Below are 60,948 nucleotides of genomic sequence, written 5' to 3'. Positions count from 1 at the left end.
TCAAAACTCGAGAACAATTTTATACACAAAGAATTTCTGGTTCCTGATCTGGATGATGCCTTTTATTTAATTTTATTTACGGTTACACTATGATATTGCACTTAATTAAATCCGTTATGTAAGAAAAACGTTTTTAATCTCACTTGTAACGTTGACAACGAAATCGTAAAGGTCTTCCGGGGTCGCAACAACACCCGCGATCACCCACTGCAGTACTGTAGTAATTATTTACTTGATAGAACAACGATCGAAACGCCGTTAAATCTCGATTGTAGGCTATTAGTAGCGATTATTTAAAAATTTAAGTTTCCCAGTCTTATACAACACTGATTTGCTGTGTTTTCCCTGGTTATCAAAACTTAAGTTGAATTTTATAGACATAGAATCTGCAGGTTCTTGACCTGGATGTGAATGATGATTATTTTAATTTACAGTTAACATTATAGTACTTGCGATCGATTAAATCCGTTATGCAAGACAAAAGGTCAATTAACGTACTTGGTTCCTCGATGAATGGTTTTCGATTTGCGTACAAAATGTGATTGGAAATGTTGCAGTATTTGTAAACAAAATGTAATGTAAACAATTAAACATATCAGTGACAGCTAGAAGTGAGAATTGATCCAAACAGCTGTTCGTTATTTCATAAAATGAATAGTAAACATTAGGAGAAAGCTTGACAAAAATCTAACAAAAGTGGGTTTTTGATGGTTCGTTATATTTTTTCAAAAGTAGTTAGGCCATATTTTGATAGCCAAAGACACTCTCGCCAATCCAGTGAATACAGAAAAATAATTGGAATCTTTATCTGTACTCTACAAGGAATAGGCCACGTAAAATGACATTTTGGCGTTACAGACGGAGTCACAGAATGGACAGACAAACGAGATATGACTCCTTTCGGCTTTCTTAGGCTATGAAACGTAAAAATAACCAAAAACTGCATAATTCTAAGCAATGTACAGACGAAACTGTAATTTTATTTATATAGAATTTAAAATTTCCATTGTCGTAGACACTACAAAAAGTAACGAATAAGTTACTCTTCAAGACATAAATTTACATACAAAAATACACTAGTTCAACTGTTCATGGGGAGTTTATAAAAAAAACCTTAAATATGTTTAGTTTCTGAAAATTAGAGTGTTTTCTTGAGTATATCCATCATGCAGCAGTCAAGCCCACAACTTTAATTACGGAAACTTGTGTCAACAAAACCACTTGGTGAAGATATAATTACAGAAGCTCTTCAGCATTCTCCGAGACATTCTTAATTCTATCTCTAAATTACGGTGGGATTGGAATTTACTTAAACGTATAAAAACTGACGATGTAGGCCTAAATTTTGTATTTAATATTTTTAATCGTTGTTGGATAATTAATCTTGTAATAGACTCAGTATTAGTTATTTACGAATTTTCCCTCTTCAATTTAGTGCTCATCAGTTTTCATTTATGTAAAACATTCCTCATATCAATTTATCATAACATTTGTTAAATACAGATAATCACCCAGTTCTGTAAGATTATTTAGTGGCCATTCAAATAATTAACATACAAGGTTGGAATAAAAATGTTTACATAATGTTGAATATCCCTTAACCATGTTTTTCTCTGTGACTTTCACGCTAGTTTATTGCAAATATCGCAGCATCGCATGCGTATCATCTTTGTGATAGCAGCCCAGGACACATCCTGTTAATCAACGACTCTTGTCTAACTCACTGTCTTGAAATGATAGAAGTCACTAACATTACTGGATGTAGGTGATGAGATAATACAACGCTCAACAAGCTTATTGACTGTAAATGATGAGATTAGAGGACGGTCACTAAATTTACTGGGTGTAAGTTATGAGAAAATACGTCGCTGAACAAGCTTACTGGCTGTAAATGATGAGATTAGAGGACGGTCACTAAATTTACCGGGTGTAAGTTATGAGATAATACGTCGCTCAACAAGCTTACTAGCTGTAAATGATGAGATTAGAGGACGGCCACTAAATTTACTGGGTTTAAGTTATGAGATAATACGTCGCTCAACAAGCTTACTGGCTGTTAATGATGAGATTAGAGAACGGACACTAAATTTACTGGGTGTAAGTTATGAGATAATACGTCGCTCATAAGCTTACTGGCTGTAAATGATGAGATTAGAGGATGGTCACTAAATTTACTGGGTGTAAGTTATGAGATATTACGTCACTCAACAAGCTTACTGGCAGTAAATTATGATATTAGAGGACGGTCACTAAATTTACTGGGTGTAAGTTATGGGATAATACGTCGCTCAACGAGCTTACTGGTTGTAAATGATGAGATCAGAGGACGGTCACCAAGGATTACTGTCTGTAAATTATAATATGTGTGTAAACACACATGTTTTTATACAAGGTAAATATAAGCACCAGTAAATATTTTTATTGCTGTACCAAGCTCCAGTGCAAAGTATTTTATTATGAACTGAAGTGCATATGTGAGAGTAGTGATAGCACTGTTTATTTCTTATAATCATTTTATTTAGTTAAAATTATTGTTACTGAATTTAATACTGATTTAGAATAATTGTAGTTTCGAGACTGGCTTTTAAATGGATATTTTTTTAAACTGTGATTAACATCTTTCCGTTTTAATATGGATAGAACCGTTAAAAATCTATCCTGCTTTTAGTGTAAAAGGGCAGTTTATAATATATTCGTTTTAAGATGAAGCATACTCAGTTAGTTATATATGGTATTTTTTTTCATTTTTAATATAAATTCTGTATTTGTTTTCATTATCCTATTATGATTAAATCTTCAGTCAATAAGTTTATAATATATCCTTCTAGGTCTGGCGTGTAACTGATATTATTCACATACTTATATTATAGATAGTGTACATACTTGATATACATATTAGCTAAATGGTATCTTTTTATTTACTTCACCATGCGAAGTTTATTGCAGAGCAAACGCCCTGTCAAATAAAATTATTGATTTCAGTTTCAAACCCATTTACAGTAATGTATAAATAGTTTGATATTTCACATACCCATGCAGCCTTGAGGTCCATAACATATAGCTGCATAGCGTAGGTCCAGAGATATGAGGCCGTTTTGGTGATTAATCCAGCTGAGCTATTAATAGTGCTGTAAGGTTTGGAGGAGAGACTAATAGATACCTCATCATTTTAATGGTGCTGAATGTGATACATACAGAATTTGTTAAATACTTCTTACATTATTAGTTATATTACACTTCAAATCATTTCAAGTTAATACTTAAATACGTAAAATATTTACGATAGCGACATAGGTATTTATCAAGTTTTTACCTTCTTTTCCTATTCATGGTATATAGAGAAAATATTGTTTTCCTAAACGTTTTCAAATTTGAGTGTAACTATACGTTTTGGGCAACTTGTACACAAGAAAGACTGTTCAAAGAGGTATGGGTGGGGGTTGGGGGGCAGAGCTACAGACTAAAACTTTGGGACGATTTTGATGACATTTCGGGTATGGTACTTATATTTTTTATCTCTACGAGAGTTTTAAGTTTTGGAATATTTAATTTACAATGGTAATTGACCTATGAAAACCCATAAAGTAACGGAAAATTAGATTTGGAACAAAACGGACAAAACACCTTTTTTTAATGTTGTAATTTATGATTGATCCTTTTAGCTCTAAGCAAAATGGTAAAACAAAAACAAACAAAATTCAAACTGTTGCAAGGTTTTTGTGTTATTTCATGGAATAGTTACTCCCACCACTTACCCATTATAAGGGTTGTTAACAGGATAATATAAATAAGTATTAGTTGGTTTGCCGATACTGTTTATTGGTCAATGTTACTGATGATTGATTTAGACTAGTCAAGCCATTTCGGGTCAAGGCAATACAAAATGCAATTTTTTATCATTATTACGGCAGCTACAAGTAGGGTTCTGATCAAAGTATTTAGAATGATATTTGTTATGTATTAAATATATTTAATTTTAAAACTAAGGTTAATAGATCAGAACTTGTAGGTAAATTGATTTACTTTATATTGAAATGTCTTTGAGCATTCTCAAATTAGTTCCATTTTAAACAATAAATTTAAGTATGGTACTAATTTGAGAATACTCAAACATAAGTAATAATAAATAATATACGCTTGTAAGCTATTTTTCTTGCTAATTAATTTTTTTAATTGTTTTTTTTTTTGTAAAAGTAAGTATTTAGTATCGTTGAGCTTTCCTGTTAAAGTTTTACTATTCGAAGGAAGAATAATTATAAGAATAATACTAGCATGTACACATATACGTTTATATACAAGAGTATTAGGTTATAAATTATCATTATTAACAAGAGACGTAATATGTATATAAAAATAAATTAAAAATAAAAATTCCAAAATATCTTTATTTGTCAATAAAAACTCAGATAATTTTATATTTTACATTATGATAACTACTTAGGTAGAAGTTAATACAATGTCTTTTATATTTAAATAATAAACAGTTTACATATTCTGCATATTACATATTCCATTAGGGTTTGAAACTATTTATAATAATATTAAATTAAATGTCCAAGTATAACATTGTCACAGCCGTTGAGCACATTGTATCGTTTTATCGTTACGTGCTAAAATTAGACAAATTTTGACTATGAAATTTCAACTACAAATAATGCAATATAAGTTGTTTATAATATCCTGCAAAAACACAGTATCGCAAGTCGTATTTTGTTGATAATAGTGGATTTTATTTAACAAAAACATTTTTTTAACATTTATTCAAAAATGTTTCTGAATATAATAATCCTCCTTTTTTAAATATTAAATATATTTAACAGCACTCTGATGAGTTCGTAAATACATTATTTACAATCAATATTCACAATTTCATTATTTTGGGTCTGATTCAAAAAGATATTAAAGGCAATGGAAAAATAATTTACCTGCTATTTTACAAACACAAAATATATTTAAAAAATCTTAGTTTGTAAAACGTTTTTGAGTTGAAGATTTATGTATACCTAAACTAGTAAATAGGTTCAATTAAGGGATAGAAGAATACAAAGCACACTTATTCATGATTCATGATATGAGGTTATTATGATAAATTCATAAAAGATGTTTTGACTCGACTTTCTTTTTAACTCGTTTATTTATTACGGCACAATGTTGCTGCTGAATCAGTTATTTTTCATAAAAGGAGTTCAGTCAAGATGTGCAAACATAATGTGTGAAAAATGATATTATGACATAAATTTATTTCAACAAGCTCTGATGATAAAAGGAAGGAATAAACTATCAAAATCCTTCTAGTTCTTTAGGAAATAACATAATATACTTATGCGTTGGTAATATGTATCTAGGGGTGCTTTGAATTCTACTTTACCCATATTTGGATAGCCAAGAGATTCTTTTAACCGGTATAGTCTCCAAATACATATTGTAAAATACGTGAACTCTTGATTCAATGACAGTAAAACTTGACAAATACAGTTAAGTCAGTCAATAACTTAAATATGTACACGGTCCTCTTATAAAGATTACTAAAAAGCTATGCCGTTTTGAATTAGTCTGCTCTCTTAACAAATCTCAGACATGAAATGTGTAAAACCAATGTATTATGATACATCTTGCATTTCTATGAACACAAATTTAAATCTTGCTAACAACTTGTTCGTGTTTGAATACGAATAAAAAGATTTATGAGTGTGAAATTCCTTACATTAAATAATTTAAACAAAACTTATAATGCTTCGGTATTTTGAGAGAAATCATGAAACTGCAAATGACAATATATTTTTAGCAATATACCAATTTTTTATTCATTCTCTGTTGGGGACCTAAAAATTACTTACGATTAATAATACTGTTTTACAGATATGCCAAAGTTTTTGTAGCACAACGTTCCACCATCCAAATCTTATACATTTGACCCTATTTTACCTGTATTAAATCGGTTGCAATGACTTCTTTAACGCACTGACACTTATGAACATGACCACAAATATTGCACTAATCACAGCTGATCGTCTATAATGTGCAGAGTTTTAGTGAGGTCACCAAATACACTAAAGTCATTGTCAGGTAGCTTGGCTGCTCTGTTGTGCAGCTTGCGCGGGTATTCGACAACACTGTGTACTGCTTCTTCTTCTTATTCTTCCGGGTACTGGAGAAAGTAGCGGTTGTTTTATTGGTTGGAACAGTGACGTTGCAGTACATCTCGTCACAACATGATACGCAAACCTGGGAACAAAAAATAACTTAATGACGATATGTGAAATATATTAAAACTTTCTATAAACTTGTTAATCATCTCATTATGGTTTCTTTTATCCTATCTATAACGATTCCAGTAATTTCTAGAGTATTGTCGCCATTATATGCCTTGTTACTTAAATAATAGTTGCACATTGTTACTCCATCAGGACCTACATTTTTATTACAGTATGGAAAATAATCAATCAATAAAAAAATTCTTAAAAGTTATGCACTCTGTAATTTGAGCTACGAGCAGACCGTAGTAATTATTAGATATTTTAAAATCTCCAATTTATAGATAACTTACTGCTCCCCGTCATAAAATAATAAAAAATATGTATTAGATTTTCACTAGAAATCGCTTATGCCCCATTGAATTTAGAATTTCGTTAAACCCCGTTTTATTGCACTTCTACACCATATTGGTACCCCATATACCAAATTTGATAATTCTAGGTAGTTATGTTTTGAGATATAGTGATCATCTGTCAGTGAGTCGAAATAAGATAAAAAAAAACTCGTAGAAATATAGAGCTGCAGTAACATTATGATTATATCTAAATCTCATTCATGTTATCTGGCAAATCAAGGTAAGTGTTGCGCTAAAGCTAAATTCAATACGCTTCACATTTTATTAGAGCTCCGAAGTGTACTTCATTCAGATTACACTGTTGAATACAGTAATAACAAAGCATTAAATGCAAGAAAATACGTTTGGAGTGTCAGTAAAGAGTTAAGAGTTTATATACAAAATATCAGCTTGAAAATAAAATAAAGAATAACTGCCGTAGCTTTGTGCTTTATGGATTTAAATTAATCACCCGAAGTTATTTGTACACAATGATTGATCAAAATATGATTAAAACAGCTATATGTTAAATTGAATTATGCTTTCCGCTTGTCAATGTAAAATGTGCCAATTATTTTCGTTCTGAAACACAAACCACGAAAAATTTACACGAATACATAGATCGAACATGTTCTTTAAATTCAACTCGCTATTCAACATTTTCAAATAGTTCTTTGCCTTATCGCCTATTAATTGGATAAGACATTTAATTTATATTAATAACACATATTCCCACTATATTTACATAAAAAATAATAGCTACGTATACCCCTCTTTCTTTACAGTTTCTCAAAACTGGGCATATTTACATAATGATTTATAGTGTGGATTGAACATATTTTAAAACATCAAAGATTTATACTGAATATTATGCAGTATTACTCAGACTAATAACTTCATTTCAAAGCCCTGTCAGAAAAAAGTACTTGATTTCAATCAGCTCATTGCATAGCCAAAGACATTACAGTTTGTGAAATAGTTTTAATTTAGTTTGTAAAAAAGAATACTTTTTATATATTTGATCTTAAAAAAAGCAGGTAACTGTTACAAACGGTTTGAACTGAGGATATTTTTGGTGTATGAGAAGCTTTAAACTTAAGTTAAAATAAAATCAGGTTGACTTTTTCAGAAGAGGGCAGCCACTATTCAATGTGTGGAAAACCCACAGTTTAGGTTAGGCCAGGTTAGTTTATAGCTTTAATCAAATTTTTTTTAACTAACCAGAAGTAAAAAAAAAATCCTATAATACTGTGGTTTTTGCCATAATTTAAATAGTGGAAGCACTCTTCCGAAAAATACCCAAATCAAGTTTTTATAAAAAGACTTACTTTGACAATTAATAAATTGAGATATGCGTTCCTCTTTCGAAATCTGTAGCTAGTTTGTCAATAGACAGGGACTGGAAATAGCTGAATTGATTCCCCTAAAAGTGCACTAATGTCAATTGCATACTTTGGTCAAATATGCCATCTCTTTTGGCCTTTTACATTACTTTAGGCTGCAGCTTTATGACTTTCGTCATTATCACTTTATCTGATAAAAACACTGATAAAAAACATCAGTGATTTGGTGGAATTTGAATCCGGGACCTCAAGTAACGAAACCTCTAACATTAGACCAGCTCGCTACCCCAAAATAAATGATATTTACCGTCTGAGAGTCAATGTTGACACAGCCTACTCCCTGCGGCCAACATTCTGAGCTGTCTGCACATTTTTTGTTGACAACGACACTGGCTCCTCTAGAGTCCATTATGTGTAAGGTGTGGCAGAAGTTCTCCCCTGTTTGGGAACAGTAAACTATGAAAACAATTGGAAAACTCCATTCAAAAATACTTGACCTACCGAACATGCATTTGAATGTGTTGCAGCTTTTAAATTAAACGTTGAAAGATCCACCAATGTAAAGTATTCATGATAATGATGGTTTTAGGCTGTTCTGTTTTCGTGAGTAGATTGATCTTTTAAAAGACTCATGGACTAAGAAACCAATTCAGTGATGTTAAGGATTTGCGTCATGGCCACACCTTATCAGTACTATTTATTATTATTATTATTTATTATTTATTATTTGTTGTCATGAGAGCCGAAGCCCCCTGACTGCTTACCCGGTACCTATCCTCCAGGACATACCCGGGCCCCATGATGTAGGCCGAAGCTTACGCATCAACCTTTAGCACATCATGGGCGGATGACTTAAGGTCATCAGGCTCGCCGGCTGCCGAAGCAGACCCTTCGGAAAGAGGGTTGCCCCTCAATCCTAACCAGGGATTCCGGCTGCTTGTTTAAGCGTCACTCCACCTGGGTTCCACTAGGTCGGAACCTAGAGGTCCATAGTAGAGCGCCCCGACGCATTTAGTGCAAGCAACACTCGGGACCTATCTCATCCCTGACAGGCAGAACCCGCCATCAATAGCCAGGAGGAAGGGGACCATCAGCACGCTGACGGGGGGAACCCCAACCTCCCATTTACACCGCTGCCCGATCGAGGCCTGACCCATTGCTGGGAACCAGAGATATCCAGAGCGATAGATCCCCAGATACCCCTGGCGGGCTCGGACCCAGCACCCGATCTACTTCGTTTGCCCGTCAGACCCAACATCACTGCCAGGCCATCAGGGTTTCCCAAAAGGAGGCAGGTATAGAAGTGGGACCCACCCGGATGAACCTATCCACCAGAGGTGGCGACACCCTTGACTCAATTGAGGTTCCGGGAAGAACCCCCCACACTCAAGATAACCATACCGTCCGTGCTCAGAGACAGGGATAGGTTTGCATAAGTACCTACAAACCGTTGCCCTCACACTGCGGAAAGTTACGTTGCCCTTGAGTGTCCCCGTGAGCTGCGGGTACTTGCCCGTTTTCACCTCCAGGAAAGGTTACTTCCAAAGTCGAGGATTTGCCCACTGAATGCTGGTCGCACACCACAAGCAGGCCGAAGCCCAAAGTACCACAGACACAGGTAGGTTAGAGATTATGATGTACTTCCATCTCTCCTAGAGCTAAACACCCCTCCATCCTGGATAAAGGAATGTCACTGGGACCCGATGCCCAGTCGACCATGTCTGTGGCCAACTTGAAATGCCGATACCAACACGGAGCATTTACCTCCCCTCTGGGGGCTAGGTATTTCACCTCCCAGGACGAGGCTACTTCCAAAGTCGAGGATATGCCTCACAAAATGTCAGTCGAACACAACAGGTAGGACTCAGTCACAACCACAGTTACAGGTAGTTGAGGAGAGGCGGAATTAACGGCGTCACTGAGAGCTAAACACCCCCCCCACCCTGAATGGAGGGAATGTCACTGGAGGCTCCCCCTAAGGGGCTGGCCTTATCAGTACTGTCCATTTAGGTCTACCGACTCATCTATGGTTCAGTTTGATTAAGTTCCACGCATAAGCCTCTTAGATCCATGAAAAATTCCAAGGCCAAGTTCAAAATGCCATCAACGTCTTACAAATCGTAAAGTTAAATTACCTTTTGGACAGGGATGGTCGATGGCAAATTCGTTGCACATGGAGTTGTCTGACACGTTCACACAAGTGTAACAGGTCACACCGGCTGTGAATAAAAAAAATAAATTAATATCATAAATGATAACACAATAAATCAAAACCCTACAGTCTTGAAAGAAGACATAAATCTTTTCTGGTTTTCCATAATATTTAGAGATACAAAAAACTCTGTTATGATAGTTTAGTTCAATATTCAAAACACATACGGTTACTGTCCATTGTACAGAGTAAAAGCTTATTACATTTTCAAAAATGATCTTAATTTAAAATTTATACCTACTAAGTCTATTAGTTTAACTAAGGTATTAACTACAAATTTATCTCTTCAAGGTGCTGTATATGCCGTGGTCAAACCCTGAGGAACAAATTTGTGTTGCAAGTGATGTTTATTTTGCTCAATTCAAAGGTCCATCCAAACATCTACCGTAATAAACAGGCAAAGATGGTTTTAATAAGCCAGATTTCTTTGTCAGTTTAATGTGGTTGACGTACCGTCAGAATCGTCGTCAGTCTCGTTCTCTTGGGGGTGAACCTCCCTACTGGCGGGGCTGGAGTGTCGAAACAGACTGGCCAAGATGATCACTCTAATAAAGGGGCCATTCACCATTACGCCCCATCCACATTACCTGAAACATAGCATTCATATTAGTTTTATTTGACTCCCAATGGCGATTTGCCAATAGATACAAGAAATTACAAGAGTAGCGTTCCATTAAGTAAAGTTATACTGAAAGTTTGTGTATTTAATTCCATTCCACTAACTCTTGTAATTAAAATTATATGAATTTCATAGGGTGATTAAAGAAAATGATCATACCAATAAGTACGTATACTACTAGGGGTTACCTTTTTAACATCCCCTTTTCCGTCATCTAGACTTTCGGCCCGTGTGATGAACAAATGTTAATCATAATGCACCATCAACTTAATCACTAAGCTAAATTCTGTTTTAATAATTCTTAGTTCTATAAGTCAGCTCCCAAATAAGTTTCCATTTCGTAATGATATACAAACAAAAATCTATTATGGATGTAAAAAGCTATTTTGCCGTTTGAAGAAAGCTACATGCATCACAAATGTATTCACTGTTCGTATAATATTATGTACTCTAAAACCTGTAGAACCATAACGAACAAGAAAACATTTAGTTTTTTAAATAGTTCCAAACACAGACTGTTCTGAAGTATTGATAATAATATGCCCAAGGAAAGTTTCAATGAAAAATCGTCATGCAAGAAACAAATAGGCCATATCGAAAGATAATGTAAGCATGATAAATAATGACAATTATTGAGTTTAATGTTTTCATTGTGTATTGAACATACAACTGTACTTGCCAACGCAACGAAGGGGCCTAAATTGAAAACTCATCAATTAGTAATTAGTGGTGGATAAAAGCTCCCAACTTTGCTTGTTTGCAGCGCATTCAGCCAACGGGGGCTTTATTAAGGGTGTTGAAAATTAGATCTAATCTAAAACTACAGTAGTCGTTAGCATTTGGAGTAAAATTAGTTTTGTACAAAATCGTACGTTCGTGGCATTTATTTACAAATGCATTATATTTGTAAATTATACACATGTTTGGTAAACTAAAATAAAATGAAACTTAAAGACTTAGAAGAAGTGGAAAACAAAGGATATCAAAACATACTTAGAATGCTTATTTTTGCACGTACAGAATAGTAAAACAATTAAACAACTGGCTATTGACCTAATGGATTTTTGATTTGCTAATTTTAGCTTGGTAAAATAATAGAATAGTTATGTTAAATAATTGTCCGTCAAGTTTTCTACTGTTTAACTCGACTGCCATATTAATTTGGAAGACCATATTTAATCAGGTAAATAAACCGAAAAATTTTCTTTTTTCTTCGTTAAGAGATATATAATTGGGTATTTTATTAATAGCTATCAAGCTAGAGGGCATAAACTTGACCAAAAGACCAATTCTGTTTAAATCAATAACTATGATCAGTCCTTTGTAAGTATTTCAGTCAACTGCATTCGAAGGAACCTCCAATCAGGCTCCAAATTTCAGGCCCTGTTTGTCTCTATTCAAAGTCATTCCTTTTTTTTTTTTTACTGCTTTAGTAAAAACTGAACGCAAAGCGGTTGTTTTTTTTTAAAAAGTCTGAGATTTGAAAGTGATAAACTTTATTTTACACTGGACAAACTTTTAAATAAAGGAACTAGATATTTTGTTAATGAAATACATTGTCAGTGATTGGTTCAACCATTGTAAAATTGATGGAGAGAATAACATTATCTAAATCCTATGTTTCATCAGCTACCTTCTTAAAAAAAAATAAATAAAATAAAAAAAACAGTTGCTAACATGTTTATGTGGTGAAATTATTGTTGGGTAGGTATTATCTTGTATGCATGATTTGAAATTGCATAAGATTGCAGTGAAGTGTTTATTAGTACACAGAAGGTAGATATGTAACAAATTAAAGGCTACAAGGTGCTTGATAAATGACTATCACCCGTCACTCGGTGGAAAGATACTGGACTGTGAGAAACACAAAAGAGCTGTCAATAAACTAAAGTATGCTCATTCGTCTTCTCTACTTATCTCTTTTGCATTCATTTTATCTCTACACAATACATTATTGAAGGTCAGTAGGTTGATGTAAGGGCTATATTATTTTTCGACTAAATTATTGAAATTTAATTGCATTTGTTAATTCTTTTCAGGTAAAAAAAAAACTTATCAAATTGAATTATTCATAAGTTACAAGACTAGGTGTACAAGACTACTAAAAATTAGTAGTGTTAAATTAGTTAAATTAGGCTAGTGTGACTAAAATGCTACATATCCTAGCTTATTAAATTTTGATCATTTAACTATAGCCATTATTGTCTAGCTGATATAACTGATATTTATTTGCCATTTTCATTCATATATCAGTTCATCGAATTAATATTTTTTTTTATTTGAATTTTGTTTAACTGGTTAAAAACAATAAACATATCACGGGTTGAGCAAAGAAGGATGTTGGATGTTGAACATGAAGAGTAGAATGAATTAGAATTTATCTTTTAGACTTCAGTCATTATAAAAATATTGTCATGTATTGTACCAAACAAACTACTTATTTTGCACAGTGTGTTGTTAGAAACTTTTTAAAATATTCTCCTACAACGATCGTACTACAGAAAATACAAAGGTGTCACTGGAGATACTATCGTGTCAAGAGAAAAAAATGATATAAAGCCACTATTAATTATGTAATTAAGGAAAGAAACATAATTAAATTCAACACACAATGGTTTTAGCCACTACACCACATCTATAATATTTACTAGCCACAAGAAAAATACATAATCCACATAAAAATATAAATACTACATTTCATTTTTCTACTTCATGATACCTTATATACACTTTAAATAATTAATAGTCGGTAAATATATTCTTATATAGAATTGCGTGGTAGATGTGTCGGATTATTATCAAACAGTCCACGGGAGGTAGATGTGTAACAAATAAGAGGCAACACGGCGTGTGATAAATTATTATCACCTGTCACGTGGTAAAAGATACTGGACCGAGAGAAACAAAAAGCCCTGTCGATAAACTAAGTGTTACTATTCATCTTTCGTACCCATTTCTGTACATGGTGCACATTTGGTTTGTTATACAATATAATGTGAATTTACCTACAAATCATTTAAACGTTGTCTATAAGTACTAGTAGTTAGTAGTAGTTGTTGTCTATTGTACTACTTAAGCGGTTTCACCCATCGATAGTTTCATCATATTAATATTTTTTATAAACACCTTGTGAAGAAGTACATAAGGGGACAAAAAAAAATAAAATATGTCTGTTTTAGTATGTTCACTACTTGCCATTTTATTTAATTAGATTTTTATGCCCTTAAACTATTTTCGTATTAACTCTGCATTTTACAGCGTGAACATTCTAAAATATTTGGTGGAGATTGTTTTATTTCAATAAAGTCAAACTTCAAAGAGAATAATTAATAAAACTATACGCTCTTTTCTAACAGAATTAATATATGCTACAAGTAAGGTCATCGCAATTTTTGTACAGAGAGAAAATAAAATACATCCACTACGATTTAAACCAAATATTTATGTGTATTGTAAAATATGTATTTCAGGCTAATAAATCTCGATTGAACAAAATCAAAGTAACAAAAACACATTGCAAAAATTTTATGGTATTTTTATTATTTCATTTAAAACCATCAAGTATTAGTTTTAACAATACTACTTATTGGAGTCGTCTATTTGGTAGGTAATATTGAATGGTCAATACATCCAGACGGTCTCTAGGGAAGAAAACGGTCTGGTTTAATTGTTAATGAGAGTTGATGGACTTCCATTTTAATTATAACGTTAAATGCTGATGAATTTTCCTCAATCACATAGAAATTGAATCCAATTTATTTCCGTTTAAATTGATTGTGGTTTGTTCTTTGCACACTTAGCAATATTTACCCAGTTTAAACTATGATGGAGTTTGAACAGATCGTTAAATTTTCTAAATTATTGTATCCTCACTCCATTGCACATTTGATGTTAAACATCTCTCCTATGAATTTTAATTGCAAAATTTTATTCCTTAACATTGAATTAAATGTTAACTACTTATCTTTAAGTTATTTTTACGTAGTTTCCGAGATATTAAATTAATATTTACGTATACGATTTTAATTATTTATAAATAACTCGTCAAAAGCCAACGGCAAGGTATAAAATTACAAAATATGATTTAAAATAAAACTGAAAGAAGGCTTTCAATCACTAATCTCTTGTGACTTAAGCAGACATTTTACAGTATTTGACTGAACATGCAATGTATAACCTGTAACGATCCGTAGTTACTTAATAAATAAAAAAAACACCTTGGTTTTATCACTATCCTAACAATAGTTTAAGTAGGCACACAAAATCACAAAATAAACTCTGAGACCACTTAAAAGAAAAAATGCCACAAGGATTCAGTCCCTTACTATTTCTCCAACTCTTTTTTTACCTCCTAGAACAGCTGGTAACTCGTGCAAAACTACAATAGTCCAGACAACACAGTTACCACTTAAGCTGAAAAATCACGCTGAACATATTACACGTTGTAAATAATATCTTCAATATACCTGAATAATGCAACAAAACTGAACTTAAAGTAAATTATAGTAATAACGTGAAAATGGATCAAACAATAGCAATTAAATAAAAATAAACCTGGCATATATGCAATCTGAAAATAAGATCACCTCAGTAAAAAACAAAAATCAAGCAAAAGTTAGATCTTAAATCTACACCCGTTGAATGGTAAGAATCAACACCAAAATGGGACTACTCGTTACCATTAGAAACAAATTGATGGAGCTCCTTCAAATCAACTTGACAAAACCTATATCAGACGTACGTAGTACAGAATAAAAAGATTTTTGCTAAAGACTTTGATCACGTGCAAGTCCATATCAGTTCACAACACATAAAACAGTGCAGGCAGGTCAATAAGTCTATATGCCTTACATATTGTGCTTGCCTTGGCTTAAAATTGGGTTTAAAAACGTTACTTTCGCACTCATTGTACCGTTTGTGATTTAGAGAGTAATCAAATTAGATGATAAAACAATGTAAAGGTTAGGTAATTAACTAAAAGCTCCAGCTATACAATTACCTTTGCCTGACCGTTCCTTTGTCTCCCTTTACTTTAATGAACAATAGTTTTATTGAGCTTGATTCAATCTATTAAATTACAATAGTGGTTTACGTTTAAAAGCAGGGGTTAAAAACTATACATGCATTATTGTAATTTGAAATTGTTAGTTATTAATTAGATAGTAAAAAATACACGTATTCAAATGGCATTACACCAAGAAAATCGTAATTGATTAGCATTTATGTATTTTTTTCTTGTTGCTTCTATGCTATTGTTCAGATTTTCAACAAACCATAGTTTTAATAATCCACTTAAATATTAAATGCTGTATCCACACAACATTCAGTTGCTGTAATTTATACGTTTTGCATCAATACTCTAACCAAATTGTGCCACCTGTTTAGCGTTGGCCTCCTTTCAAAGTTTATTACAGTATTTATAGGTTTCAATAGTGGGTTTATAGTGTTAATGTGTTACGTTTTATACACCTTGGCACATTACATCCTCATCGATAAAATTGCAACACATACAAACCTACATGATATTTTATTATTCATTAAATAATCTTAGTTCTTTTAAATTACTAATAGTGCACCTTCTTGATTGCAACTTATGATTAGATAATTCAAAAAATCACTATTAAAATCAAGGTATTTAAGTCTTTAATTTAACTTATTGATATTATCAGAGTTGCATTTAATTATTTTGGTGGTAAAAAATTTAGTAAGCAAATATCATAGTTTTATGTTTAACTTTTAGCCAATGAGTTTTAATATGGTATATAAAAGAAAATATCAATATATGTGTTGGATTTTCTCCATGTACCGTTAAAATGGCACTATTATTAATATAATAAAGGTGCCAAGTAAACCATGTATCCATATTACACAATTATATACTTTCGTTTTCGTAAATATGTGCAAATTTTGCGGAATCAAATATAAAACCATAACTGTGATGGCAGTGTTTTATACTGTTTAAATTTAGTGTTAACTTTAGTTAACAGTTAACAACAATATCTTTGCCTCATAAGCAGTAATTTTGGATACTGTAATTTATTAGTAATTGTATTTTAGTCATTGTAAAACAACATCTAAAGGAAAAAATAAACCGTATGGAAAAATATTTTACGAAACAAAAAAATTTTCTGTTAAAAAAGAAACTCTAATTAATCATCTTATTATTATCAATCGTAAATATGTTTAGTTTTTGTAAAAAAAAAAACTTTTCAAGGCTGTATATTAACCGTCTTATGGTGAGGTTCTACTACACGCATCGGCAAATAATTACCCTTTGAACTATTAAATGAGACCCATAACCGAAATATAACGTAATTACCAACTTTCCATAAGTTGCGTAAGCCTGTGAGTTTGTCTGGCAAGTTTATGTAAACGGGCTAATTACAAAACTTTCGTGTAATATTTCTTGTTTGAATTATATTACAAAGTACATATTAAAACGTAAGCGTTAATTTTACTATTTAATTTCCCCTCTCTTGTATTCATAATTTGTTTGTAGGGTAAATACCTCCTTTTGAAATTATTCAACTTTTTTTAACGATGTGTTTTGTTATTCAATATCCCATGTGATTTTATTTGTTCATGATTTAGTTTAGAATACGATTATATAATTTAGTTTATAGTTTATTTAAGATTAAATATTAGTATATTTCATTAATATTTTGTATGTGTTTATTTTTTATAAAAAGAGGTATTAGATTTTTTTTGGAAGTATTTCTATAGCTGTATTCAACTTTTGCGTATGGAAACCAGTTATTGATTTACCAAATTAATTGAAGCAATGATGATTTTCTTTAAGATGCATTTATGCACTACGATTATCTAAAGGAATTAAATGTGAATGATTAAAATATTTTCGATATTTCTAATTTAACGAGTAATAAAAATTAAAGATTATAATTTATTAGCATTTTGTAGCTTCGCTAGACTATTTTCACTTTCTATTAAAAATTTACCTTTTTTAATATCAACAAATTGTTATACTCTATATCAAAGGATGTTAGCGATACCGATAATACATGACCATGCTTTACCTCCAGTAGCACAGCTACCCGCATTTGCAGCTCTGATATTCATATATCAAAGCACAAGCCTAGTTCTCGTTTTCAGTATTCAGGCCAGAGCCCTAATCGCTCAGATGGTTTTTCAACATTATACTTTATTGCCCAGCCATGATATGGTATTCAACAATTTTTTACAGTAAAAGTATAATTACTACATTAAAACAAACATTACTTAAAGTCGTCATCGAATATACTAGATACCATTGAACAGCTTAAAAAGTGTTGCATAAATTAACATGTATATACCGAAGAGTGTGTCAGACTAGTAGGAGAACGCGGGTCCTGGGTTCAAACACCGCCAATCACTAATTTAAACTGGTTTTCTTTAATTGAACGGCTGATTTCATGACCCAGTGGCCCCCTCTAGATCTAGACTAAAGTTATTTAGAAAACCCTTTCCTTTAGCCAGATTTTAGAGGAATTAAGGAGAATATGTGTGTAACATATAATGAGTAATACGTATATTTGATTTCCCAAGATGGTGCGGAAGGCAACACCTCAAAAATGAAGTACCTAAGATGATATTAAAATGGATCGAGGATCCTATTTCTGTTTACTGTAAGAGATTATATTTCCAAAATAGCTCAAAATAAATTTAAACTCGTGTAAGCAATAGTATGGGACATTAATTAACTACCATTCATAGGGGAATTGTTCAGTGGTACAAAAAAAGAAAAAAAATTAAGAATCAAACTTCCTAAAAAAATGTCTTGTTAGAGAACCATCCGCCATTTTGTTTGTTATAATTTCAATCTTAATTACCTCTAAAACTATCACGTTATCCTTATTAGGTTGTATATATAAGTTAATTGTGTACAAATTTTAAGTTGCAATAAGCCGTTGGTGAAAATAAAACCCTTCAATTTATATTCGATATAACAATGGTAGGTAATAGTTTATATAGCTTAAATTACAATAAAATTCAAATTTTAGAAAACATATATGGATATGTTATTTTAGCATTTGATTTCATTACTAAGATCGAAAATATCACATAACGAGTTAACATAACAATAGCTGTTACACCTGTTACACCACGACTTCAGACTTAAATTAAAGCTCAATTAGGTGCAATTAGACTAGCTTAGCCTTAGTTTGCCTCATTTTACAACTAAGATTCGTAATTCTTAATCTTTTCGAAATATTTACTTACGGAATAGTGTATGACACTATTGCAACAATGTAAAGTACTAATGCATGTTAAAGTAGTAAAAATTTCAAAGCTAAGTATTTAAAAATAGCACAGCATCATATAACTGCCCAAGCAATTATTTTAAAATTGTCTAAACTCGCAGGGTGCCCAACCTAGTTTATCAAACAGTGGGGTAGAGTGGTTAGGGTACAATAATTCATTACGCCACACAGTGCCGACCGCATTATTAAACTTTAACCTGATCTTAACAACATATGTTTACCTTGTTTACACTGTTAAACGCTGTTACAGGATTCCTATACAGTTGGACAATGTCCTACTCATCGCATTGTTTTTATTTATTTTTTATTAATATATGTTAGTTTTAAATTATGTAATAGTAGATTTTTTACGCTAGCTGCGTACACTACTTTACCTACGACCGTGTTTAAAAAATCTTAAAAAAACTAAAAATCACTACTGACAACTTCTAAGAGAGTTTATGTTTTCGTTCATACCCTCTCGTTGCCACTGACGGTGATGCAACGAAACATTGTACCAACCACTGAACCACTAATTGCACCACACTATAATTAAATTGGCCCGAACAGCTGATTAGTTGAAGTTCGAATAATTACAGTTTTACTTCTTCTCTCTTAATTCTTGCACCTCATTGCCCCCCACCCCATCGGTGTTGTTATAAGTAAACCGGGGCTTTTATGAAAGTAAACAATGCTGTTATGGGAAATTCCATTATTAAACTGTATGGTGAGCGAGCTGGTCTAGTGGCAGAGCTCAGGTCTTTGGTGCCATATATAAAAAAGGTTTAGAAATAATATATTAAACTATACCTTATATCCCTTTAATCTAGTTTAGCCATAGCAAAGAATCAGTATAAAGGTAAGTCGACAGGGTTTTCTTAAGATACGAAACCTAATTCTGTTTTAAATTTTAAATATCCTCAATTAAATACAAAATTGTAACAAAATTATGCTTAGAATATAAAATATCCTCTATTAGATAAAAATTACTGAACCTCAATTACAATATGGAAATTTAATAAGTAAATAACCGGAGAGATTAATCATATATCTTACATTTTTGTGTTTAAGAGTAATGTATAAACTATTACCAAAATGTATTCTAACATAAAAAATAAATAAAATGTAATACTGTAATATAGTTAAATATATATTTTACTTTTGACAACAAAATTTTATTTCACACCAAGATTCCCCTTTGAGAATCCCCTAATTACTTATCGTTTTTCACTCCCCGGTTCTCTCATATTTCATCTAACTCCTGGGATTATAACAAGAACATTTTAAAACATTGAGTAATTTATCCTCACAGCTCTCCTCAAATATGTTAAACATGCATTTTATCTTAACGTTATTGCAAAGCTACAGTGCACAATGGAAGATACTTACGAATAATGTGTTTAGCTGCCTATGGGTGTAAAGATAATCTATTTAGACAATTTCATGAGTCCATTATAGTAATTTATATATTTTTAGAGTTCAAACCATTATGATATTCATTTTCAAAAACAGGTTTTTAGTATTAATAATTAATTACCTTACCATTGCCAAGTAACGTGGTCTAGATTTTGAAAGCCCTAGATCAGATATTGCGTTTACTCAACAAAGCTAATTAAGAAAATATATCAAATAAATGCGTGGATATACATTATGATAATCGTATTATGTTGCGTAACATCATAAACGCTAATAATATTTTAAAAAATTCCTTATAAGATGTTTTCAAACTATAATATTGCACAAACTTAACCAGTAACGCCAGAATAAAGGTGAGGGCCCTATTAAAATATAAATTGCAGGAAGATGTCTGTACTAAAAACTCCACCCCCCCCCCCCACCCGTGCTATTTACAATAAAGCTACGCGTTACACATAATATTATATTGGTCGTTGTTGTGTGGTAAGTTACCAAGGTACCTCAAACAATTTTGACCTATTTACTAAAGTAGGTAACAATTATCTGAGTTTCCTTGCAGGGGTAAAATTTGCTAAGTAGTAGTTAAGTAATCTATTGTAGATGATGGATATATTTTCTATGGTGTTAACATGGCTAGGGAGATTCCGGACTGTAATGTTGATGCTTAGAATAAACTGATATAACAATAAAGTATATGCCACACGCATTATTAAATAAATATGAAAATTTTAAGTCATGTTGCTACGGTAATAGAAAGTTATAGGTATTTACTCAGGGGAGGTATAGAAGAGGCTACGATGACAGCTGAGGGCTTCTTATTAGCTGAGGGAACGCCATTACCGTAACAAAACGTTCGATAGCCAACGGCTTCGGTGGTCTAATGGTTAGCGTGCCGGCCTGATATACTGCAGATCCCGGGTTCGAATCCCGCCGGTGGCATTAACTTTTTGTCCAAGATTTTTTATTTTCAGCAAGTTTGGTTGGTTTGCTTTGGTTATTACAGTTTAATTTTATTATTCAGTCATTATTAATGTTAATTGAGCAATTTCTAGTTTTATTTCATAAACAGAATTATTTTTCCGATTAGGTACTACAAACTTTTGTTATATTATTTCTTTATCAGCAAGTTTGGTTAGTTCGGTTAGGTTATGATAGTTTAATTTTGTAATTAAGAATTAATAAAATTGAATTTTAGGCATTTATAATTTTATTTTATGAACAGAACTATTTTTGCGATTAATAAATCTTCATTGCCAAAGTGCTATTTACTACAGCGCTGTTCACGGAGGAATTTTGAACTAAATGCCTCATTTGTACCTCCCCTAAGTCAGACCCAAAGTTATAAGCTGACAAATGAATTAACTTTTATGAAACCTGTTTGCAATTACTGAAATACCATTTCAAATCATCATTCGTTGTATTGATAATTGTTTTCGAGGTAGAGAGTAGTTATGACAATATGTATTCACATTTTGACCGGGAAATAATGAAGATTGTGAATATTTTGATTCATTTATAAGACGGTGGCAGCATATCAATTCTACTAGGGACATAACCCATAATTGACCAGCTGCGTTGCTTTCACTTGACTACGCGCCTTTCGACTTTGTTAGAATTATATAATGTCATATATACTGCCAGCTCCAGGGTGGCTCAATCATGTCAAAAAGATTATTAAACATTACAAAGTCACCAGGTAGTTTTAGCGAATTTCCCTACAGGGAAGTAGCTATTACCATAGGTGGTACGGTAAGACCTAGGCCCAGGACTGATTCACTTTTTCATTTTGATGTCCCCAGGGGCTAAAAACACCATTTGTTCAAATTTGTGTATAGAGATGGTATTATAAAACCACACTAAATAAAAAATATTAAAGACATAATTTGAAATTCTGGTATAGAATGTAGAATGTAATTTTAAAACTGATTAAAGTGATCCTAATTCTAAAAAATATGTTTGCAGTTTTCTATTAAATTATGACTTAAGTAGATAACATAGCCATGCTAAATGGTCCATGACAAAGACACTGTTCCTATCGTCATAAGTGGAGAGTCTAACTCACAATCCGTTATTGTTTTCATTTATCTTATTTACTTTGCTCTCGATTCCCGCCAAGAAATGATTTGTCAAATTTCATTTATATTATGACACAGACTATTTTCTAGGCCTCCAAATCTGATTATATTTTTAATGATTAAAGGTTTTATGTACCATGATGCTAAATGAACATGCAAGATTACATTTGGTCAGGTACCAATTAAGCTGGTTTAATAATTAAACCGTTTTTTCCAAACGAGCTAAGAAAATACCCTTTTTCTTCGTGGTTCCCATTTAAACTACTTTTTTACTTGTGAAAATGATGGATGATTCGGGTAATGTATATTTCTATGTTTTTAGTTCATGTATATTGTATCATATATCACTGATGCTAGATGATGGCCTGATAAATCGTGCCATTTCCCACAGGATCCGGTTATTTCAATCATGTTATTACCACGTGTTTTATCTTTAACTATATTCAAATTTAGATTTTTAAGCACATTGCTGTTCTATCAAGACTCATGAGAGGGATCATTAACCTATGAATCATTTCCCTATCTCACTATGGACAACAAACCACAATTTGTTTTGCAAACAACATTGACTTATTAGATTATTAGACGAAGTTTTTGAAAAGAACACTTATGGCTTGAAGTTACATTGTTCTTTTACACCAAAATAATTAGGTTTATAGGCCTTAAGCAGTTACCGTTTTATACAAATAATAACATTAGGTTTTAATTATAGCCTTAGTGTACATGGTCTTTTTTTACGCAACCCAAATTACAACTACAGAGTTTCAATGTTTAGGGGGAATACAAGTTCACATGTTGGCAGCCCTCCTTCCATTAATTCATTGCTGATCAGCTGATATGCATTTTAGCATTGTTGTCTACTTTTTTTAGTGTTATTGGTCATTTTTGTTGAATAAAACCTAACATTAGTTTAAATAAGCTCAAAGAGATACGTATTGTAGAACACATAGTCTTCGCCCCCTTATGTAACCAAGACATAACTCTGTCCCACTCGGTCAGCTTTACCAGTGAGGATGTCCCATCAAAGCATGATCGAAACGTCTGGTATTGTGAATAATGCAAACAGTTAAAATACCAGTTAGACGTGGCTCTTACCGAATGAACAAGAATAATAATGACACCGGCCCCTTTAACCTACAAATGAACAAGATATGTTTCCCACACATAACGATATCCAATTTGAGACTGATCCATTGTAATCTGATAACAATAACCTGTATGGTCACCAAGAGACAATATATATATTTTTTTTTTTGTTATGAAGTATATTTTAATTGCCTACTAGCTTTTTTTATATATTTTTAAAACTGATATAGTTTAGTTACAAAAATTCTTAAATAAACATAACGACTGAACTGAAGAACTCTTTTTATAAAGTTCACTTTACTTGGACGGAAAGTAAAATGTAAATAGATTAAATAGCTATGACACTTCATGGATAGTTGAAAATCAAGCAATATGGGAGATAGTAAAACAGCTGTAGCAAAATTACAACACGTTAGAAGATGTTACCTATGTTACATAAAACTTTGAGTTCCTAAAAAAAAGAAAAAAATCAAATGTAAAACAATTTGAAAAATCGTTTGATAATAAAGTGAAATATAACGCTAGGGACGAATTAATATTTAATGAGTCAACTTTGATATCACCAGAGCCAATTAGAGTTTGTTTTCGTAGCTTACAGTGGCCAGTGGTATTTAGCAAGGGTCGGTATTTGATTCTTAAACTGTTATTTGAGTCATCGACTGGTCGCTATTGTTTTGAAAATACAAATACAAATCGATAGCTATGTATCATAGCTTACATGTTTATGTAGGCGTTGTAAAAAGTTACAGACCAAGGTAAATGTGTTGAATATACTGTAAGATCTTTAAATCAATGTAATAGCTTTTATATTGTAAGATTTTAGAATCAATGTATAGATTCAATGTAAGACCAACAATTTTTCGTGCTCTATTACCTATTAACCTAATATTATTACACACTTTATTATTACATACTTATTACATCCTGTAATGGGGAAAGTAAAAGTGTATAAACACTATTGGAAATGTTAGACAACAAACAAGATGTTGGACAAGATGGGATGTTAGATGTTTTCGTATACATTATATTCAGTACAAAGGTCGCACATATAAACTTCATTGAATTCCATAAATATTTTCAATTAATTAAAACTTGAATTAAACTGGAACGGTGTATGCCAAATAATATTGCAGTTATCGAGCATGTTTGTGATGGTGGCATAGTGCTGACAGCTGATCGCAGCCCCGGGACTGGACCTTATTATTGACCAACTGCGACACTCCATGTGACTTTTTCACTCTGTTAGCATTTTATGCCAACGCTCTCATAAGCTCAAAATATTATACAGTATAATTTGACTGGTTAAAACTATTTCTAAGCTTGAGTGCTGTACTACTTGTACAATGGTTCTGTTAGCTTATACATTTGAATAATTCGAGAATATTTCTATGGGCGTAACACGAAATGATATCAAGCTAGGAGGTAATAGGTTGTCGAAATTAAGTTTGATTAAAAAAAATATTTGAAAAGAAGGGAAAGAAGCGAAATAAGGGCTTACAATCTAAAATGGATTCCACTTCTGAAACTTATCTTCGTCTCAGTAGCCATCAGACGTTGTTTAACTTCATACTTTAGATCACTTTCGGACTAAAATTATATTTAAATGTTATTATCTTATAAAATAACTTGAAAATTATTGTCATTAACAACTTAATAAAAACAATTCTAATATAATGCTTACATCAGTGATATTCAGTACATATTACAAATGTTGTACTGGAAAAAACTGTTTTTAGTGTATTATATAATGAATTAATCTTTGATAAGTCCTTTTTGGATATATATATAGATAAAATTTAGTTATTTGTTCTATAAGTGGAAGAAAGATAAAGTGAATTAATTGCATTTTAGATTATAAATAGGCCCGCAAAATTTCAACAAAATGTTTAACAATGTAACTAATTAGTAATAGACTTTTTAATATATCTCAAGCCAATATTACAAGCAGTTTTTTACAATACAATTTTAGCTATAGGATTGCAAGATTTAAAGGAACAATTATTTATTTTATTTGATTCGTCAACAGCTGTAAAAAAACACTTGTATACAAAACCATATCTATGGTACAAACACACTTTAGGAACGTAATATAATTTAGTAGTGCTTTTGGTTTTGAAGACCAATACTGTTCGATATCCGTTTTGGATTCCTTAAGCTATCGAATTCTCTCTGTGGAACGTCAGTTATGCAGCAGTCCATCAAACACTGCAGTCAATTTTACATCGAATTTCACTCAACCGAAAAATGTTGGTCGATGTCTTTTAATTTTAGGTAATATCAAGAAGAGTGTCCACACTATTAAAATTCGTTCTATGAAAGTTATATCAGGTTATTCAGTTCAGGTTGAGTAAGGCTAGGTTAGGTTAGGTAAGGATAGGTTCATTTCCAACAGCTTCATTTGAACAGGGCAAATGTTTAATAGTAGTAACCCTCTTTAATGCTAACTTTAAAATGTTAAACAGTTTAATAGATCCAGCAAAACATTGGGTTATATAACGAACATTTCATTTAGCTTACTAAAGATTTTTAAAGTTTTCACGAACATACAAGTAAACGAACGAAATGTCGATTGAAAGAGCTCGTCCTGTGCCAAAATCAGCGTTGCCAACCACGCAACAAGACAAGACAGGCCAGTGGCAACAGTGGCCGCATTGTCAGCACCAATGCTGCCAACACGCGCCGCCACCATTCATCAACTGGATCCTCAGTAATACCACCCTTTTATCTCGGCTACGGTTAAAAATATTGCTGTGGTCCATTTCGTTATACCACTGGGTGAAATTAATCTGACTTAAAACACAGTTGTTTTACAAATTAATTTTCTTTTCTTGTATAATTGTTGGGATGCTATACTTTTTTACTCCTGATATTTGTAAGCTAGTGAGTTTTATATAATTTAACCCTTTAATGTAGGATTTTTTATGAATTTTACAAACGCATTTTTAGGTTAGGTTGTTTTATATATTTTTTCTAAATGAATTTTAACATACCAAACCAAAATTAAAGATAAGAAATCAAAAGGTTTCCTCCTTCTATACTAGTATAAAAATAAGTTGTTTGCAATCGCTATTAATTTAATAACGGCATAAACGTCCACCATATCCAAATGAATAACAAATGTTTTGTTAAATTAAAGTTAACGCATGTCGTTTTACAAAAACCTGGTAATTATTGAACAATTTGAGCCCTCTCTTGTAAAGATTAAACTACTGTACTATCTTTATAAGTAAGTCTTTATAAGTCTTTATAAGTAACGGTAGGACATATAATTATCAGTTATCAATCATTGAGGTGGGGACACCACCTATTTTAACTATGGTGGTTGTATTTTTTATTATTGATATAATTGTATTATTATTGTATTATATTATATTGTATTGTATTATTTAACTATTGTATTTTAACCCAAAAGGGAAAGATGAGTAGGCCTATAATAGAGTTAAATTATCTGTGTATACTTAAAATGAGGTTACTTACCTGTCCTCAAACAGTCTAGTTTTGTTCTTGGTCCGCCTAGCGTGATTGTACATATTTTTTTGTAAATATCTAAATGTTTCCTAGTGTGTTTATGTGTAATGTATTATTGACAACGGGAAGTGCAGGAAGATATGTTTGACGATTTGACTACTGAAAATTTGAAAATGGGGGTTTTACCCCGAAACTATAGTCAAATATAGGATTGATTGACGACAAGTTATAAACCTCATTTTAAGTCAATTAAGCAATCGTGGAGGCAAATATGTATAGATATGCGTAGCTTTGTTACTGGCTAAGAACACCTGTTCTATTAGTCAGGATCGTTTGGTTAAAGCCCAATAATCAGGACCAGTTAGGTTTAGTTCGAACCATCAAAAAGATACTGACTTTTCTCAGTTAGTAGCTTTTGATTGTTAGGCGAGCGCAGTATCCACTAAACTATCAACCAGTTTATAACTACATAATTTTAGACGTATAAAACAAACCCAACTTACCTATTACAACAATCAAAAATAAACCTAGAGGTTCGTGTTGAAATTGTATGTTTTGAGCTGTTGTGTCACGTTATTTTTCGGAAGTACAGCTGAGAAGGTTGAAAAAAGAAATTTAAATTAATATTGCTCAAAATAGGCCTTCATAAAGTTTTGAAATTTTTCTAGCATACCAATGTTTAGTATTTGTTTTATTTTCTTCATTTCACAGTAGGGCCTTCTGGTTATTTTATTTTTTACCAACCATCGTACCAAACTGTCTTATTTATTTTTTAATCCTCTAAAACAGGCTAAAGAACCGAGTTTCATACTTTCCAAATTAAAACGTAAATGCTACAAAGCAATACCCATTATACATTACCGCTCTCTCAGAGAATTTCGCTATCTTGAGTTTTACCAGAATCCAACAATAAAACAAAGTACAAGCAGCACAGCCCGCGGCAAAGCTTTGTTACCCGTAAAATATTGCGGGGCTCAAAAAACTCTGTTGAGCTTTACAAAATAGAAACATGATCCAACTAATTTTCCTTATTATGTATAAAATAACTCATTAATAACTTATTATGTTTAATAATCATTATGAATGATAACTGGTAAACGAGTAATGTATTTTAGCTATGGTATATAATTATATGTATATATGATCACCGTTCAATACCTATATGGACATGAAAGGGAATTATTTGACCAAAATATAAATTGTGACTTTATATTTTGTACGTGTCGTATATATGATTAAGTTATTTGCTAATTAGACGTACACCTGGATAGTTTCAGTAACAATAAACAAGTAAATTATTTAAAATACAAATTTTATAAATTTAGATTAATTGTTTCCCCAAACATAAGTGAACGTAAAAAACGCACTTTTTAATAACCTTCATCTTTACAATGATTTTATACAATTGCAATTTTAAATAGTTTTATAGTCTTTCCCAGAGTAGCACTCCAATAAACTTGGAATTTTGTTTAATTCTATTTGACAAGTCAAGTGGTTAATCCATTCGTTCACAAAATTCGGAATTCTTCCATTGTGTTGTGAAAATAATTTTGTATGGAAAAGTTTTATGAGTACTCAGGTATATTCCTCATCAACTAAGGCAAATCAACAAAAATCCATCATATTTTTATGTTTCAACATGATTAAGAACTATTCCATCATTGCAGTTTAATTAAAGATGCGTGTTGTTTGACAGATAATATAATTAAAGTTTTTATATAGCAATGTCACTTAACTTTTGAAGCAAAATTATAAACTTTGAATTTTAGCTTCAAATAACTTTTTTTATAAACATCTTTGGGGAAAAGAAATACATACGTAAATCACTTAATTTAACAACACAAATATATATTTATAGGGGATGATAAATGTCGGTTTAAATTGGTTGAAATGTACTGTTGATGTTCTTGTCTAAGATAATTTCCTTAAAATAACAGTATACGAGTAGATTGTCAAATACACCCCATTGTTCACCGGATTTCTTTAAAAATAAAAGATACTTAAAAATGCATAATTTTTTATTCATTTAACTTTATTTGGTGTAAGTAACAATAATAAATATAAAGTCTATGCGTTCATTAATTTCAATAAGGTAGATACTTTACCATACACCAGTTAAAATTTTTTTATGTGTTATAGATCCAGATTAAATCTGCATTCTATGTAAGATTACATTTTTTATATTAAAATTAATTAGTTAAATAATAAGTTGGATTACAAAAATGTTTTCCAAATCATTACATTTTTGTGCAGGATCACCACACAAGCTTAGACAACTTTACTTAAGATGAAAGTAATTTTACGCATAACTTTCAATTAAAATAAGAATGGATCCAAAATTATGATGATAATGAATGATGTGGTATGAGTGAATATGAGGTAGGAAAAATATTCTTATACAACAATCTTGGAATATTAAATTTATTGGATATTATCTTTACTACTTATCTTGATATCTGTTTATCTATAACAATATTTTAATGTCAATTATTTCAGTAAAACATAAATGAGGAAAGTATTTTATTCCGTTACTTTAACTTTCTCAAAACGAAACTTACTTTTTGTCAATATGAATCATGAAAGGGATCCAAGAAAGCTGAAATGAACAAAAGACACTTTCAAGAGTGTTTATTTTGTAACGTTTCCAAAACAAATACTTTCCACCATCCTCTTACTGAAATTAATTTATTTGGTATATGTATGTGGTATTATATATTTTTCTGTTTCTAAAAATCCTGAATTGAATCTAATTTATTTTAGAATAAAAATTCTTACTACACTACTAAATCTAATTGAGTATAATTAATTTTAATTTTTAAAATACTAAATTTACTTCGTCGCCAGTTAAAACTCATTACGAATCAACTCAGGGAATTATAAATCATTTACCGTTATCCTTAATGTCCACTAACTTTTGTACACGTTGAAATACAAAATAAACTACACAAATTTTTACAACGGAATAATTAAACGCTCCATCACTCCTTAAATTTACTTGACACTACTAAAAGAAACAAAACTATAACTATGTAAAGAGTGAAAACTCACGAATCTTAACGTTATCCAAGTTCTGTGTTAGGGGCGGCGTTATATCACACACTGACTGAGTACGGTCCACCCTCAACCCCTGGCCGCGTTCCGAACACTGCCGAACATCTCCGATCATTCTCGAGCTTCGGAATCCGCGTGTTATTGGCGTTGTTCGGATATCTCGGAGATCAAAGCCCCAATCACCAGATCTGGCCTGGAACCGACATCAATCTCTACTCGGTAACTTATCGTACAAAGTCAAACGCAAAACATCAGTGGTCCCAGAGTTGCACCCTGCGGTGCTCCCATCTCTCCTACACAGCATCTCATCGATCCCGTACCTCATTGCTTTGGGCAGTGTTTATTGTTCGGTCTAGTTTCACAAGGCCTTTATGTGCGCTGGAAACATTAATCAAACTGAACTGGGTCGTTGGGTCGCATAAACTTGACAATTTCGTTATTGCTTCCTGTTCAGGCTTCCTGCTAGTTGACAACGTTACATAATATTCATATTTTTTTGCTGGAAATGCGTAAAAGCATAACTAACTAATGATTTGACTTACTATACAGTCATTATGAATGTAAAAGCCAAAAGAGGACAATAATATTAATAAATAATTATTGAGTTACACTTAAAATAGTAATAAATATTAGACTGGTTTTACGATAGGAAAATACATTTAATAATCTTGAGTTTCATGGAATAGAAGTTTGTAGGGTTTCTATCAAAAAATGTGTTTAACAGTATCTATTAAACGAGCATATACGAATTGAGTTAGATTAAACAACCTTTTCACTGAATAATATGTCAATGAATAACCCCCCCCCCTTAACATTATTGTTTTAACCCACCTGACCCTTTTACCTTTTAAAAATGTCATTATTTTTATAGTATGGTGATAAAACTCAAAGATATTGCAGAAGTTTTCTGTTTGTTATTTAATTCTAATTTATCATTTTTGATTATGAACCTTATACTATTAATGCTAATTAAGAGTAGTGTATTTATTTGTTCTTGTGGTATGGAAAATATTATAATAGTCGATGCGGCAAGTTGTTTAAACCGAAATTATTGTATGGTGTAAAATTGATTATCTTTTTACGTTTTATAAATTTAATAATGACTTTTATCAGGTTCAATTTGTCTACGTGTCTTATTGAGTATTCCTGAATGTGAAACATTACGTAATAACAAGTGCAGTTATTTGTTCAAATTTATTCATGTACGTAGAACATAATTATTTAGGGAATATATTATAGCTCTCACAATTAATTATTTCCCTACACTTCGTATTTATTATTTTTAGTGGCCTGTCATAAAATACTGTTTCCAAGTAAAGTTATGTGAAAATATTTTAATCATGGATGACAAATAATGTTGAAATACACGAATTTGAGCTATATGCTATTTAAGATGCAACGAATTTACTTCCCTCGTATTCCAATAATTCAAGTTAGTTAGTGCCTAATGTCTCTGCGTAAATTTTAGGGCAGGCACAACGGATATTTGAACAGAAACTGTATGGATCAAACACATAATCAAATGGCGTTACATGCCCTAATATTATACTAATAGCCTTAACTTATGGTTTGGACTTATTTTTACAGTTTTATTTTAATAATAATACAAACATGATAACCATCGGGCCAGTGACATGATTTGTTAATGATTATGATCCATACATTCGGTGTTTTAATATCTGCGGCAAAAACATCAATTTAAATTGCAATTACTTTTGCTGAAGCGTTAGAATTTTTATGAAAAAGCTACGTAAAAAACTGCAGTATGTTTGCTAAGTATCCTTCTATAGCGTGAACATCCTACAGCCCTCTTCGTATGAACCCAGTAGATTGGTTTGAAGCACGTTCAAAGACATCAAAGGCACGAGAAGCTAATCACCTAACACTCCACCTGAGTGATCAAGTAAACATCCTTTGATTTGCTGTTTCAACACTTAACTACCTCTTGTTATCGAACCTAAATTGTCTAAGGTCTAACTCTCTTAATTTTTTTACTAAATATTAATCCTATCATGCACAGATATTTTTTTGTCATTATTTTAAATAGGTAAAAATAATTGTCACGATCTTTAATAGCAAGGTTTTTAGTTTTATTTTATTCTTTTATTTTATGCCTTTAAACATTTTATAAGTTTTTTGTCAGGGGACAATTCAAACTCTGGTAATCTTACCATCTCAAGTTGACATTTTGTTTGTAAGCAACATTTCCTTAAAAGCACAACGAAAATGACATTCGATCCAGATCCAATCTTGGTTGGAGTTGAACCATAGTGACCTTCAAGTTTGAAGTGCTCTTTGACCATTTGGTTACATGATAAATCATGTGGTATTTGTTTTTCTTAAAAAGTAGTTAGCAAGTGATGAATATTATTTTTGACAAACATTAATTTAGATCAAGCATAAAATCACACACACACATATATATATTAGATTTTTTTTATGTTTTTGTTTCTAGCTTGCTACATCTTATGGATGTATTTAGTTTTTTTATTTTAGAAGCTAAAATATTTCTAAAAACTGATTGCAATTGTTATAGTTTCTTCATAACATTAATGATTTAGGAACTGGAAGTAATAAAAGACAAATCATCAAAATAACCAATAGCCAAACTTTTTGAACTAAATATATCAAAGAAAGTTGTCAAACGTTTGGTAATTAAAAAGCTCGAATTTATGATTGTTTTAATTTACTGTTAAAGTTTGCTTTCGTCCATGAATAATTGACTTTACATTCACTTGTACAAATGCTTTTCTCAGAAATAATAAATGATTACAACAATGTTTTTGGACCAGTGGTGAAAAATAAATCCGTCCAGTTACACATTTAACTTACGATTTAATTCCTGACAGTCAGATATTTTAGTTTAATGTTTAATAACGTTTTAACCAAGAACTTAAAGTTGAAATATTTCTCTGTCTAATCTCTGCAGACTAACAGTTGTATTGATTAGCAATATAATAGTTTAAAATCTTCTAAATATGAAATAAAATGACAAAAGAAAACATAACAGTTGTCATAATATATGTTAAATTCATCAATGCAAAGCGTTTTATGTGAGTTTATTATTTAAGAAGGGATATTTATACTGTGCATGTTCAACACACCTTTATGAGGAACTTCCGTTTTTGTTTTACGTGCAAAAAAGTAAAAAATCCTTGATAAAATCGTAATGTTAAACTTTAAAGATGTTAAACTCGTCATTTCAAAACAGCAAAGTCTAAACAGTAGAAACCAGTTGTAAAGTTAGTTTGTTGACCTTCCAATTACTGCTTTCACAGCCTCATGTGGGTTAAACTCCAACACAACTCCTTGATACTGTAGTAACTTTACCTGTGAGTAGGTATAATACTGTAAGAGACATTCTAGTATGTTAATTTGGTGTCACATGAGTAATTTCTTTGGAAAACCGTATGTAAAAACTGTAATTAATGTACTTTAAGCATCAATATCATTGAGTTAATTAATTTCATATTGGTTTACGTTAGTAATGTGATTTTATATATTATATTTTAAAAGCCTGACATAAATGAATTAAATTTTTAAATTTCTGTTTCATAATTTGATGTTTATTTAGATGCAGCATAAAAGAATAATCCAAAACAAATATCAACATTTAAAAGAATACATTTTCAAAGAAAGCATGGAAAGTTGAAAGCAAAAGGGCTTTTTCCAAGAGCCGTAGCTGTGTATGTTTGAAGAAAAGGATTCCTTAGAGGTCCCTGGAGAAGAGTAATTACAAACAAAACCGACAAAAGGAAAGGAATAGCGAAGTCAGTCAAGTATTCTCCTGAGTCCAATATAAATAAATCCGCCGAACTCAACTTCATACAGATCATTTGGGATGTGTCCTGGGAAGGATTTACGGTTTGATCCATACTGTTGATATGTATATATAAACTATTGATACAATCTCCAACAGCAACCTCCTGTTACTGTATTAGTATTGGAAATCATATTTATTTATATATCTAGGTATGTTTGTAGGGGTATTAAAGAAACACCTTACTATCGTGTCATTATTAAATACATTATAAATATCTAGCAAGGTTGATTTACACACATTGTTAGAATAAGTTAGTAGAATGGTTGTACCATTGACTATACACCTCTACATAAAGTAGAGAAGTGTATAGTCAATAGTTGTACTTTTTAAAACGAACTTATTGATAAGATACGCAACAACGTCAAGGGATGATAAATTAGTTAGGTTAATAAAAATTACTGTACAATTTTTAATATATTTTTACGTTTAATTTGATCTACTCAGATGTCCATGGTTCATTATACTATAAATACCTTTTTGACTTATTCTACCTTTTGAATATGCAAAAGAGTGTAATAACTTAAATTCATTCGAAATAAGAGAAAATTAAATTCCGTAACCTGTCATAGGGTAACACGTTCTGTTTGGGTATAGCCTCGTCGTCAAAGGTTACGAGTTTTGAATATTTAACAAGATTTGCTGACTCTGTGTATTTTTATTAGTCTGATAACGCTTTAGGTCATTTTTGGTGTATACTAATTGTTTTGAAAATACTTAATTATTATCCCAATTTAAAGGCCACAGCGTGATTGAATTTAGGCAAATGACGTGCGTTACAATTTAAGAATTATATTATTACTAATTGTACGCAACTGGTGTATTTCTACCCAAATATGAGTGAAGGATGAGTGTAGAATAAAGTGAGATGCCTTTTGTAGCTTTGTTACCTCCTATTGAAAGGCTAACTTTGTTAATGTCTTGAAAATCAGCTGCTAGTTTTTTAGCCAGGACCATATATCCCATATGCTCAAAGATCAAGATCAGCTGAGTCCAGTTTTGAACCATTAAACAGATTATCTAAGATGAAAAGACAAGCACAAAGCTAAAATCATGTGTACCCTTGTTTGAAAAATATATCCTTCCATAAGGTTTATGGTTTAAGGTTTATAAGGTTTATCCTTCCATTAGGTCCATAAGGCGATTTTAGTTTGACCAGCAGAATAAGGAACTGTTATAACTTGTACAGTTTGTAACTTGGTGTAAGAAACATTACGCTCCTAAAAATTCTCGAATATCTTTCCTTTAAATCTGTTTATGGTATTTAGAGGGTTAACTTACATCCAACAGATATTTATATATAATCCAAGCAAGTTTTTCTGAGTTATCCTGGCCAATCCTCAGCCATTTAAATTTTAATATTTTGAATCATTTAAAACAATAAGTATTAACTATTTATGTATGGGATGTGTTAATACAAATGAATTAACAATGAGTTATCAACATCTGTTCCCTAAGCTTAAGTTTTATTTACATGAATCACATGATATTTGCGGTTTCCTATCAATATCCACGAATGGTTTATCTTTTATGTAACTTTCATTTACGTTTTACATCATATTTTAAATGGTATGTAATCCATCGATGAAAATTCAGTTTTAAAATTTGCTTTTAAGTTAATTAGGTTCCGTAAACATTTTCTACCCCAAATACGAGCTCTATATAAGCACTATACATAATTATAGTAGAATCATTAAGCATTTTTTTTCTTCAAACTATTGAAGATGTCGAATTTGTTCCGGAAAGTATGCTTGCATGCTAAAGAGAAAGCTCAATACACTTAAATTTGTACGTTTTAGTAACTAATATCTGCATAAGAATCCCTAACCAATAATATTTAAAATTACATAAATAACTAAAGTCATTATAATTTTAAAAATGTTCACTCTTTATCTTTTTGTCGCTTTAAATGTCTACAAAGGTATTATAGAGGGACCGGAGCTCATTTCAACTGTCTGTTGGCCTCTGGCCCAGGTACAAGTTATTGCTCGAATCCTTCTTTATCGCCTCAGCTGACCTCGTATTGCCGGGTGTTTTACTGCGGATATTTAAGCTAAAGTATAAACACTCATATACCATATATTTTGAGACTATGTTTATGTTACATAAAATACGATACTAATTTTCGAGAGTAGTTTTACAAATCACTCGTTTATGATCCCTTTTTAGTTTTGTATGTTTAATGATGGGTATATGAATTTGCTGAAAATCGTAGTTTTAGATCCACACCTTTCTATACATCTTGAACCTACAGATATATATAAAGTCCTACAAAATGTAGTGCTTAAAAAGTGACTTAAGAGTAAAATAAAGCATAATTTACTGTAGTGTTTGTGTTCGTTTCTCCAGCTTAGGCAAGTCGGTGGCTCATTCGATAGTTTCACGGACGTCTAGCCGTCGGATTGTAGGTTCGGATCTTGGTACCTATTACTACTTTTATAATCACTACAGTACACCATTGTACTGTGTAGCGCCTCATCCCATTCATTGCTATGTGCTAACACAGTGAAGGGAAGGTTTCACGTACAGCCCTCTGTGGCCCGTGTGGACGGGAAAATGCACGATAAAATAGTCCAACAACCTCTTTAAAATGTTTATCTTTTTTTTAGATTGGAATGAAACCTTGGTTAAGGTGGCTTTCTAATTGACCTTTGTGGTCAGAATATGCAGCTTCATGTCTAATTGGTTTGCGTAATGTAACAGATATGCAAGTTGTTACCTCCATTACGGTTAACCTCAGAGTGGAGGGGTTAAAACCGATACACCGTCAGTAGAACGGTATCAATGCATCTGGTATATTTGAGTATGGATAATAACCATCTCCGGCATTCAGATTATAATTTGGGTGCTTTCTGTCCCAATGAAAAGGGTATGTTTAACCCACACATGGATGGGTGGGTTCTTCCGATACACTAGAAATGCAACACAATCTTAAACCACTATGAACGTTGAATACAATGGTTAACATATTTAGTATGGAAAACAGTATAGTGCAAATTTAAGATCCGCAACGGTTAAATTACATTTGTCTTTCATGGTTCCTTCTCTAAAGCTATTTTCAGTAAACAATTTTGTATATCATATTTGTTCGGACCCTAAAGCTAAAAATGCTAAATTTAATTATGTGGACCAAGTTAAAATAACAAAACAAATTCAAAACTATTCATTAAGTATACATTATCTTCAACAAAAAGCCATACTCGTTAACTTTTAAATCGTTAAATTGGTTTGCACAATTATAATTCAAAGTAGTTAAATCTGAATTGTTATAAATATGTTTCTACGAGGTCAGATATTTTAAGCTTATCACAAAAATATTTGGTTCGATTATTTTATTTAGCATGAGAAATTATGTGAAAATATGTTAGACAGTGAATCGCAACAAAAATAATTTGACATTAAAGTAAAATTTACTTGAACTAAAAAAACACTGGTTTCCCTAACAGTTTTTAAAATCAGAATTATTTTTTTCCGACCGCTTAGCATTTTTAGTAAAACAATCATAAATCCTAAGAATGAATCTTCTTTTACAATTTGCTTACCTTTTCCTTTGAAATAAAAAAAAACCCTTGAATTAAACAACAAGCAAAACGTATAGCTAAGTCAGTGAACCGTTCTCCAGGGTTCAATATAAATAAATCTTCTCGTCTCGACTTCTCTGAGATAATTTTTAGTGGTCGCAGGTAAGATTTTCAGAAGAAAGTAATCCATTTTATGTTTAAAACGATCAATGGTTATAAAAGTATTGGTTTAAGATAAACATATTTGTATGTCAAAGTAGACGTTTTGATTATGCATGTTTTTGTGCGTATTTATACAATTTTATACTTGTACAAACATAAGAATTAGGATATAAAGTTAATTATAAAAAAACACAAAAACATTTATTTTGTTAGCTTGAACATATTTTCGAATATAACCGTTTGGAGGTAACATTTAATGTACATAATTTCTCGTTTACATGTAAAATACCTTATTACTAGGATTTCACTCATTGATACCTCTAATAATACTCAACCATATTAATGAAATAAAGCTATAGTCCCGGTACATCATAATCCATTTAACAATAACCACATCTAATCGATGTAGTGTTTTTATTATTCGGGTCAATAAAATTACTACCAACTCTGTTGAACGCTGGATAAACACCTAAGTTTCTGCAGAGTAGAGTTGAAACTGTTTTGTTGACATTCCAATTACCACGTTCACAGCCATATGTGGGTTAAACATCCACACAACTCCTTGAAAGTTAGTAAACTTTACCTTCAACACGCGTTGATTCCATCACAAAGACGTTCGGCTTAAAAAGTATACTAGTTAAATACTTTTAGTTTAACGTTTAGATACTTTTGACTTACTTACTAAAACATGACTGAAACTCGATATAAATTTCAGACAAAATTTCATTTGCTAAATAACCAAGTAGAGTATGGTCCTAAATTTTGACCAGAAACATAACCAACTAAAAGTTTTAATATGACTTCAGAAAAGTTATTACGAAAAGATCTAGGATTTAAACGATAAACGAAGTCGACCAGGCATCCCCCGGGCCAAATTTGAATAAATCTTCCAACAGGTCATTCGGGATGTGTCCCGTTAGTTCACTAAAATTATAACTTCTGGGTTACAGAGTGGTTGAATTAAAATGTGTAGCGTCCATATAAAATTGTAAACTCAACACATTTAAAAGTTGTTTTCTATTGTAAGTAACTCTCTACCTACATTGTGTGGTTTGAGTAGTCTTAATAGTTGTAGATATGCCTTAGCATTTTGAGTTTGAAACAGTTTTTTATTGTGGTAAGATCTACTCGAGAATATTTTGCTTTAACTTGTAGTATATTAAGGATTTAGAGCCTTAAGTCTGCGATATTCAGCTTGAAAATTTTTGAACGTTTTAAAATATTGATTTTAATTTTTACATTCAAAAAAATAATGATACGGTTTTGAGATAATTTTTTAAAATAAAACAAAAATCCAAAATAAAAATAAAAATTAGTACTTACTAAAAATAGTACAGTAGCTTAGCCTCACAAAGTTTATGTGGTAAGGTTCAAAATCTCTTTAATTTAATATTTTTTTTACTAAAACTCGATGTAAATCCAGTTTAAATCTCTATATGTGTTCATTTACACTGTAGATGTTTACATTTTACGTTCTATCAAGATACAACAATGGCAATTATTATATTATGGCCTTTATTTTTAATTGTTATAAATTGTTTATCGCTTACATAATTAATTTTAACCAATGAATGCTTGCAGCTTCAATTACTTTTAACCAACTATTTTCATATTTTACCAAGGTTTTGAAATCTACAAATTTTAACCAACTGTGTGGGTGCTTAGATTAAAAGAAAAAAAAGCCAGGTAATAAAATTGACGACTAAGCTCTATCAATTATACTTAAAAGCAAGCGTTACAAATTTGTAATTCTGTACAAATGTTAAGATATGATACATGAGTTTTAATTATCACCACTTGATTATCAACAAAAAATATGTGAGAATTAATATAAATTTAAATTGCTGGATCATAAATTTTTACTACACAGAGGTTACAAGTAAGGTACAACATTATTTGACCAAGGTGGACTCTAAGTCCAGGAATAAGTTATAGGCAGAACCCTACTTTATAGTCTGAACTGACCTTAAATCACCGATGTCAACAGATTTTTGCAAGACGTTAGGAACCAACAGTAAAATAGTGTCACTTAGATACTTGTAATATTTATTAGGTGAAAGATGATGTTTTGCGATTTAATGCTGGGGAGAGGAGTGTTATATATTTTCTACCAGTAGTTACAAAACAATCAAATGTTCAAATGATCATATCATTTTTTTAAATAAATACTCAGTTCGCACAATACTGGAAGTATTATGCAATAGTTAACATTCCACATTTAATACAAGTATAGGGGGATTGAGTACAATGTAATTCTGGTAACCCAGGATAATTGCTCTTAACAGATAATTTATTCGTAAATATAACTTTAAAAGCCACAAAACTTACATTATATGGTAAATTATGCGAATACCTATTATATTTATTTTAAAATAAAGTTTTAAACTGATTTATTGGACGATTAGGAGAAGTGGGTTATTGGTTGAGAAGATAGACCACTTGAAAAAACAGTTGTAATGCTAAATAATCAAAAACATTTTTCGTAATAAGCTCTTACAAAACATACTAGTGCAAAACTAATGCGGCTCATGTTTTTAAGAGTTAGTGGGTGGATTTAATACATTGAAGTTATACGGATACTATTTTAATAACAGAATTAATTTAAAGTTTTAAAATCTTTTAAAAGTCAAAGGCACTTTTCATGTTTTTGTTTAAGGATTAAAGTAGACTATTACTAAGGAGCGAAGGATCTGATTGGCCCTTGGCCAGAAACGCTTTTTAGAGAGATTTGTTCTGATTCACACCTTTAGACTTCCAACCTCTTCTACTGGTCACTTATTTAAACCTCTTTCTCTTGCAAAAGAACATTTGAACACTTATATACATTTAAATAGATCTAGCCTTCACTGTAAACTCATATTGCAAAACATTCAAACATTAAATTTGACCTTTTATACTGCCTTCGACAATAGACAAATTTTTTAGTGACTGGAAATGGTTTCTTTCTTTTTTTTACCAACGGCAATACACCAATTTACAAAGATAAAGATTGAAAGCTACAACAGTTAATGTTTGTGTTTTGTGCTAGGCATTAACAACGATAAACAACGAAAAGAATAACAGTAGTAGAAATTAAACTAGTAACAATAATACATAATGAAATGAATAACAATAATAAAGCATTAAATGGACAACAATAATAATGATTTGAGATACAACAAGATCAAAAACAGCACCAACACTGAAATGTTATAGAGCGTCACGTTCCTCTGCTGCCACTCGCCTAACAGCATCCAAACTGGAAGCGAAAAGGTCAACCGACGAACAGATCTCGTTCCCGGAGCGCATCAGACGTGGTATGGGGCAGAAGCGTAGATAGCTGGTCGACGCATGGTCTAGCTCTTTCTTCTTGGCATATTAATAAGCCCTAACTAAATATTTCATTTAGATGGAATCCTTTCTGAACTTATGATATTTTTATCTTGAGGTTGTTTTCTATGATATATGACCACAAACACCAAATATACCATAGCCAAACACAGTCACCTACAAAATGTTTGTTTAATGATCATAAAAATCTCTTAAACGAAATAAATCATTATATCCTCTTAGATAGATTACTGTAAAAAGGTGTGTTGATAGTTTCTTTAGTTATTTCAGATTCGAATGTGTTTTTACATTAATTAATTGATTAGAAAACATATAATACAAGTTTTAGTCTTGCGTGTACTAAGGGAGTGATACTGCACAACGAAACTGGACGTTTAATAAACTCAAAATGCAGGACACGATCTTAAGAAAGCCATTTAGTTCCTTTGAGACTGAAAATAAACCATTAGGGTCCACCTTACACATTAGTGAGGGTTGGTCATTGGTAAGAGAATTTACTTCGTGTAAGGAACAATCAGTTAGTTTCAAGATTCTTCAAGTATGTTTAAAAATATTTTTCAACTAATAAAGGGATATAATAAAGGGGAACTGAAAGTTTAAAGCTTGCTTGTAAAAAGAAGATATCTCTTTTTATAAATGACAATGGGAGAATACTCATACATTATTGTGTAATTCCTGACATGCATGCTTTGTTATTGGACTTATTGTTCATTCATATTTGTTTTATTTTTCATGCACAGTAGATATTTCAAACCTATATTCGCAATATTTCTAACTTTAGGTTATGAATATAACTACTCAATACAATGCACCTTATGTTAATAAAAGAGAGTAAATGAAGAGGTATATATTTCACATTTACATATTATTTAATGTAAGTATGCATATAATATCGATTTTTTTCTTACTTCCATAACAGAAAAAAAATCCAAACATTATTCACTATGAAGAACTAGACAAATCAATTCCAGTCATAGCATAGCATTAGATAAATGACGCAGTGTTTGCAACTCGTCATCAACAAGCAAACAAGAAATACATTTTGTATTTTATATCTCTATTTCTTTCTCGTTGTTTTTTTATATATATCAAACGTGTTCTAAGGCTTTTTTAAATAAAAAAAAAATGCTTTACCATGGCATGCCGTTACTTTATTCTTCTTGCATTTTAATTGCCATAATTATTATTTTTAACTACTGTTGACGTATACAGGGTGACAATTAAGTCTTAGGACGACTTTATAACTTTAAAATGAAAAAATATAACACAATCATGTTTGGCATATCATTATATAAATATTAATAATTACATAATTCTATATTTTCTGTATTACATTATATAAACAGATAATCATACACGTAAGCATAGGTCGATATGCACATTAAATTAAAGGTCTTTATTAGTAGAATACAATGCCGCAAATTTGAGTTCAAAGGAACGTATGTAAAAAACCGCAGCCGTCTACAGATTTAAAATGGTAGATTCTAGAAATCTTTGAACGGATGCCATTTTTGACTCGGTTGTCCACCATTTCAGGACCGGTTTGAGGCATTGTTTTTTGTTCAACAAGACCTTTAACTTGTTGCACATATCAACCTATGCTTACCTTTAGGATTTTCAAGCTACTCCCTATGGGCCGTCCCTCATTGGTGACATCCGAACACCATGTACACACAAAAAGTAGCTTACTATCACCAGTAATAATTTACCTAATTTGGTTGTGATATCTCTTTTAGTTTTGAAGTTATAGAGTCGTCCTAAGGTTGTCACCCTTTATAGTGAAATATCACAAAAACCATAACTTGTTCCGCAAATACCTGTTTACCATACTAGTAACGTAATAGGAAGTACCTTTGCTTCGTTGAATACGAGCAAATAATTTATCTTTAACGATTGTGTCCATTTCCATCACACAAATACGTAAAGATAATTAACACTGTCTGTATTATCCCAATATTGGGTACAAGTCCTTTAATTCATATACGGGGCACACAAAAATTGCTTACCTTCCAAATGCCTGAATAGAATTTTAAATACTCAATACAATATACAGTACAGTACATTAGAGTATGTGTATGTGATTCTGAGCTACAGTTAAAAATTAGCTTGGTCGGTGGAGTAATTACCTCTGGTGGCAGAATGAACAATCATGCTTAATTACCTTGCACTATATAACATGCACGTGTCGTCGCCGCAATAATAACTAGTTACTTCTGCTAGTGATGCATCAAGCTGTAAACTACGAGTAGGCTAAACTTATTATACTGGTATTGCCCAATTTATAATTTTGAATTCCTATTTGAGCTGAAATATTGTCGAACTAAGAAAGAGGTTTTAGTATTCGGTATATAAGGTAAAGGTCTTTGTTTTCCTCGTGAGAAAATCAGTAGTATTTTCTAAACTAAAAGTAGCTTTAAATAAGTAACCCTGGTGAAATAGCCATCTTCTCTGTACTTATCAGGGACAGGAACAAAGCTACTTATTACATCCACATTTACCTTTTATTTATATTTGAGTAAAAACAAAAATATGTTTTCAATGCGACCCATCTCATACAAGTGAAATAAATATATGACCGTTATTTACATCAATAGGAAGCTAGTAATAAAAATAACGGTTCTCTTAAAGTAAGATTTTTAAGGTCCACAATAAAATTTACAATTTGTAAACATACCGTACGGCAAGATACTGAAATATATGGTTTTCTTTGATATCAGAGAGGAAAACAGTTACTTTATATTCTAAAGATGCGTATTCGAGGTTTGTTTTCTCAAACGTGATATGAATTTATCCCGATAGAGAGAAGATGATAAATTAAATCAGGATCAGGCAAAACAAACTACCAGACTGTTTTTTATAATATTCGTGTACAGTATCTTAATAATAGTTAAGTAATTTATTTTATTGTACCTGACCTGGTTATTTAAATTTGTGTAAGAGTGAAGTTATAAATACTGTAGATTGTTAACACCATCAAACAGTCATTAGTCTATATAGACAAAATCTAATGTATGTTTGTTTGTCATTTGTCGTTTTTTGTCCTTTGTGCGTTACCAAACCCGCCATCCAAACGTGATGAAACTTTTTTAAGTAGTTCTATACACTCCCGAAAAGGTTTCTGTCCCATTCCCGATCTTAAATTGCCTCGGAGATCCGCCCCGGTGGCACTGGAATTCTCTATGTTCACCTTATGTGCATTCATATTTTAAAAGAACATAAGTGTTTTTAAAGTTGTTTCAAATAGGCTAGTAAACCAATAAGTTGGGTTCTATGATGTTCAATACCATTAAATAGATACAAAGTTTAACAACAGAGTGCAGCACATTTTTGTTCTCCCTCAGACAAAAAACATTTGACAGAATAAAACCCGTTACTTCATAAAAAGACTTTGAAAATTTTCTATTCTAAACCTTTAACTTTAGTTTTACCTGTTACCACTAGCCAACCTAAAATAAAATAGTGAAAGGATTTGTAAAAAAAAATACATGGTAAAATTAAAGCAAACCTGCTACTCACCCGATTCTCAACAAATTTTCAAGAAAGAGATAAATCGTGATGTGTAATCAGATGCAATGTTTAAATGTTTGCTCCTGTCAAAACTAAATTTTCTATCTATTTATCTTTGTAATATGAAGACAAAATGTTTTTAAATATATCAGAGAACATTATGTCACAAAATTAGAATTGTTATGTTAATCAGATAGCAATCCAACAATGTTCAATAAAGTTATGATAAAACTAAACTGTACTATTGGCGAATCTTGGTAGAAAGGCAGTTAATTTTTCAAATGAAAAAGTTCTTCCTTAGTTTGACTTCAGTAGTCGATAAGTCTGAACAAATTTTGGTCGAGTCTTCGACCACTGGACGACGTAAGTAATAAATAGAAAAAAACATAATGATTACTCTCATACCCAGTATACTTTAAAAATCTATAGTTATATTCCTCATTAATAAAAGTTTGCAAATTAATGTCCACGTGTAAATGTTTAAGGCCAGTAATATTTAGTTGACTTTGACCACATCAGGTTTGCTGTTGATGGTCTAACCGCATTGTATAACCAACCAGCAGCTAACATAACGCTGTTGCGGTAGTGTTTGTTATGTATAATAATACATATTTTAAAATTAAAACTTCGGCTTGAGAATCCCTTGCATAGGGAAGTACCATTGTCTAAATTGAAAGTAAGCCATGAGTCACTATGTAGGATGTACGTATTTTGATAAATCTAAAAATCATCTCAAATAAAACATATTTTTTGCAATGTTATTATGAATAATAGGGTTGTAATTGTACCATTCTATGCAATATGTTGTTGCAAATGTATTTTAGATATTGCGCTCTTGTACTCTAAAAGATTCAATAACAAAAACGAAGTTTCCCTATACGGCACAGATTTTATGCCGTAATTACTCTCTTGGTTATAAAAATATTTTATGAATATCTTAGTGTAAAAGATAAAGTCAAACTCATATAAGAAACCTAATAAAAATAAAGTAGCATTTAAATGAAGATATATATTCAGGTTTTTCTTTCATTGATAATGAAATTCAGACAAACTACTTATAAGTAAGACTTTTTTTACACAGTATTGATCTTTTTTGTGCTTGGATTCTATTTGGATATTTTAAGTGTCCTACACTGGATACTAATTACAAAAATTATTTCGTAAATCTTTCGTGTGCTTGGATTATAATAGGATATTTTAAGCGTATTACATAAGAAACGATAATCCAGAAAGTTAATACCGCTATGATCGAAGAAAAAGCTATTAATAGGTGTTGTATACTATTATTTTCCATTTTTTTTATTATGTGTTGTACTGCTGGTTATTTTCCAAATTCACCAGATAAAACAAAATAAAAACATCCTGTAAACCCATACCATTTTAAGTCACAACTAAAATTATCAAGATATGTAAATTTTTTTGTTTTATTTGCATTTATACATACCCAGAATTTGTATACATTAGATTTTCTACAGAATAGATCATGTCAGCTCAGTAAATATCTTGAACAGCTGTCAAAATGTTTTGTGTTTAATATAAGCACAGTGATTTAGCATTGTTAGACTTGGAACATTGTGTATTAACGATGTTCGGTTTCGATAATAGTATATTTCGTACCTACGGCTGAAAATGAGGTTTTGCCGGCTCAAGATAGTTTTTACGTTCAAGTGAGGAATTAGCAACAAAAAAAAAAACTGTTGCTAGGCAGCGGTGACAAAGAAACAATGCTATTAAAATGCTATGGATACTGATTGTGTATTTAATATGCATTCATGATTTAAGAAAGTAAGCGGGCAGCTGATTTTTTGGCCGTAGGGATGTAAAACCTGCTCGGTCCCCAAATGACGATGTCAGCTGACATGGCCAGCAAAACGTAACTTTCAGCCACCAATTAACGTATGTAAAACAGCTAAAAACCTAGTGTGGTGAAAATTGCTTTTTTGTTCATTTCATCTCAGGGTCTTATAATTTAGAAGAAACTACATCACAATACGCATTGCAACCAAAGTAAAGATGAGGTTTCGTATTCTGTTCACATTGTTGTCGAACCGTCCAGCAATATTCGTATTCACAAACGTTCATAAGGTTTAAATCCTCAAAGATTTCCCGAAGGAACTCTTGGGCTCCTTGTTCAATCTTCATATCTACATGATGCTAAATAATTCTGTATGCCTGTATCGTGTCGGGTGAACATGTGTTTTGGAATCGACAAAAGATCGTATGATTCGCTATTTGTTTCGTCTTTAGATTGTATTACTACACTAGAAATATTTATTGTATAGGCATTTTTAATTAGATTATTTGCGTAAAGGTTCTAACAGTGTACATAGAGAATAATATATTTTAGGAGATTTCTGTGTGGTGTAAAAAAACTGCTGTTGCGTATATAGAGAGCTACAAATAATTGTATGTAATCATTTATGATTATAAATTAATAATATTACATTTGGATAAACACGTAAAAAAAGGTTACATAAGATGCTCCATCCAATTGGACTTCAACCTTTTTCATAAATTATCAGCAAATCAACCTTCAAACATTATTATTAAACTTTTGAATTTTTTATTAAAATGTTTTCTCTCCCTGAACTTAGAAACATTAAGTTAGAACTTTTCTTCATCTGAAATACTTGATATTCTATTTAAGTTAAGCTATTGCTGTCAATATCTTACTTTAAAATGTACGCAGCTTATTATTTTAAGTAGAATACGAAACAAATCTTCAGTAAGTACAAGAGAGCAAGCCATTGAAGTGTTTTGGGAAAACAACATCTATCTCATTTTGTTTGTACATAACGTTGTCAAAACGTAATTTAGTTAAAAATTAAACTTTGTGACATTTACAGTGAGTTTGACGCTTAGTTATTCAGAACGGACTTTGCAACCATGGCAACGAACTCAAGGGTTTAAATCGACTAGTCTATCCCAAGAAATCAAATATCTAAATAAATTAACAGTAAAGTTTCTTCCGTTGTTTCTCTTAAAGTTACAGCAACTTGGAAATACATTCTTTATTTCTGTGACCACAAAAGGAAACTAAAAACTGCAATCTGAGTACAAAATTAATTTATTTTACTCGAAATGAAATTCAAGATCCGACATTTTTATCTTACTCAATTAATAGTTTAGAGGATTGATGAAACGACACAGATTGGAGTTTTGTCAACAATACATTTGGAAGTAATCGGTTGAAATTTTTAAGTATCGGTCTAGAAAAATCGTAAACATAGAAAAGGGAGGGTAAAATTGTATATTTTGCATCAGAGCACAAATATATTAAGAGGAATTTTCTTTTTTTTTTGCAAAGTAGAGAATTTATAAATTTAATCACGTAAAACACTCTTTTGGTGTGAGAAAACTAATCAAGTAACCAATTATGTTTCAGCACAATTTATTAACTCAAGCAACTACGATTTGCTAATCCCTAGGCCTTGATGAACAAGTATCCAATCATTAAAAATCGGAAGACGCAGTCTCGGATTAAAACAGGTAGTGTATACATTTTAGATACATAAGTGGTATATTTTAGAATGTACGAATCAAGGACCATGCGAGTTTTAGATTTTAAATATTTTAAGAAACAAGTATGAAACAGATTTGAAAATTTTGCTTTCACTGTTTAAATATTGATATATTTTACACATGTTAACAGCTAGCAGGAGACTCTAGGGGGTTGGAGAGTTTGTTTTTAGCCTCTGAGGAAATCACTACACGAAGAAATAAAGTTGTTGTCTAGAATGATGACGTAAAGAGTAATGTTCAAAATAAACAAAATAATGAATAAATTAGTTTATTTTTCAACGTAAAAAATTAACTACAACTCAATCATTTTTCCAATTCTCCTAAACTCTGGGTATCCTTCCTACACAAATATCACAAAAGTGTAAATATTGCAAAAGGTTCTTCCTGAACCAAAAATCACATAATGCAATGTATTTGAATGTATTCAGAACAATCAGCAAATATATATAACACTTCAGAAAGTATAAAGTGAAATAAAATAACCGGACATCTTTAACCTTCCAGAGGTCGCATCACGGAAGTAACCTCCATGGATGTTTTATTTTTCGCGATTATATTATTTTGAGTGGTGTCGGCAGTGTGAGTGTCACTGTACCTCACGCGCCTCATTCCTGGAATAGAGTTAAGGTCAAAACTCACCCCTACTATTTTATATTTGTTAGTTTTGTTCAGTTTTGTAAGAGGCTGAAAGTAACTTCCGTGTGCGCTCTGCCGATTCTCGTACAGCCTGGAGGCAACTTCCGTGATGCGACCTCTAGTTTAGTGTGTGCGTTGATTATTGCGTGTAAACTATTACTGTAAATAACTATTTTTTTACGATTCATGTCATTATTTAATAAATATATAGTTTTTACAAGAAGAAAGATTAAAAAAGAAAGATTACAGAAGAAGTTAAATTTCGAATTGCAACACTCTTAGCCATGCTGAAAGGGATATTCACGAACGACGTATGTACAGAGCCATTTAGTATTAAGATACCCATTATCTTAAATTACTTAAAACATCGGGTATTGAGAGTGTTATCAATTAAAACCACATTATAGGACATTGTGGTAAAATTTAAATTAACTTCTTGAATATATTCTTGTAAAAGATTTCTTCATATACTTTTATGTTAGAAAATTTGATAGAATAATTGTTTAATTTTATATTTATAAAATCTAAATTAAATTATTGTACAATTAAGAGTTCACTAAACATATTTTTGATGTTTAAAATTAAAAATAAAACTTAATTTGTGTACTAAAATAAAATTTTACTTCATAAATGTTTGTTTTTATTGACCCGGAAGTAACCTCCGGGTGTGCCCTCTTCCGTTTTAAAAACTAATGCGCCCTCTGAAAGGTTAAGTATTGTCAAATAACAGAGTCAGTCTACTGTACGAGGTTAAACAGATTCTCTTGGCCAAGAGCCAATCTGGCGTCGTATTGTTCTCTTAATCACCTTCTTAAGTTATAAAAGTCTGCAACACCTTTAGGTATCATCAAGCTTAATCACCCCTCTTGTTTTTAAATTATGTCAAAGAATTGTAAACTAGACATATGTTACCAACTGGAATATATATTATATACCCTAATAATGATCATAGAACCATTTAGAGTTTTTTTGCCACCCGTAGCTATTTTTAGCTATAATCGTGCACAACATTTAATTCCTGGTAATTCCATAATAGAGGATACCGAACATGGATCAATTAATTTAAACATGACTTGATTTTTTTTTAATTCCGTTTAAAATTAGTAGAATCAAAGCCAAGTCTCCAAAGGGCTGTAAAAGAAAAAAAAATTGCAGATATCTGACTAATTGAGCGATTTATATTACCATTTTATATTGATTTTCTCCTTATTTTAACCCAAGGAATCACTACGTAAATTATGTCCCCAGCTTTTTTGAGCACCCTGTATAAGGAAACCCTTTGCTTGATCAACAATGTCAAGGCTAACCTGTACTCTAAGAAGACCTATAGGGGTTTTCATGAGTATCCATTTAAACAGGTTTCTAATGGTTGTAATTTTATAAATGTATTCTCTCCCAGCAGAAGTTACACTAGCTGTATGAGTATTTAAACTACTCAATGCGTATTTAAATCAGTCCCATTAAGGGAGAGGAACCTGGTTTTTGTTGACTTGTTAATGCCTAAAATTAAAAGATATTTTCAAAAAATAAACGTCAAGGTATTGCAATCAATAATAAGAAAAGCGGCAATCTAGTTATTATCTAAATATATAAAAGGCAAAGCCCTCACTGACTGACTGACTCACTCACTCACTCACTCACTCATCACTAATTCTCCCACTTCCCATTTACCTAGGAGGCTGAAATTCGGTACACCGATTCTTTGGGCATTAAATAGGAAAACTAAGTAGTTTTTATTCTGATCGGGCTTTCGGGCTCCGCCCCAGTGGCTCTGGAGTTTCCCATGTTAACCTTATGATTTTTCATATTTAAAAGGAATTAATGAATCTTAACAGCTGTTTCAATTGAAAGAGTTGGTTCTGTTCTATGATGTTCAATAGCATCAAAGTTACAAGGATTACCAACAGGGTGCAGCACTATTTATTTTTTATTTTTATTTATGACTACAGCTAATTTGCAACCAAAAGGTAAGTGAGCGTAGCGAACGAGCTCCAACCCAAAGGTGAGTGAGCGTAGCGAACGAACTTCAACCAGAACGTGATTGAGCCATGCGAACGGGCTCACTTGTGAAGTTAAACGGGGCAAAGCCCGCGGGTACAGCTAGTACTTTTTATAATAATACAATTCATGATAACAAAGTAAAAAGAACTGAAATTCTAAATAGAAAACGTTTGAGTACACAACATTAACATTTTAACTTTCAAGAAAGAAACAAACAAAATTGTATTAAGGGACGGATATTATAATGTGTAACCCTAAATGAACAATCTTTTTCACCACACTATGATTTTATTAGCTGTTTACATACGTCAATTGGTGGCTGAAAGTTACGTTTTGCTGGCCATGCCAGCTGTCATCGTCATTTGGGGACTGAGCAGGTTTTGACATCCCTACGGCCAAAAAATCAGCTGCCCACTTACTTTCTTAAAACATGAATGCAAATTAAATACACAATCAGTATCCATAGCAATGCAATAGAATTGTTTTATTGTCACCGCTGCCTAGCAACTATTTATTATTATTTTTGCTGATTCCTCATATTATCTCTTCACATAACCTTAAAGTTGTAGTTGTGTTGACTATCATAGTGCATTATTATTGAGGTGAATAGTGGTAATAGGTATAGTGTGGTGAAGAATAGCGTTCATACCACGAACCGAAATGGTCTTGCAGCTCTCGTTCGTAAAAACTGTCTCGAGCCGGCAAAACCTCATTTTCGGTCCTAAGTACGAAATGTAATTTTCTCATGGGGACAAATCGAGTATCGTGGACACTTGTTTTTTTTTATAAAATATGTAAAATAGTGTCTCTGCAAAATATATTCGTGTAAGCCAACAACCGTTTGTGAAAAATGTCATAAAAAGGTCGTCATTTTTTTTTAGAGGTTGGCGGCCTCTTTTAACCTTGCATTTGCCCCTCCATATAGACTAAGCACCCGTGCGTGGATCGTTTACAGCAAAGCAAGGAGTGAGCCGGTACAGTACAACGGTGAACTGTACTGATAAAATGTTATCGGCAGTGACCAGGATCCGAACCCACGACGTCGCTGCCTTGGGCCCGAAGTCCGCGACGCCACCGACTGAGCCACCGACTCACTAATTTGTCGAAATAATATCCAATCCTTTGTTTACAAATTATTATTTGCCTTATCCAACTAATTCTTGTCACAAAGAGTTTTTGAAAGTCAGATCATGGGTCCAATCAATTATTTATTTATTTATTCATTTCGACGGCAATCACCATTTTACAAAATACTACATTACACAAGATTTACATGCAACAAGATAATACAATAGAAAACATTATTAAATGAGTAATTAGTAACCTTACTAAATATAAAGTAACTTTGTGACACCTTACCTTCCTCTCAAAATACCTGTGAGGTCCAAGAGGATTTAATCTTATATTGTGACATGAAAAAAGGATTTAATTTCCTTTCCTCGATTCTTAGGATTAGAAAAGAGGATGTAATATTGAACCTCGGAAGGTTATTATGGTTTAATATCTGTCGTATGGCACCGGGTGGTAAGTTTTATTAGTTCCAGTAGCAACTCAATTGTGTTTGTTGCAATTAATTATTATATTTAGAATATTAGCGATAGTTACATTATTTTAAAGGTTACTTAGGGCATAAAAACATAGTTCTTTCTGTTATTAGTCAATCGAACACCCATACCATATTTACAATATGAATAAATATAAGTTTTCCGTCTGGAACACTGGGTTTTCATAAAAAGATAGAACAATATTATTTTCATATAAGCTTTGTACGAGTTGCGGCCCGGGATATGGTTGGTTTAATGAAAATGATTTAATTGGACCGTCTACCCTACATTCCCTTTCTGCCCAGGCAGGGACCACATGATGTTCAGACCAGGGAGGCGGCTACCATGTGGTGTCGGAGGTCCTGGGGTAGCTTCTGCCCTCCTCAAGGTATTGGTATGCTTGGCAGACTTTTGAAATACACTAGACTAGACGACTACTCCAACGACTACTACTTTCCGATCCTACGCGGCTCGGGCACTTGAAAAAAAGCTACATGGTGACTGATCCATAACTTACGTGGAAAAGAGTTGACTTCGAATTTTGAAACGCGTGAATTTTTTTGGGATAACTATTTTTTATACGTTTTGTGGTTGTAATCATAGTTCTAAAACGTAATGATATGCCAAAAATAGTGTGACAAAGTCTCAACATTTTTAAATAATGAAGATAAAATAAGTAGTTGTATCCATATCAACCAACAAAAGTATAAGTATAAATATTTGCCTTGACTCTACATCCACTTTTAACTACAACACGCACTGCTCCTGTTGGTAATACAAGACATTTGTGGCTCAAAGATTCTAAGTTGAGGCGTTAAAAATTGCACTGTCTTGAAAAAAAAAGTTTAAATAACAAACATGTTTTAAGAAAGTTTTACAACATGATAATAAATCCAGCTGAGCCTAAGCTGTGACTTGTTTCATGGCGGAGATAATTTCCTCCACGGCGTTGCAAACTTTATCTTGATGAAATTGAAGACGCCACATAACGACCTACCTCGCCAGCACAAGGCACTAATGGGAGACCATTAACATTACGTGTTAATTTGTTTATTGACTTTGTCAATTGTCCGTAAGTAGTCTCTTTGTTTTATGGGGTTTGTATGAGTTAAATACCTATATATTGTCACATTGTAAGTTTGTATATGTTTTTAGATAAGGTACATATTTAAAAAAACCTTTGTGTAAGTTAAGTGGTTGTTAATGTATAGTCCAAATAAAGACCTTTTAAGAATAAATGATTGTCTAAAAAGATCATAGAATAATTTAACATCAGTCCAGGAAAGGCAAATTTATATTCAGAACCTCCCATAACATAACACGTTCTGTTAAGGTATAGCCTCGTCATCAAAGGTTACGTGTTTTGAATATTTAACTACACAAGCTGACTCTGTATGCTTTATTATTAAGCTGGTAACGTGTTTTGTATTTTTCATGCAATAACAATTTATTATTTATTTGAGTTTTCTTAAAATTTGTTAGGTACAATTGTATTGCAGCCAAAAGAAATGAGTGGAAATGAGGTGGTTTCCAAATAATATACGCGACTAATTATCTGAGCCCTAGCTTGGTAAATATTATATAACATTACACGTGCCATAGTTCCTACTTACTAAGTACCATTACTTCCCTAGAAATTGTCCCATTATTAAGATTGAGTCATATATTTAAACGTAGCCTTAAAACGCGCACCTATCTAAAAACGCTAACCTTACCTCTAACAGACATATTTTTCTAGTTTTCAAGCAAATAAATACTTATTGGACATCTTGATTTTAAGATGTTGAAACGTCAAAAAGAAAAAAGAGTGTTGTTTCATGTTTCAATACTATGAATGATTTAGGAGATGTACCTATTAAACGTAATACTTATAATAATATGGTAAAATAATAACAATGCATTATAAAGGCTCTTGTAAACACCAGTAATAAACAAACTGTATGGAAACCCAAAACCCAAACTGTCCTCAAAATACTTCAATTTAATTTGGGTTTCAAATTATGCTGATTGCTTCGTAATATCTGCAGGTATATTAAAGAGAATATATAAAAAGAGGCCGGAGGTCACTTCAACTGTCTGTTGGCCTCTGGCCCAGGTACAAGTTATTGCTCGAATCCTTCTTTATTGCCTAAGCTGACCTCATATTGCCGGGTATTTTACTGCGGATATTTACACCAAAGTATAAACATTCTATATCATCATCACAATAAATAATAATTCTAATAATAATAATAATAGTTCTATTCATATATCATCATGCTACCTTGTTTAGTACATATAATAAACCTTACTAAGCCCCCCCCCCCGATAGAATATCTAGAACCCTATACAAATCCCCTTTTCCTTACTTCCTTTCAATTTTTTAGTTAAAATTATGAGTCATGCATATATATTTTTAATTTGTAGTTTCACAAGTGAAATACATCGCCGATCCAGCAATAGATATTAGGCACTACACCTTAACAGACAAGTGAAGAAATAAAAAAAATATATAAAGTGATGAATATGTTAAGTCAAGGTTTGTTCTCATATATAAAATATTCTAGGTTAAGATTGCTGTTTGATGGATCTCTGTGGAGTGAATAAATAATTAAATGCCTAATTTCTTTGCGTAATGTAACACATATACAGATAGTTACCTTCATTACGGTTAACCTCAGATTGGAGGTTTCAACTTATCTATCCATCTATTTTCTATTTTAAAATTATCTACTTATTATCAATTCAAAATATGATCACTGAAAAGTATAAATGTAGCCCTTCAATTGTCAAAGCGTCTTTCATTCTAAAAGTAAACAAAACAAATAATATGTTCATAATAATGTAAAAATTAAATTCTTTATCGTTAATAAACATTCCAGGAAAAGGTTTTCTAAGATTCGTCTTTTTCATAGTTTGTTTACACATTCCTTGAAAAGTAAAACAACTTGAATGAAACTAAAAGCAAACATATAGCGAAGTCAGTGAACCGTTCTCTCGGGATCAATATAAATAAATCTTCTGAACTCGTCTCTCTGGGATAATTTTTTAGTGGTTTCAGGTAAGACTTAATGTAGAAAGTAATTCATATGTATTTAAAAGACCTTTGATATTAAAGTAATCGATTAAAACTATGTTATTTGGTTTAAGTTATTGTTAACCCATATGAAATTATAAGTTTTCAAAACGCTTGAAGTATACTTTGTTAATGAATAATGTAATAACATTTCAATTGGATCTGATAGAAAGTGTAAAACATACGAATTGTGATGGATGCTACGTTACTTTAAAAACTACAAAGTAAAAGTATTATTAGGAAATAAAAAAAAACATTGAATGGCCTGCAGTACATAATCAAATAAGCCGATATGATTTAACAGTAAAAATGCCTTTTTGGTGCTTTACAACCATAACATATAATTGTATGACAGCTTATGGCAACATTAATACAAGTAAACCAAACATATAAAATATAAATAAAAGCCACAACATATTGGTTCTTAGAAGAATCACACGGAGTTCAATATATTTTACTACTAGCGCCAATAAACTAATAAAATGTCTAACAGCTGTTGAGTGTTGGACAAACCTCTAAGTTGCAGCAGAGTTGAGTTGGAACTGTTTCGTTGGATTCCAATTACTAAGTTCACAGCCACACATCAACACAACTCCTTGATACTAACTTTACCTGCATCAATATTTGATTGTCTTACATGGACGTTCTACTATGTTGGTTAAGAAGTTACTCACAAATTTTGATAAAAGTTGGCTAGTTAAATTTATCACTATGATTTAAATTGCCAGCCTCCAAAATGAGATCATTAAATACTTCATAGCTAACGTCAAGTATGAAAATCCAAAACAATATTGAAATTGATTATAATCATATTATTATGTATGTAAAACTCAAATAGATGCAAGCAAACGTATATACCTATATACACATTTTAGAACTTTATATTTAATTTTGAATTAATGCTTGAAGATATATAACTTTTCCATTTTAACTATAGGGCATCATTACAAGAATAATAGAAGAATTCAAATACTACATTTGTTAGAATTGTTAACTGAATCAGAACTATAACTCTGTATCAAAGCCACATTTCAGTGGTAAAGTTCACAAATATATCTAAGACATGTAACTGAATTGTGGTAAAAAGCTACTTCTAAAACAGTTATTACATACAAATGTGTGTGCATAACATTCCTTATTTCTAAGAAGATAGGGTCTGGATTCCTTTTTAAACTCCAAAGAGAACCCTCTGTGCTCTTTTTTCGCTGCGCGAAAAACAATTATTAAAAATTCATGCAGGTGGTTGTGAACACGGCTGGGTTAAACTAATAACAATGTCGTCTAATAATCCGATCAGAATAATCTGATTAAATATCCCCAATTTCATTTGGATTTTGTGTTGTTGTTAGCTTATTATAGAAAATGTCTTCATATGTTGGATAAATATGTGATTAATTCAAATAACGTACACGTTTTACAGCTTTTAACGTTGTATTGTGTTTGTGTCTAATTAAGTTCTAATTTTTTATGGTTCAAAAATGGACATAGCTGTCACTAATCTGACTGATGAAATAGCTGTCTTGGTCAATAACAAAGCTATAAATATCGATTTACAACATTCTACACTCATACTTCACTCATATTTGAGTTTAAATACGCACCAAGGTGGTGTCCGCATTTTATAATTATAATTGGTGATTAATAATAAATTTTCAAATGTACTTTAAGTATAAACATATTCTTACCTGACCAAGATTTTAACGTTTCTAACTGTTATTTATACATCCACTTAGTAAAAACACTCAAATGGTTCAGGTGAGGTCCCCTGCTTTAGGTACAATTAATGAAGGTAAATACGTTTTCTTGACTAATGCAGTACATGATCATCTTCACAGAATACGTTATTTGCATTTTATTAAGGTGAAGAAATTGCCAGGGATTTTATGTAGCACTTACCATAAAAGAGAAAAAAACTGGATTTTAAAACTAATCTGATAGTTAAAAACTAATAGTAAAAAAAACTAAACAGTATTGTAATTAGTTGACAATTAATTGTCAAGTTAAAAACCTTATACTAATCTATTAAACTGTAGCAAATGTAAGTCCAGTTGTCAATACTAATTCCATTGGGTGGCTTTATCCTGTTAGCCTTCTCCCTTTGCTGTTTGTTAAGCGGATACGTGTTGATTTCCTGTGGGACCTCAAACACCAAATATACCACAGCCTTGTAAACAGTCACACTCCAGCCTTTTGTTTATAGTTTCGTAATAAATCATCACCTCAAGTATATAAATACAGTATCCAAGAATTATAATAGATAAATAAATTAAATTGTATTCAGATATTAATTGTTCTATTGATTTTGAGGGAAAATTATCCTAGGTAAGAATACAAAATCGTTTGTAAATATTTCTTTTTATATGAGTAAAATATAAATTTTAATCTGACATCTTTGTATTTTGCAATTTAAGGTACAGGTACTGTAGATGATTTAAATACCAATGATGATGGGTACTCATTGATAATGGGGATTTTACAACTCTGTTTCCGCTGTCTAAATATTGAAATAATTACACTCGGTAAAAGCTAGCAGTCTCTATAGGGTTGGCGAGTCTGCTCTGTCTCTTAGGAAATCATCCCACAAGGAAATGAAGAGGTTTTTTACTATTGTAAATATCTTTAACTAAATGACAAGGATAAATATATTATCAGGTCAATATATTAAGATTAGTAATTAGAGATCAACCCGCAAATTTATTTAGCATATTGTTGTAAGTATGAAGTGTGATAAAATTACCAGAGTTTCTAAAGTATCGCTGAATAACAGACTCAGTCTATTATTTAATGGTTAAAAAGATTCCATTGGACATTAGCCAGTCTGGCGTCTTACTATTCTCCTAATTGCCTTCGTTAGTTATAAAAGTATGCAACACCTTAAGGTGTCGTTTAGCGTTATCATCTTAATTGCTTTATAGTTATGGACAGAAAATTGTACACGAGGATTTTAGAAAATGAAATAATGAGTCTCAAGCCAACTAAAGGTGTTATTTCTGCTTTCAATGGTACGTGCAAACATGTAGTTAATGATGAAATAAATTGCGTGCCTAGTTATTTCATGGTGGATGATTTTAGGCATGATAAGTTTATATTAACTTAATTTTAATTTTGTTAAAATGCAGTTTAAATTTAGTAGAATCAAAGCCAAGGGTTCCAGAGAGCGAATATAAATCAAGTAGTCAACATAAATTCATGTGACTCCAACCGATTGTTTCAGGATTTGTATACACTTCTTTCTGTTGAGAAGACGGTTATCTAAGAAACTCATAGGCTAAACATTGGCGTGACAAAATTGCAGATTAAGTTAAAATACAGTTCCTTCGTTGATTATTAAGATAAGATTAAGTGATTATTTAAAAATGCAACAATACTAAAATTTTTTATTGTATCCACTCCCAATTACATGAGCTTAAAGAACATGTTGGTTTGTTGAATCAAAGAAGAATAACGTCGTTTTTGATAACTAGTAAAGGCAACAAGTAGCAGGAGGAATTTTAAATAACATTTCGGCTATATCAGTATCAACAATCAATTCAAGCTAAATCGACCATATGAATGATCAAGGAACAGCAGTTAGATTGAATTTAAAATAGTGTTAATAGATATCGTAGTAAAAAGAATTAAATGTAATATGAAAGAGATCTTAAACTCAACCGTCTAGTTGTGTATACAGTTATTTTTTGTGTAAAAACAGTATTGCTATGGCGTTCAGCATACATTTTGCATAATCAAAATTACCAACATTACAGGGTGGCTGAAATAGTATATTTCGTACCAAGGGCCGAAAATGAGGTTTTGCCGGCTCGAGATAGTTTTTAAGTTCGAGACGAAGTCGAGAACTTAAATCGATCGAGAGCTGCAAAACCATTTCGGTCCGTGGTACGAACGCTATTTTTCACCACACTATACCCTATTACCACTATTCACCACTATAATAATGCACACTGATAGTCAACACAACTACAACTTTAAGGTTAAGAAATAATTTGAGGAATCAGCAAAAATATAAATAAATAGTTGCTAGGCAACGGTGACAATAACACAATTCTATATTGCAATGCTATGGATTTTGATTGTGTATTTAAAACGCATTCATGTTCAAAGTAAGTTAGCGGACAGCTGATTTTGCGGCCCCGGCCTGTAAAAACCTGCTCGGTCCCCAAATTGGCGACAGCTGGCATGGCCAGCAAAACGTAACTTTCAGCCACCAATTAACGTATGTAATACAGCCAAAAACATCATAGTGTGGTGAAAAGTAACTTGCACCCCCCCTTAACTTTTCAACCATTTGAGATATTTGAAATCGGTTTGCAGCAACCTTCTTAGATATGAGGGGCTACAATAATTATGTTCAATTTTGAAAATTTTGCCCTTAGGGGTAGCGGGGGTAGGGGGTAGCTCAAAGTTTTCAAATGACAAGTATAATCGAGTTTGGTACCATTCTACAGGTCTTGACGACACATAAAAATTGACATAAAGAAAACCAAAATCGGCTCACTAATAACAAAATGGCGCCCTAAAACGTTTCAAATCCAAATAACCATGAGGGTGGCAAAAAAAATTACTTGCACCCTCATTAACTTTTTATCTATTTGAGATATTTGAAATCGGTTTGCGGCAACTTGTTTAAATATAAAGGGCTACAATAATTATGGTAAGTTTTGAAAATTTTGCCCTTAGGGGTAGCGGGGGTAGGGGGTAGCTCAAAATTTTTAAACGACAAGTATAGTCGAGTTTGGTATATTTTATAGGTCTTGACGAAACATAACAATTAACATAAAGTAAATAGAAATCGGGCCATTAATAACAAAATGGCAGCTAAAAATGATTGAGATAATGGTTATTTAAAGTAATTTTGAACTGCCATTTTGTTATTAATGGTCCGATTTCTATTTCCTTTATGTTAATTGTTATGTTTCGTCAAGACCTATAAAATGATACCAAACTCGACTATACTTGCTGTTTGAAAATTTTGAGCTACCCCCTACCCCCGCTACCCCTAAGGGCAAAATTTTCAAAACTTACCATAATTATTGTAGCCCTTTATATTTAAACAAGTTGCCGCAAACCGATTTCAAATATCTGAAATAGTAAAAAAGTTAATGAGGGTGCAAGTTAATTTTTTTGCCACCCTCATGGTTATTTGGATTTGAAACGTTTTAGGGAACCATTTTATTATTAGTGAGCCGATTTTGGTTTTCTTTATGTCAATTTTTATGTTTTGTCAAGACCTGTAAAATGATACCAAACTCGACTATACTTCTAATTTGAAAAGTTTGAGCTACCCCCTACCCCCGCTACCCCTAAGAACAAAATTTTCAAAATTGACCATAATTATTGTAGCCCCTTATATCTAAGAAGGTTGCCGCAAACTGATTTCAAATATCTCAAATGGTTGAAAAGTTAAGAGGGGGTGCAAGTTACTTTTCAGCCACCCTGTATACTTAAATGTATCACAGCAGGGCTGATAAATCTCTAAAAACATCGAATATCTTTTCGAGCTACGTAACTTATAATAGTTTTCTAATTTTTGTTGAAAATGTTCATATTACAACAAATCCAGAATTATTTTCTGGTTTTTAAATGACAGAAGTTCAAAAATTTCAAGTGGCTCGAAACACTAACCGAAAGTCCACTTTATCATGTAGCGAAACACCATTGCTGTTTGTTCGATTTAAACTTATTCTACAAGAAAACAAATCAAACACACCATATAAGAAATTAATTATTATAATTATCATTATTAATATATAATTA

The 60,948-nt window shown here is 31.7% G+C and overlaps 1 protein-coding gene across 2 annotated transcripts; it reads right to left on the bottom strand.

The window, feature by feature from the left end:
* Positions 1 to 5,115: 5,115 nt before the first annotated feature.
* On the bottom strand, positions 5,116 to 30,183 carry LOC128990481 (ly6/PLAUR domain-containing protein 6B-like). 2 transcript variants are annotated; one of them, XM_054412853.1, is made up of 5 exons: positions 30,094 to 30,183; positions 10,598 to 10,731; positions 10,068 to 10,151; positions 8,240 to 8,370; positions 5,116 to 6,225 (listed from the first exon to the last, which is right to left on the bottom strand). In XM_054412853.1, exons 2-5 carry the CDS (start codon positions 10,710 to 10,712, stop codon positions 6,013 to 6,015), a joined length of 543 nt encoding a protein of 180 aa, XP_054268828.1. In that variant the 5' UTR covers positions 10,713 to 10,731; positions 30,094 to 30,183; the 3' UTR covers positions 5,116 to 6,012. The 2 variants fall into 2 exon arrangements, with proteins under 2 accessions (XP_054268828.1, XP_054268827.1); XM_054412852.1 differs by lacking the exon at positions 30,094 to 30,183 and adding an exon at positions 29,935 to 30,003.
* Positions 30,184 to 60,948: the final 30,765 nt, after the last annotated feature.

Source organism: Macrosteles quadrilineatus, unplaced genomic scaffold (genome assembly GCF_028750875.1).
Source record: "Macrosteles quadrilineatus isolate MER2022 unplaced genomic scaffold, UCM_ALF_1.0 Scaffold_3__2_contigs__length_128488019, whole genome shotgun sequence".
In the NCBI taxonomy this organism is placed as follows: Eukaryota; Metazoa; Arthropoda; class Insecta; order Hemiptera; family Cicadellidae; genus Macrosteles; species Macrosteles quadrilineatus.
The sequence above is the reverse complement of the archived record's forward strand: the minus strand, read 5'-3'. Positions and strand labels throughout refer to the sequence as shown.

What these genes read in the sequence shown, in the direction of transcription:
- LOC128990481 (XM_054412853.1), bottom strand. Translation starts at nt 10,712, where the DNA reads ATGGTGAATGGCCCCTTTATTAGAGTGATCATCTTGGCCAGTCTGTTT. An exon ending in GACTGACGACGATTCTGACG is followed by an intron (nt 10,152 to 10,597) that starts GTACGTCAACCA and finishes TTTTATTCACAG; the next exon opens with CCGGTGTGACCTGTTACACT. An exon ending in TCAACATTGACTCTCAGACG is followed by an intron (nt 6,226 to 8,239) that starts GTAAATATCATT and finishes TTTTGTTCCCAG; the next exon opens with GTTTGCGTATCATGTTGTGA.